Below are 72,089 nucleotides of genomic sequence, written 5' to 3'. Positions count from 1 at the left end.
ATTTGTATTTCTTAAAGTTTTACAAGAATTCATATGTTTACTCATTTTGGCTGTATGCATTAAGGGGCTAGTCAGCATTTCTTTCTGTTTCAGATTTTCTTTATGTATTTTACCGCTTAATTATTTTGCTGCATAAAAACATATATCTGAATGTTATTTTAAAGTATATTCTCTACCTTGCTGAAAAGAACCATTACATTTTGCTAGCAATAACGCATGTTTTTCTTCTTTATGTTTGCACTTGTTTATACATAATATTTGTGTATGTGATATTCATTCCTCTCATAATTAAAAAGATTATATCCTTGAAAATTTAAGCAAGATGCATAAACCAAAACTTAATTTTTTTATTTTGTGCATTAAAAATTATTTTGTTAATTGAAAAGTAAAAGTTGTATATATATTTATGGTCAACAATATGATATTTTGATATATGTATACATTATAGAATGGCTAAATCAAGTTAATTTATGTATGTACTATCTTACATATTTACAAATATTGTTTGATGAAAATACTTAAAATGTAGTCTCTTGGCAATTTTCAGGCATACAATATTTGTTACTAATTAAAGTCACCATGGTGTGCAACAGATGTCTTCAACTTATTTCCTCTGTCTGACTGAAATCTTGTACCTTTTGAGTAACATTTCCCCAATCTCCTCATCCCAAGCCACCGGTGACCACCATTCTACTCTGTCTCTTTGAGTTTGGCTATTTTAGATTCCATAAATAAGTAAAATCATGTGTGTTTGTCTTTCTGCACCTGGACTATGACACTTAACGTAGTGTTCTCCAGATTCATTAATGTTATTGCAAATGACATGTTATTGCAAATGACATTAATGTTATTACAAATGACAGTTTAGCTGTTTCCTTTGATTTTAGGGTTGAATAGTATTCCAGTGTGTGTGTAATACTTTCTTTATTCATTTACCATTCATGGACACTTTAGTTGTTTTTGTGTCTTGAGTATTGTGAATAATGCTGTAATGAGTATGGGAGCGCTGATAACTGTTTGACATGCTGATTTTATTTTCTTGGATATATATGAGGAGGTGGTATTACTGGATCAAATGACAGTTCTTTCTCATGCAGTGATTGATTCACTGGCACATTGCAGTTATACATATATTGGATACAATTTGATATTTCAGTATATACATATGTTTTATAACAATCCAACCAGGGTAGTGAGTGTATCCATCACACCATGCATTTATCATTTTTTTGTGATAAGAACATTGAAAAACCTCAATTCTAGATATTTTGTAATATGCAATATTTCACTGTTAACCATAGTTACCCTATTGTGCGATAGAGTGTCAAAATTTATTTTTCTATCCATTTGTAACATTGTAACCACTAACCAACCTCTCCCCATTTTCCCCTTACCTCTTCCATCCTCATTTTCTGGTAACAACTGAAACTGTTTGTAGGATTTCAATTTTTTAAAGACTCATCATATGAGGAATATCTTCACCCAACTCACAAGTTATTTGAAGGTACAAACCCATAGCTAGGCTCAACTTTAAAAAAGTCTTATCTGAGATTCCTTCTATGAAACAGAGTTCCATCAAAGCCAATTAAAAAGCCGATGTGAAAAATAATTATTCTTGCTACACTTTGTACAAATAATCAGGCCAAGTATAATAAAGCAAATTGGTCTTAGTATGATATGTCTTTAGTAAAAATGGAAGAATGGAGAGAGAAAAAATTATGTTTCAAGAACCATGGTAAACCTGTTATTAGATTCTAGTCTCATTAGTTGTTTTTGAGGATTTTTTTTTCTGAAATTTAGACTGACTCTGCTTATTCCTGTGAACTAATCTGTGATCTCTAAGTGAAGATTAGAAGAAACAAATGAAATGGGCAATGTAAAAATCTGGATCAATATTCTAATTCTGGGCACATATTGAAATCAGCTAGTGACTCCATATTAGCTTGGGATATGGTTTAGTCATGTTCCCACCCAAATTTCATCTTTAATTGTAGTTCCCATAAATCCCATAAGTTGTGATAGGGACCCAATGGGAGGTAATTGAATCATGGCGGTGGTTACCCCCATTGGGCTGTTTTCACGATATTGAAACATGAGAACAGCATGGAGGAAACTGCTGCCATGATCCACTCACCTCCCACTAAATCCCTCCCTCAGCACCATCACTAAAGTGTGTATTTAGAACACCTCAAATTGCTTTGATTTTGATTTGCTTTAAATTTTTTCTAAATCTGCATGATTTTTCAACTCTTTTAATTGTATCAATGACTATCAGGATATAAATATCGATGTTTCTAATATAGCTTTTATTTTTTCTTGTTGTGTTCTTCATTTTTCCTATGCAAAATGAAAGGTAACTTTACTTTCCACGTATTTCCATTTTTTTACATCACTAGTTTGGCCTCTCTTATATGTACTTTGACTCATTGGTGTCCATTGTCTGTTTAATGACTTAAAATATTTTTAAATAAAACATACTTAATATGCTCAGTTTTTTCATGTAACTCTTTGTGAAGTATATTTTTCATATACTGTTGTTTATATACTTTTTTCCTTACCTTGCTTTTTTCCATTTCCTGTCATGATATCTGGTCAATATAAGAATGGAGATGAGTAAAAGGAGTAAACTAGGTCAGTAAGAACTTTGATTTCAGTATCTTTTTCCAAAACGTACTTTTATATCAGCTGTAGATAACCATCTTCTATTAGATTTTGCCATAGCCCTGTTTGAAATATATATGTTTTACCTGTAGGAGATGAGCATAATTAACAGGAAAGTCCCAGATGTCACAAATTCTCTATGCCTTCTACCATGTGTAAGAGTATGAGGAAAACAAATATGACGAGTCCATGGAAATACTTAACTTTTCAGTACTGTTTACCCCACCATCATTCTGTGTGGATCCTAGTTCTTATGAGGATAGATTGCACTTTCCTTGAAGAACATCTACCACCATAGTCATTGCCTTAAAAATTTAAGAATCATTAACTTGTTATTTCAATATTCATACTTACTTTAAATAAAATATCACCAATATGACACATATAGAAGTATATATTGGGTACTAGCTTTTCCATTTGGTCCACATTTTACTCTATCTCTCCTAGTTCCTTCTTATCTCTGGTTTCAGGTTTTAGCTGTTTTATAATTTCATTAAAGAGTTTTATTCTCTCTTTTACTTTCTTCACTAGTTTTGGTGTGTTTTAGTGAGGAAATAGAATAGGTGTATTTTTGTGTGTGTATATATATAGTATTACATGTGTGATATAATTTACATAACATGTACAAATTCAATTAATATATACTTCAATAAGTTTATGTACATTTATGTAGCCATGTAAACACTACCACAATCAAGACAGAAAACTTCCATCAACCACAAATGCCTCCAATGTGTCCCTTCTTAGTCAATTACCTAGGACTTGACTAAGGGACTCCCAGATCCTGTCCCAGGTAAACTGATCTTCTTCCTGCCACTATAGATTAGACATAGCCTTCTGATAACTTCATATAGGTTGAATCACACATTTATAGCTTTTTTATCTGACTTATTTCATTCATCATCCTGTGTTGGAGATTTAGTTAAATTGTTGTCTGTGATCAGTGGTATGTTCCTTTTTATTGTTGAATAGAATTCCCTTTTACGTATTTATCACAATTTGCTTATCACATTTGTTGATGATCATTTATTTCCAGTTCATTTTAGATTATTTTGTGCTGCTATAACAGAATACTATGGACTGGATGATTTATAAACATTATAAGCTTATTTGGCTCACAGTTCTGGAGGCTGGAAAGTCCAAGATTGTGGGGCCTAATTTGGTGAGAGCCTTCTTGCTGCATCATAACATGGCAGAAAGCATCACATAGTGACAGAGTACATGAGAGCTTGAACTTGAAGCCTCAAGCCTTTTTATAATCAGCTATTATTTATTAATAAGCATGGAGCCCTGACAACTTAAAAGACTCATGACCTAAATACTTTCCATTAGGCTCTACCTCCCAACACTGTGGTATTGAGGATTAAGTTTCTAACACATGCTTTTTGGGGGACACATTCAAGCTATAGCATTATGTCCCTGCCTCCACAAATTTATGTTTTTCTCACACATAAAACATATTCATTCCATTGCAATATCCCCCAAAGTCTTAACTTGTTCCAACATCAACTCAAAAGTCCAAAGTCCAGAGTTTCAACTAAATCAGATATGGGTGAAATTTAAGCCATGATTCATTCTAAGGAAAATTCCCACAAGCTGTTAGACTGTGAAATTAAAAGAAGTTATGTGGTGAAACCCCATCTCTACTAAAAAAAAAAAAAAAAAATTAGCTGGGTGTGGTGGTGGGCACCTGTAGTTCCAGTTACTTGGGAGGCTGAGACATGAGAATTGCTTGAACCCAAGAGGTGGAGGTTGCAGTGAGCCAAGATGGTGTCACTGTACTCCAACCTGGGAGACAGAGAGAGACTCCGTCTCAAAACAAAAACAAAAGAAGTTATCTACTTACAAAATACAATGATGGCATAGGCATAGGATAGGCATCCCAATCCCAAAGTGGATAAATAGGCAAGAAAAGAGGAGTAACTCAACTCATCTCAAGTAAGTTTACAATAAAATAGATTAAATAAAATCTCATAGGTGGAGAATAATTTCCTTTTGAAATTATGTCCCACATCCTGGGCACAGTGGGGCAGGAGTTGGACCCCCAAGGCCTCAGACAGCCCTGATCCTATAGCATTGCTGAACTCAGGCCATCTAGCAGCTCTCACAAGTTGGAGTCTCATGCCTGTGGCTTTCTGTTGCTGGAATTGCATGCTGGTGGGGCCCTAGAGTTCAGTGATTTTAGGGGATGCTCCACTCCCATGGCTTCAAGAGGCATTGCCTTAGTGAGGATTTTCTGTGGTGATCTTGCTGCTATGGATCCTCTGGACATTGCCCTAATAGGAGCTCTCTGTGATGACTCTGCCCTGTGATGAGTCTCTGGTCACCCAAGTTGTCTGAAACATTCTTTGAAATCTAGGTGGAGACCACCATGGCCCAGCAGCTTTTGTAATTTATGTGCCGAAGAATTAGTACCTTGTGAATGACACCAAGGTGTATGGCTTGTAACTTCCAGAATGATGGATTGAGCTACACCTGGGCCTACTTCCACCATGCCTTGAGGAGCTGAGAGGTGCTGTATTGTAATTTGAGGAGCAAACACCTGAGGCAGTACAGGGAAGTGAATGCTGAGTTCCAATGGGTGCCTCTCTGGAAACCTTGCCCTCAAGGTCCTAGCTTTATTCAAAAATATTTGAAATGCATTTGGGGTCATAAAATTGGGGTCATTCTATTGTCTTGGTGATTAAAATATGGCTTCCTTCTATCCATATTAATCTTTGTAGCAAATGGTGACTTAGCTATACTACACCCTTAATATTCTTTCCTGAACATAATTTCTTATTTTTTACATGGCCAGGCTGCAAAATTTCCAAATCTTTTCACTTTGCTTCTCTTTTAATTTTAAACTATATATTTAAATATTTTTCCTCTTATTTTGCTGTAAGAAGTTAAAAAAAGCCATGCAGTTCCCACAACATTCTGCTTAGAAATTTCTCCCCTGTATTTCCTAGTTCGATATTCTTCAATTCTGCCTTACATAAAGGCCTAGTATGCAAACACAATTTAGCCAAGTTATTTACCACTTTATAACAAGAGTAATATTTAATTTAGTTTTTAATACCATATCCCTCATTTTTGTATAACACTTCATCAACATTTTATTTACTGTTCATATTTCTATGAACATTGTGATTACAACCACTTAAGTATCCTCTAAGAAGTCTCAGACTCCCTACAACATTTCTCTTCCTCTGATCCCTCACCAAAATTATGCTCAACTCTCCATTAACAGCAATACAGGGTTTTTCCAGCATTCACTTCAAAACTGTTCCAGATTCTACACACTACCAAGTTTCCAAATCACTGCTACATTTTCAAGTATCTGTCATAGCAACACCCAACTTCTCTGGTACCAATTTTCCCAGTCAATTTTGTGCTGCTGTAAGAGAATATTACAGACTTGGACATTTATACACAACATAAATTTACTTGCCTCACAGTTCTAGAGGCTTGAAAGTTCAAGATTTAGAGGATACATCTAGTGAAGTCCTTCTTGGTGCATCACAACATGGCAGAAAACATCCCATTTAAAGTAAGGGTGTGAGAGCTCAAACTGACAGTCTAAAACCTTTTTATAATCAGCGTTAATCCATTCATCGGAGTGGAGCCCTCATGACCAAAGCACCTCACATTAGGCCCCACATTCCAAAACTGTTGCATAGTGGGTTGTTTCTAACCCATGCTTTTGCCACAACACATTCACATTCAAATCACAACATGGTTATTTGAGTATTATAAATAATTCTGCTCTAAGCATTTGTATACAGGTCAGTGTGGACATATACTTTCAGTTCTTTTAGGTAAATATCTTAGAGTAGAATTTTGGGTTATATGGGAAGCATAACTGTAAAGAAACTGCCAAACTGTTTTTTAAAATTCTTGTACCTTTTTACATTTCTACCTGTAATGCATGTTCCATTTGTACCACATCCTTGCCAACACTAAGAGTATTTAGTTTTTTCTTTAATTTTAGCTATTTCAGTGGGAGTGTATTGGTATCATGTTGTGAAATTAATTTTGCATTTTCCAAATTATGAATGATACTGAGCATCTTTTAAGGTGTTTATTTCTCATTCACGTGACTTTTTAGTAAAACAGCTGTTCAAATTGCCCAATTTTACTTTGGTTATTTATCTTATTATTGACTTATAGAAGTATTCCATATATTTCAGATGAGTTCTCAGCCAAGTATATGAATTCCTGGATTAACTCTTTTTTTTCTGAAGAATAGTTTGCATATACCATTATTTATTGCTCCTTTTCTATGTAATCCAATTTATTTCTTGCCCTAATCTTTGATCAAGATTAAAATGAAGAAGAGCAGGAGTGAATAAGGCCAGCCAGATATTTAATTTAAATATGTTATTGATTTTTGTATGTGTCTTATACTTACAAGCATATTCATCCCCTTCAGTAAACTGAGTTTCTTGAGAGTAAGTATAATAAAGTATTGTCTCTAGGCAGTGGGATCCATTTCTTGCCAGTTGGTGGAAGAAGGCAGTAAACTCAACAGGAGACCTTAAGTAATTAAGACTTGGACTTAAAATCTCACAACTTAAGATGACTTCTGCCACAAAAGAAATTCTACTTAATTTTGTTTTTATCTTGAGAGTCTATGATATCTGCAGAAATTTTAGGTAACAGCAATTGCTCATAAAAGTCATATTTTCCAAGTGTCTCTTAGAGGAGCGCTCTTAACATAAATTAACATTTTAAAATTCTTTCAACATTCTACATATTATTAAACAAGATATTTAAATCTAATACCATAAATAATCATGTACACATTTCAATAAATGATGATGATGGTGATAGTGATGATCAATATTACTGATTAAACTGTTTATATTTCTACCATGTGACTAGAGCAAGTGATTTTGGAACTCAATCGAATATATTAAACTTCATGGTAACATAAAATACATGTATAGCATTCTTATCAACTCAATATGTAATCAAGTTACTTCTCTGAAGTGTCAATAATAACATGTGCAACTGGCTACCACATTTATTTAGGTATAAGAAAGGCATTTGCTTTTGAACCAACAACTTTGTAGAGGGTGTTCTAAAAATTATTCTTTGTTGCGATAATAATAATCCACTGAAAATTATAGCCCACTATATCCCTAAACTGCAAAGCTAGAGAATATAATGAAATGGAAAGAGGGTTGAGATTCCTGTTTGTAAAAAATATATACTTTAGCGCTACAGCAGCAATTGGAAGACTTCTTAAAAGCCACTAAATATGAACTGGCTGTTAGTTTCCACACTCAGTCAGCTAGTAAAATAACATGACTTCCAAAAGAAATGAGAAGAAATAATTAAATGAACTCCTTGTGTTTCTATTGAATTACAAAGACTGACATCATCTTGCCTTCCAAGTATTTTTTATCTAAACAGTGCTACAGAGAAACCCAAGCCTTCTTCACATCTAATTCAAGATGTTCTGAAAGGAAAATAGTTAAATTATGTCAGTGAGATTTTGTATACCCCCTGTAATACTTCAACCATGCTCCTCCTGCTTGCATTAAATGTTAAATACAATCAAACACTAAATAAAGAATATTATTTTAATATAAATAAAGCTGGTTAGAAAAGCCAGACTCGATCAATTTGTTCTGGAAATTATAGAATTTCAAGTAATTATATAAAACTATGTGGACTAAAGGCCAAGAAGAATGATTTTTTAGCTTTTTCATTGTGTGTCTTGGCACCATAAAGTCACAGGTTCAATGCAAGGGTTTTCTTTGTTTTCTAATACCAGAATTTGGTATAAGGTATGTAGTCAATACATTATAGCTACTGTTATTAATAAAATAAAGTTAAAGAGGTTTATGGTAGCTATAATTATAAATTTCAAATTCTTATTAATCATGGTATCTAACCCAGATATTAGAATGACTCTAATCATTCATCAGAAACTTTCTTAGTGCTTGTTATGTGTACTGGGGATGCAATAACGTCATATTTTTTCCCTGAAGGAAGTCACAATCTATTATCATCTCTCATTTACTTTTCTAAGTACAATACTAGGGTTAAGCACATAATGCCATGGGAGCAATAGGTAGACTCTTATGAAAAAAGATGAGGTTCTCTAGAGGAGGTAATGGGGATATAATGAGGAGTTATAGGCAGAATACAATTATCATAGTTGCATTTTAGAAATTCACTCCATTGACATTATGTGCTATTAATCTGAGGTGATTTAGACTACAGGGAGAGATATTAGATGGGTATTGTAAAGCTGCATAAGAGATGGTATTGGCCTAAAGAAGTGGCTCTGGGAACATTATACTAAGTGAAATAAACCAGGCATGAAAAAACAAATACCACATGTTCTCGCTTATATGTGAAATCTAAAACAATATAACTCATAGAAGCAGAGAGTAGAATGGTGGTTATCAGAGGCTGAGGGGTGATAGAAATAGGGAGATGATGGCAAAGGGTAGAAAGCCTCATTTAGACAAAAGGAGACAAAAGGAATATATATATGTTTAGATCTAGTTTATGATATGGTAAATATAGTTAATAACGTATTATACAGTTTTCTAACTTCAGAATTAAGATAGTAAATTTAAAATGTTCCACCACATGAAAAATATAAGTATTTAATTAATGAGTATGCTAATCGACTTGATTGAATTATTCCACATTGTGTCCATAAATCACAATGTCATTTGTAGCCCATAAAGATATACAACTCTAATTTGTCAATTAATTTTTTTAAGTGGCTCTGGGAATATATGTAAAGGGATAAAGATAAAAAATATCCAGGAGGCAGAATTGAAAGGACTTAGTAGTTAATTATTTGCAGAGAATTTGGGAGAAGATATTATCAAGGGGAACTTCATAGTGTCTGACAAGTGGAGTTCAGAAATTTTCCTCTAAGTTAGTTCTATTGTCTCATTCAACCCAATATTATTTCTTTGAATAAGGCACATTTGGGAATCAAGGTAAATGTCCACATTATATTGAAAAGGCAATCATATTTTTTAATAACCAATTAAAGAGACTCATAATTAAGTTCAAGGTAAATTGAGATTAGTTCCTTTTTGGATGTTCTACAACATGACCTCCTTCATTTTGGTGTATTATGTCAGGCTCTGCGTATTTGGACTGACTTTTATTGGCTTGAATGTACTTTATGCTAATTTCTAGGAGGATTTCTTTTCAATATTATCAGTTTTGGTGAAGGAGAGACTATCCATTGTGAATAAAGAGCTCATACCAGCTCCTAAGCCCTATTAAGAAGAGGCCTGGTCCTCTAATGCCTTGTTTCCATTTTAATTGTTATTTGAGAGAGAGAATGATGTACTAACCATTCCTGATTATTAAATAAGGTTGGGTCAAGGCTTAGAGAAGGGGCAGGAATATTGGGGATAGAAAAAAATCTGATAATTCCTCAGTGCTATCCATTTCTGTCCTGTTTGGGCTGCTTAGCTAGACAGCAGGAGAATAAAGTACACCAAGAACCGTAATGAAAAATAAAATACATATATAATAATTTACATATATATTTCTGTGTGTGTGTGTGTGTGTGTGTATATATGTCCATTCTTATGTTATAAGGACATACTAAAGACTGGGTAATTTATGTACGAAAGAGATTTAATTGAATCACAGTTCTGCATGGCTGGGGAGGCTTCAGGAAACTTACAATCAAGGCAAAAGGTTAAACAAAACATATCCTTCTTCACAGGGTGGCAGAAGAGAAGAGTGCACAGTAAAGGAGGAAATGCTCCTTATAAAACCAGCAGATCTTGTGAGATCTCACTCACTATCACAAGAACAGCATGGGGGTAACCGTCCCCATGATTTAGTTACCTCCCACTGGGTCCCTCCCTCAACACATGGGGATTACGGTAATTAAAATTCAAGATGAGATTTGGATGGGGACACAGCCAAACCATATTATTCTGCCCCAACCCCTCCCAAATCTCATGTCCTCACATTTCAAAACACAATCATGCCATCCCAACAGTCCCCCAAAGTCTTAGTTCATTCCAGCATTAACTCAAAGTTGAAGTCCAAAGTCTCATCTAAGAGAAGGCAAGTCCCTTCAGCCTATGAGACTGTAAAATCAAAAGCAAGTTAATTACTTCCTAGATACAATGTAGGTACAGGCATTGAGTAAATACACTCATTCCAAATGGGCAAATTGACCAAAACAAAGGGGTTACAGGCCCCATGCAAGTCCAAAATCCAATAGGGCAATTATTAAACCTTAAAGTTCCAAAATGATTTCCTTTGACTCCGTGTCTCACATCCAGGTCATGCTGATGCAAGAGGTGGGCTCACATTGAGAGGAGTTAGCTAGCTTGCCTTAGGTAGACAGTAAGGGAAGGGTCCCTGGAGAGCCCCCAACCCACGGGTCAGTGCCTCATCCCCCCATAACAGAAAAAGCAGCCTGGGGAAAAATCAAGCTGCAGGCACCAATAAGGAAAGTAGATCAGGGGGTTGTGTCTGGAGACATCCCCATGGCTTCAGAGATAGAACCTCCAACCTAGTCAGACAAAAACTTGTACAAATATCCAGCTCACTCAGGAAAGGGAACAAGGCCTAAGATAGAAATGCCATCTCCTTTGTATAATCAGTGGGCTCCCAGAAAAGTTTCTTCTACTTTTGTGACCATGAACACAGTGTGCACTGGTGAATTCTGGTGGGCACTTTCCTTTCCTTTTTGGATTGTGAGCCCGGCCCCTGCAAATTATCACTTCAGCCTCTGATTCGTCCTGGGCCAAAGTCCCAGGCTAAGCTTTCCAAATAATCCCAGGCCAAGGTCCTGGGCCAAGTTGAGTCATGCGTTCTCCAAGACAGCTCTCAGACTAAGCACATTCCTTCCCCTTCCCAGTTTATAAAAACCTTGCACTCCAGCCTCATAGAAGGCAACCCATCTAGGCCCCCATCTCTAATGGTGGAGAGCTTTCTTCTTTCACTTATTAAACTTTCACTCTAATCTCACCCTTGGGGCTACACGTCTTAATCTTCTTGCATAAAGGACAAAGAACTCCAGGTATTAACTCAGACAATGAGAGACTGTTACATCTTGGTGTGCATTGGTGAGACTATAAGACAAGATCCACCCATGTGGCTTTTCAGAGTACAGCTACCCTCTTGGCTGCTTTCATGGGCTGGCACTGTGTCTGTGGCTTTTCCAGGTGCACAGTGCAAGCTGTCAGTGGATCTACCACCCTGGGGTCTGGAGGATGGTGGTCCTCTTTTCACAGCTCCACTAGGCAGTGCCCCGGTGGAGACTCTGTGTGGGGGTTCTAACCCCACATTTACCTTCCCCACTGCCCTAGCAGAGGTTCTCCATGAGGACTTCACCCCTGTAGCAAACTTCTGCCTGGACATTCAGACTTTTCCACCCATCCTCTGAAATCTAGGCAGAGATTCCCAAGCATCAATTCTTGACTTCTGTGCAGACCCAATGCCACATGAAAGTTGCCAAGGCTTGGGACTTGAATCTTCTGAAGCCATGGCCTGACCTGTACCTTGGCCCCTTTTAGCCATGGCTAGAGTGGCTGGGACACAGAACACCAAGTCTTGAGGCTGCACACAGCAGGGGGACCCTTGGCCCAGCCCACGAAACCATGTTTTCCTTCTAGGCCTTCAGGCCTGTGATGAGAGGGGCTCCCATGATGGTCTCTGACATGCCCTAGAGACATTTTTCTGATTTTCTTGGTAATTAACATTCAGCTTCTTGTTACTTATGCAAATTTCTGAAGCTGACTTGAATTTATCCCAAGAAAATGGGTTTTTCCTTTCCATCACGTCATCAGGCTGCACATTTTCCAAACTTTTATGCTCTGCTTACTCTTGAATGCTTTGCTGCTTAGAAATTTCTTCTGCCAGATACCTTAAATTATCTCTCTCAAGTTCAAAGTTCCAGAGATCTCTAAGGCAGGGGCAAAATGCTGCCAGTCTCTTTGCTAAAGCACAGCAAGAATCACCTTTATTCCAGTTCCCAATAAGTTCCTTATTTTCACCTGAAACCACCTTAGCCTGGACTTCATTTTCGATATCACTATCTGCATTTTGTCCAAAGCCATTCATCAAGTCTCTAGGAAGTTTCAGACATTCCCACATCTTCCTCTCTTCTGAGCCCTCCAAGTCTCTAGAAGGTTTCAAACTTTCCCACATTTTTTCTGTTTCTTTTTTGAGTCCTCCAGACTGTTCCAACCTCCACCTGATACCCAATTCCAAAGTCACTTCCACATTTTTGCACATCCTTGCAGCAGCATCTCACTCTCTGCAGTACCTATTTACTGTATAAGTCCATTTTCACTCTGCTATAGGGACATACATGAGATTGAGTAACTTATAAAGGGAAGAGGTTTAATTGACTCACAGTTTCACATGGCTGGGGAGGCCTCAGGAAACTTACAATTATGACAGAAAGTGAAGTAAACACCTCTTCACATGGCAGAAGAGAGAAGTGTTGAGCAAAGGGGGAAATGCTCCTTATAAAACCATCAGATTTTGTGAGAACTGACTCACTATCATGAAAACAGCATAGAGGTAACTGACCCCGTGATTCTACTACCTCCCACCAGGTCCCTTCCACGATACGTGGGGATTATGGGAACTGCAATTCAAGATGAGATTTGAGTAGGGACACAGCTAAACCATATCAATATATAACAAAAACTGAAAACCAAAATAAAATAGGGTTTTTCTGGTAGCATATTTTACCAAAATTGATTGTATGAAGAAGAGTTGTACAAGTTGTTATGAGTATCTAAGACATAACATGTCCCCCTCACCCACAATATTAAGTGACAATTGATTTCTTAAGTGAATTCTGTCAAACTTTCAAAGGGTAGCAAAACATAATTTAATTAAATTTTAAGGGAACAGAGGAAATAAGAAAGGTATCTGGATGATCTTTTTACTGCTACCCATATCTGTATAACATAGATTTTTTAAAGATGAATTTGTAATATAAATATTAATGCAAAAAACATGTACAAAGTAATAGTAAATATTATTTCAATTGTAGCAAAATCAAGGATTTTCTTTGCATCAGAAAAATGTAAAAATTGCTTAATGTTGAAAAATATAATCATCTGTTTTACCACATTAAGCATAAGAAAGTGTATTTTATCAACAAACTTATTTGAATATATTCCAAAAGGCTATTCAATAAGAATTAATATTCATGAGTAGAATAAAAAATAGAGAAAAAAGAGAGAAGTTGAAGGGAAAAAATACGTTTGACTAAATAATAATATACATGTATCTTTATAAGATACACACACATATATATACACACACACACATGCATGCATGCATACATATGCCTATCATATCACTCTTATTGATAAAATACTAGAATTGTTTTGTATTAAAGACCAGAATTAGAACAGAAAGGCCATTATTATAACTTTATGATTATAATCACCATTATTAATATTTAAATGTATCCTGGGTAGTTATGTCAACAAGATGGCAGAAAATGAACTCTCGGCCATTTTCTTCCCCACAGAAACACTGCTAAAACAATGATACATGAGCCACAATACCTTAACAATAGTGCCAGAATTCCATTCATATGTTGCAACTCCCCAGACAAGCACAAAAATGAGAAATACCATTTTGAAATGGACAAGGAGAGCGGTTTTACTTTATGCACGTAAGTCCACCCTGCAAGCTGGCACTGAAAGAGATCCACTCAACGGATTATTGCTCCCTCAGGAAAAAGAATGAATGAAGCATGCATATGACATCTCTAGCCTTTTGGGGTGCTGCCTGAGATACTTCTGTCTCCCATCACTCAGAGCACAAATGAAACTGGCATAGTTAGAATGCTTGGGGGGCAGCTAAGAACAAAGAAAACAGGTGGGGCTCTCAGAAGTCTGAATAACATTGCAGGATTGAGATAAAGTAAACAACCCTACAATTTCTTCTTCAGGAGGAAGAGATAAAAATGGAACTTCCGCTCACTCTCCTAGTCTTTTAATGCACTTCCCTAGGAAAAATTATCAGGTGTCTCTCAGCAGCCTGTTTGGTTTTGTTGTATTGAGAGAAGGTACACAATCCTGAGATTTCTACTACAAGAGGAAGAGAGAGAAGTGGAGCTTGGACCCAACCTCATGATATTTCAGTGCACTTCCTTAGGGAAAAAAGAACAGGCAGTTTTATGACAGCTTACATGGCTCTGAAAGTTTGGGAAAAGCTACACAATCCTGAGACTTTTACCTCTTCAGGAGAAAGGGAGAAGATTAGAGTGTGCAGCCAACATCCAAACCTACCAGTGCATTGCATTAAGGAAAAGAAGAGCAGTTTGTGGTAGGTAGCACACAATCCAGAAACTTGTCTCCCAGGAGAAAAAGAGTGCACTGGACCTTGAATATCTATATAAAATATTTAAGGGGCTCCGAGAATCTCTAGCTAGGATAATTCATGAAGGTGTTCTCTTTCCAAAACCAGTTTATGAAAACTGAAAGAGACTGTTGCTCATCAAAACATGTAGACACCAATACAAAGTTACAAGAAACAGAAGGAATTATAAAAATATGACATTACCAGAGAAACAGAACAAATCTCCAGCAACAGATACTAAAGAAATGGAGACTATAGATTTGTGACAAAGAATTAAATAACAATCATCTTAAAAAAGATAGTGTAATATGACAGAACGCAAATAGATAACTAAATAAATCAGAAAAGTGATACAAATAAACAGAATGAGAATATCCACAAAGATACAGGAACCATAAAAAGAAACAAAAAAAACTTTTGGAGCTGAGGAATAAATAATGTAAAAAATTCAATATAGAACTTCAAGAGCAAACTTGAACAAGAAGAAAGAATCAGCAAACTCAAAGATAGGTCACTTGAAATTGTCTACTCAAAGGAGTGAAAAGAAAAAGAAACATTAAAAAGTGATAAAGTCCTATGATAGTAACGCACATGATCATGTAGACCAAAATACACATTGTTAAAATTCAAGATAGAAAAGATAGAAGATAGAACCAGAAAAGTTAATTAAACAAATTCTAACTTAAAGAGTCCCATATTTGGTGAGGAAAGTAGACATCCAGGTTCATAAAGTACAAAAGATCCCAAATAGGCTGACCCGAAAAAAACTTACACTGAGTCGTGTTATAATCATATTGTCAAAATTCAAGGATAAAAAGAGAATTTTGAAAGCAGCAAGAGAAAAATAGAATTTTGATGTATGACAAAGCTTACATAAGACTGTTACTGAATTTTTTAGTGGAAACATTGCAGGGCAGAAGGGAGTGAAATAATACATTCAAGGTGCTAAAATTTGTTTTAAAACACTGTCAACTAAGAATGACATACCTTGTAAAACTGTCCTTCAAAAATGAAGGAGAGATAAAGACTTTCCCAGGCCTATATATATATATATATCTTCTATCTTCTATATATGGTTCTATTTTCTATCTTCTGTATCTTGAATTTTAACAATGTGTATTTTGGTCTACACGATCATGTGCCTTTGTATATAAATATATAATTATATATATATAAATATATATACTATTTATAGTATATATATACTATTTATGTATATACTATATACATATATAGACAGAGAGAAAGGCAAGATAGAGAAGATAGAAAATATACACTACAGTATATATACACTATATAAAAATAGTATATACATAACATAGTATATATATAAAATATGTATAATATATTATATATAATATACAAAATAATGTATAATATATATTATATATAAAATATATTTAGCAGGTAAGTCACAACTATATATGTATATACAACATGTATATGTATATATTAGCAAGTAAGACACAACTATATAAACTTTAAAAAGTAAAGTAAAATGCTAAAGGGAGTTTTTCAAGTTGAAATTAAAGGGTGCAAACAGCAACAAAAAAGCACATGAAGGTATAAAAATAACTGCTAAATGCAAATATATAAAGAAATAAAGAAGACTACAATACAGTAATGGTGGTGTGCAAATCACCTTTAATTTTAGTATAAAAGTTAAAAGACAAAATAGTTAAAAATAAGAATAGTTACAAAAACTTGTTAATTTATTTGCAATATAAAAAAGATGCAAATTGTGACATAATTCAAATAAAATAAAAGAAGAATGAAAGTGAAGAATTTTTGTATGAGATTATTGTTCAGTTGTTATCAGTTTAAAATAGATTGTTATAACTACTAGATACAGTTGTGTAAGTCCCATGGTAACCATAAAAATACATACAGAATAAACATAAAATGAGAGAAAAGAGTTAAAGAATATCACTACAAAATATCAACACATCACTAAGACAGTATGAGAGAAAAAGAGGAGCAAAATAATTACAAAATAAGCAGAAAATGATCAAAATAGCAATGGTAAGTTCTTCACTTTCTGTAATTACTCTAACGTAAATGAATTAAATTTACCAATCAAAAAACAAACTGTGTAAATAAATAAAAACAAGATCTTTCTTCTACAAAGAAGAAAAATCTCAAATAAAGAACCTAACTTTACACCTAAAGGAACTAAAAAAATAAGAACAAATTAAGCTTAAAGTTAAGAGAAGGAAGGAAATAATAAGGATTAGAGCAGAAAGAAATGGAATAGAACATGGAAAACAATGGACAATGTAACAAAGCCACGTTGTTTTTGAAAAGGTAAACAAAATTGACAAATTTAAGCTAATTAAGAATAAAAGAGAGTGTACTCAAATAAAATGAGAAATGAAAGAGTAGATATTGCCATGAATACCACAGAAATAAAAAGAATCATGAGACTATTATGAAGAATTTCATGACAACAAATTGGACAATATGAAATACATGGCTAACTTCTTAGACACATACAACCTAACAAGGCTGAATCATGAAGTAGGAAATCTGGGCATTGCAATAACAAGCAAGGAGATTGAATCAGTAATCAAAAACCTTGCAACACATAAAATCCCAGGACCAGATGGCTTCACAAATGAATTCCACCAAACTTTTAAAGAAATAACACCAATCCTCAAGCTCTTCTGAAAACTAAAATAAATAAAACCTTTCCAAATTTACTTTCAGAGGTAGCATTAGTCTGATAGCAACCAGGCAAGAACACTACAAAAAAAGAAAATCAAAGGCCAGTGTTCCAGGTAAACATATGTTTTATGCCATTCTTGCATTGCTCTAAAGAAATACATGAGACTGCATAATTTATAAAGAAAAGAGGTTAAATTGGCTCATGACTCTGTAGGCTGTACAAGAGGCATGGGACCAGTATCTGTTCAGCTCCTAGGGAGGCCCCAGGGAGCTTCAACTCTTGGCAGAAGACCAAATGGGAGCTTGCACATCACATAGCAAAAGCAGAAATGAGATAGAGACACTTGGAGTCAGGGGGCAAGTGCCACCCACTTTTAAACAACCATGAGATCTCATGAGAACTCAGTCACTACCATGATTAGAGTACCAAGGACATGGTGCTAAGTCATTCATGTGACATCTACTCCTATGATCCAGCCGCCTCCTATCAGGCCCCACCTCTAACACTGAAGATTACAATTTGGCATGAGATTTAGAGGGGACACATATCCAATCTATATCATTTTTCTTCTGGCCCCTCAAATCTCATTTTCTTCTCACATTGCAAAATACAATCATTCCCTGCCAATAGTCCCCCAATATCTTATTCCAGCATTAACTCCAAAGTCTAAAGTGTCATGTGGAAATGAATTCCTTCCACCTATGAGCCTATAAAACCAAATTCGTTATTTACTTCAGTTATTTACTTCCAAGATAAAATGGTTGTACTGGCATTGAGTAAACATTCCCATTCAAAAGGCATAAATCAGCTAAAATACAGTGGCTACAAGACCCATGCAAATCCAAAACTCAGAAGGGCAGTGATTACATTTTAAAGCTTCAAAATAATATAATTTGATTCCATGTCCCACATCTAGGGCAACTAGGTGCAAAGGGTGGGCTCCCAAGGACTTGGGAAGCTCTGCTTCTGTGGTTTTGCAAGGTTCAGCTTCTGTGGCTGCTCTCTTATACTTTTGAGTGCCTGTGGCTTTTAAGTATACAGTGTACTTTTTAGATGTACTCACTGCCCTTCTGAGTTTTGGATTTGCATGGGTCTTGTAGCCCCTTTACTTTAGCTGATTTCTCCCTTTTTAGCAAGTTGTTGCTCCACAGCCTGCTTGAATTCCTCTCCTGATAATACTTTTTCTTTCTCTGTCACATAGCCAGGCTGTGAATTTTCCAAACTTTTATGTTGTGCTTCCTATTTTAATATAAATTTTAACTTTAAGTCATTTCTTTGCTCCCGCATCTGAGCATAGGTGTAGAAGCAGCCACATAACATCTTGAATGCTTTGCTGCCTGAAATTTCTTCCACCAGATCATAATTCAGAAAAGAAGAAGAGTAAAGCCTTCATAATATTTGGGACAATATGAAGCGACTGAATATTCAAATTATCAGTGTCCCTGGGGAAAATGACAGAATGAAAGAGTTAGAAAACCTATTTAATAAAATATTAGATATAAACGCTGCAAGTTTAGCAAAAGGTCAAGACGTTCAGATACTAGAGGGCCAAAGATTCTAAAATAGATATAATGCAAAAAGGTCTTCTCCACAGCATGTTATAGTCAAACTGTCTAAATTCACAGCAAAAGAGAGGGTACTAAAAATAGCAAGATCAAAGTGTCTACTTACCTATAAAGAAAACCACATCAGACTAACAGCTGTTTCTCATCAGAAATTTTATAGGCCAGGAAAAAATCTGGCAACATATTTAAAGTGCTGGAAAAAACTGCCTCATGAGGATACCATATCCAGAAAAAATATCCTTCGTAAATGAAGAATAAAGTCTTTCTCAGATAAGCCAAAGTGAGAGAATTTATCACCACTAGATTGATCCTACAAGAAGTGTTTAAGGGAATTCTAAACTTGGAAGCGAAAAGACACTTACCATCAGGAAAACATATAACAGTATAAAACTCACTGGTAAACAAACAAATGTGGGAGAGAAATGTCTCAAATGCTACCACTACAGTATACCACCAAACCACAATGACAATGAGAAAAAAAGAAAGGAGCAAAGAATATACAAAACACACAGGGAATGATTAACAATATGATGGTAACACAATTTCACATATCAATAATAATGTTGAATGTAAATAGATTAAATTATTCTATTAAAAGAGATAGGCTGGCTGAATGAATAAAGACACATGCTACAGCTATATGGTGCCTACAAGAATTACACTTTAGCTGCAGAAACACATACAGACTCAAAGTAAAGAGATTGAAAAAGATACTTCACACAAACAGAAACCAAAAATGAACAGGAAGAGCTATACATAGACAAAATAGACTTTAATTCAAAACAGAAAATAAATAAATAAATAAATAAATAAATAAATAAATAAATAAGACAAAGAATGTCACTGTATGGTATGACAACAGCCAAGCAATTTTCAGCCCTGGTTTAATCTCCCTTTCTTACTTTCACAGAGCTTGAAACTCCACCAAAAGTGAAAGCTCTAGATCTCAGTTTTTTGTTAGTTTGTTTTCTTTCTTTTTCTTTCTTTCTTTCTTTTTTTTTTTTTTTCTGATCATGCACCCTGTCCTGGACATGCATATAGTCTTCTAGATTTCCTTGAATGTAAAAGTTCTTATTACTCAAAGTTTCTCCCTACCCAGATTTTTCTCCCCGACTGTTTGGCATATCTATTATTTGCAATAATCTTTGCCCCAGGGAGCAGTGGCTAGTTTGTCTTTCATTGTTTTCTATGAATGCCCTCTTTGTAGCCACTTGTCTGCCATGAGAGAGTTCTATACTAGACAAAATAAAGACAAAACCTTTGTATTAGTTCTTCCGGGAGCCCTCAGATAGGCCAAAACACATAATTATTTGAGAAGAAGATTTGCTCTTCTTCCTCCAGAACAAGGAACCCACATTAGGAGCATGGGCTACCCTCTTCAAGATTCCCACCAAGCTGGGGAAGGGGTTTTGTTGTGGTAAACCTTTGACTATCTTTCAGAGTTCCAATAGAGTTAATCCTGGAACTTTTGGGCTAGATTTTCAAGTGTTTATTTCTGAAAGAAAGAACCCTTGGTGTTTCCCACTTTGCCTCTTTTGCTGATGTTATTCACTGTCATTCTATCATTTTTATCATTGTCTAAATAACAGTTTCATTGAAATATAATTCACATATTACCCAATTTGGCCAATTAAAGTGCCCAATTCAGTGTCTTCTAGTATTTTCAGAGTTGTTTAGTCAACACCACTGTTTAATTTTGGAATATTTTCATCACCACAAAAGGAAACTCCTTACCCATTAACAGTCACTCTCCATTCTCCTCTTCCCACAGTCTCTGGCAAACATTAATCTAATTTCTGTCTCTTTAGATTTGCCTATTCTGAGCATTTCATTTAAATTAAATCTTAAAATATGTGACTTATTTTGTGTTGCTTCTGTCACTTATTTTTTTTAATTTTTCCAGATTATCTTCTTTTTATATTTTCTTCTTTTACTCTGCCATGTGTTCTTATTAATGTTTCAGTACTATCTTCCAATACATTAATTCTTTTCGCCTGTGTCAAGTACAGATTTGATGTCATTTTATTGGGTGTTTATAAAATTTAATTTACTGGCCGGGCACGGTGGCTCAAGCCTGTAATCCCAGCACTTTGGGAGGCTGAGACGGGCGGATCACGAGGTCAGGAGATCGAGACCATCCTGGCTAACACGGTGAAACCCCGTCTCTACTAAAAAATACAAAAAGCTAGCCGGGCGAGGTGGCGGGCGCCTGTAGTCTCAGCTACTGGGGAGGCTGAGGCAGGAGAATGGCGTGAACCCGGGAGGCGGAGCTTGCAGTGAGCTGAGATCCGGCCACTGCACTCCAGCCTGGGCGACAGAGCGAGACTCCATCTCAAAAAAAAAAAAAAAAAAAATTTTAATTTACTATACATTTTCCTTGTTGAGTTTCCAATTATTTATTATTTTACATATATGGGTTTGATTCATAGATATATGCTTTTACTTAATTAGTTTGTTTATGGATTTATTCCCTATTTTATGTCATAGATCAGAGGTCAACAGACTTATTTTAGGTAAAGGGACAGATAACAAAAATACTAGGCTTTGCACACTGTATGGTCTCTGTTGCAACTACTCAACTCCACCTTTGTAATAAGAATAAAATAATATATAATATGAAAAACATCATGACTATGGTTCTATAAAATTTTATTAACAGACACTGATATTTGAATATCATCAAATTTGTTTGTATTACAAAATATTACTTTGATAGTGATTTTTTCATCCATTTAAAAATATATAAATCATTTTTAGCTTCCTGGCTATACAAAAACATGTGGCAGGTTGTAGTTTAAGAAATCTTAGATAACATAAAACATACCATTTGTAGTAATTTTAAATTGTTTTATTATTTATACTTTGTTCTGGGTAAATGTATTTCTTTCTTAACTTTTGAGTTGTTGGATTGTTCTTTTTTTAATTGATACATAAAAATGTGTGTATTTATGTGGTGCAGAGTGATATTTTGACATGTATACAATGTGTAATCATCAAGTCAGGGTAATTAGCATATATATCACCTCAAAAACACTTTTTTGTGTGTGTTGGGAACATTCAGAATTCTCTCTTCCAGCTATTTCAAAATATACAGTGTGTTGACTATAGTCACCTCACAGTGCTATAGAACACTAGAACCAATTACTCATTTCTAACTGTAATTTTGTATTCATTAACCAGCCTCTCTCAATTTTCCTTCCCAATCCGCCCTGCCCCCTACACTTCCAAGCCTCTACTAACTACAGTTTTGCTCTCCACTTCTTTTTATTTTTTATATATATATATTTCAATTTTGGGGGGGCACAAGTGGTTTTTGGTTACATGGATTAATTGTTTAGTGGTGAAGTCTGAGATTTTAGTGCATCTATCACCTGAGTAGTGTACATTGTACACAATAGGTAGTTATTATCCCTCACCTTCCTCCCCACCTTTCCATTTCTGAGTCTCAAATATACATTATGCCACTCTATAGGTCTTTGCAAACCCAAAGCTTAGCTCCCACTTATGCATGAAAACATGTAGTATTTGGTTTCCCATTCTTATTTCACTTAGAGTAATGGCCTCCAGATCCATCCAAGTTGCTGCAAAATACATTATTTCATTTTTTATGTCTGTCTACTCTCTACTTCTAACAGCTTAATTTTTTAGCTCCCACATATAAATGAGAACATATGGTGTTTATCTTTCTGGGCATGACATTTTTCACTTAATATAATGTCATCCAGTCTCATCCGTGTTGTCAAGAATGACAGGATTTAATTATTTTATATGTCTGAGAAGTATCCACTGCACATATGTACCATATTTTAAAATCCATTATTCTGTTGATGGGCATTTAGGTTGGTGCCATACCATAACTCAGCTATTCTTAATCATGCTGTAATTAAGGGGGTACAGGCATTTCTTTGATATATTAATTTTATTTTCTTTGGAAAAGTACCTAATGGCAGGATTGATGGATTATAGGGCAGTTCTACTTTTAGTTTTCTGAGGAAACTCCATACTGTTTTTCATAATAGTTGTACATATACACATTCTCACTAACAGTATATAAGAGTTCCCTTTTCTCCACATTCACACCAGTATATGTTATTTTTTATCTTTGTAATAGCCATTCCACCTGAAGTGAGATATTTCAGTGTGCTTTTGGTTTGCATTTCCATTATCATTAGTGATGTTGAACATTTGTTCATATGCCTATTGGGATTTGTATGTCTTCTTTGGAGAAATATCTATTCAGACCATTTGCCCATTTTTTTAAATTGGGTTTTTTGCTGTTGTTGCGTACTTTCAGTTCTTATACATTGTGGATATTAATCTCTTGTCAGATGAATTGTTGGCAAATACTTTCTCCCATTCCGCAGGTTGTCTCTTCCCTGTATTGATTGTTTTCCTTGATGTGCAGAAACTTTTCAGTTTGATAATAATGTTTAGCTCTAACAATATTTGCATTATATATTTGCACTTACCTTTTTCCTGCAATGAAAAGTCCCTCTTGCCTCTGAGCCCACCTTGGCTTGGTACTTTGCTTTCCTCTTTATGCTGCCATCCAGAGTTTCCATGTCTCAGAGGGCCTTTGTTACTTCCTTGCTTAATTCCAGTGTTCTCTCCCAGATACTCCATTCAATGTGAAGTTATCTATTTGTTATTTCCATCCTTCTTTGTGAAGGACGAGAATACTGGGAACCTTTATTCAGCCATCTTGATGACATCTCCTTGGATTTCTTTGTTAGTGTTATCTATTCTTCTATGTTTTGATATTTAACTGACTCATTTTGAATGGGATTCTTTTTTATTTTTCCTTCAGAGTGACTTCTATCAATGAGTTTGGGATCATTATGTCATGGTAGCATGCAAGATATAACAATTCCAAGATGTGTCAAAGAGCTTTTTATATGCCGTTTCAGATTCTTTTAGCCTCATTTGTCTTTAGGGCCTTTGGCCAGTCATTCTTAACCCAGTTACCATCAGTAACTAACTTCAAAAGTGAACTATCTGAATGTACTTCACATCATTTATGCACTATGTCTTTCATTTCCTTTGCTACGCCTTCTTGACACTGACATTTGGATGAGTACATGTACTATCAAACTGTTAGAATTAATATCTCAGGGGTAACACTTTTACCAATGAGAGATAGAAGATGGCATATAAACATTTCTGTCTCCCCAGGATGAATTTTTCTTTTTTTTTTTTATTATACTTTAAATTCTAGGGTACATGTGCACAATATGCAGGTTTGTTGCATATGTATACATGTGCCATGTTGGTGTGCTGCACCCATTAACTCGTCATTTACATTAGGTATATCTCCTAATGCTATCCCTCCACCTTCCCCCCTCCCCACAATAGGACCCGGTGTGTGATGTTCCCCTTCCTGTGTCCAAGTGATCTCATTGTTCAATTCCCACCTATGAGTGAGAACATGCGGTATTTGGTTTTCTGTTCTTGCGATAGTTTGCTGAGAATGATGGTTTCCAGGTGCATCTATGTCCCTACAAAGGACATGAACTCATCCTTTTTTATGGCTGCATAGTATTCCATGGTGTATATGTGCCACATTTTCTTAATCCAGTCTGTCACTGATGGACATTTGGGTGGATTCCAAGTCTTTGCTATTGTGAATAGTGCCACAATAAACATACATGTGCATGCATCTTTATAGCAGCGTGACTTATAATCCTTTGGGTATATCCCCAGTAATGGGATGGCTGGGTCAAGATGAACTTTTCTATGAAGTAATTATTTTGCTTTCTGCAGAAAGATTCTGTACGAAACTAGTTGTATTCAGTCCCAAGTGGTGGCAAATTTGGCATCTCACCCTGATACTGAATCTTTCTTTTTCTGTGCCTAGGTCTTTTTCTCTTACTCCCATTCTTAAGCTCACACTGTGTAATAAAGAAAAATAACATTTTGCCTTAGGCTCTATTTCCTGGAAGATCCAGGCTAAGACACAGTCACTAAGCTTTCAGTTTGGCTACCACAGATCATTTTTTTGACAACTTTCTCTACTTCTACCCAACATTTCAGTTAATAAATTCTATGAAAACCAATTTTCTAGGACAATGGTAACAGAATATTTTCATGGTGGGGAGAATACCACATTAAGCCCCTGATTTCACTCAGTGAGCTTTTCTTTAGTCTCCCCAGCAGTATTTCTGGAATCTACAGTAATCAGACTTTGGGCCACTTCTACCTGCTTCCAGCCTTTAAGCTCAGTAGAGTATACTGGAAACCCTAGCCTAATGTTTTGCTTTTTTTTCAATTTCTGATCCATAGGAATGGTTATATTTTTTGTAAGCACAATGTTTGTTTAAGAAATTGTCCTTCATTGCTGGATTTACAAATGAAAAAAGAAGCAGAAGAGTGAACTGAGAATGTCTTGTTGAATTAAAGTTTCTAAATGGAGACATGTTGGTAATCAAAATATTGACAAAAGTTACAATTTTCTTGTGATGTATAAGGTAAAGCTTTTCATAAATTTATCATTTTGAGTAATTTTTAAATTACTAAATTTTTTAACACAATTAAAATCACTTTTTGGTTGAATGTCTAAAGATAGCTTCCTGTCTCTTCCTATTTCTGTGCTACTTCATCATGAGAGATTTGTTTATGAGCTTAAAAGGCTTTATTAAAATAAACCTTTCACACCAATCAATTCATCTCCATGAATTGTTGGTCTGAGCAATGAACATGGTGTGGTAGGCTGGATAATGGTTCCCCAAAAGTGTCCACATCCTAATCCCCAGAACCTGTGAATAAGTTATCTCACACAAGTATCTTACACAAAAGATACTTTACACATGTCATTAAATTAAAATTATTATTATTATTTTTTGAGACAGAATCTTGTTTTATCTCCCAGGCTGATGTGCAGTGGCATGATCTCGTTTCACTGCAACTCCGCCTCCTGTGTTCAAGCGATTCTCCTGCTTCAGCCTCCCGAGTAGCTGGGATTACAGGCTTCTGCCACCATACCCGGAAAAGTTTTGTATTTTTAGTAGAGGTGGGTTTTTCGTCATGTTGTCCAGGCTGGTCTTGAACTCCTGAACTCAGATGATCTGCCCGCCTCAGCCTCCCAAAGTGTTGGGATTATAGGCGTGAGCCACCGCCCCCAGCCTGAATTGAAATTTTTGAGATGAGGTGATTATCCTGGTTATCCCGATGGGCTTAATGTAATCACAGTGGTCTTTATTAAAGGGTGGTAAGAGATTCAAAGTGTGAATAGATGTAACCACTGAGACTAGGGGTTGAAGTTATCAGATGTACAAAGCACTAGCCAATAGCACCCTTTGGAAGATGCAAATGGCAAGGAGATGGATTCTCCCTTCAGAGACTCCAAAAGGAACTATCCCGGTCCACACCATGGTTTTGGCCTGTAAAACTCAAATTTCAGACATCTGACCTTCAGAACTGTAAGATAATCAATGTATGCTTTTCAAAATTACTAAGTTTCTACAAATTTGTTATAGTAGCAATAGGAAATTAATACATGTGGCTATACTGATGACTTTTATTTTCTCCATACAAAGACCCATACATCTAGAAATTTATTGTTTGAAACTTTAAGATACAACAAAAGCACCTCATAGACATTGTACCAAGGCTTGCACACTTAAAGGCCATATTTTATCTTATAAATAGCAATCAACACTAAACATTAGAGATGGAGAAAGAATGGGAAATAATGAAGACTGTGAAAGAGTTGAGGGTATGCCTTTCTTAAAGGCAATTACCCAGTCCTAGCCAAACATTGTCATATAGGAATATAGTTCCAATGATATCAAGTGCTACATTTTTTTGTTCAAAAAAGCCAATTACATAAATTATGTGAAATTCCCTAATTTTAAATATATAACTAAATAAAAATTAAAACACTGCATAGATCAACACTGTGTGGATCAAGAAAGCCACATTCATAATCAGCTATTTGGTTTGCTTATGCAGTGACTACACTGCAATGTCTCATTAGGACTTGCAACTCTGTGTCAGGAGAATATCACAATACTCATCCAAAGTCTGCTTGGGGGAATAAACCGACTTTTCCTAATTACTTAGAAGCTACTTTCAAGTCAACTTTTTTCCACTAGGTTAAGGAGTGGGGGATGAATTTAAATGTCCAATTATAAAAACAATCTAGTCTGTCACAGAGTTTTACTATTTTAACAATTGACTTGTAGCATCCTCAGGTAAACTTTTTAAAACCATGTGTTTGATTTCCTTCTCTTATAAGGTTGCACACTATCTCATTGTGTGTGTGTGTGTGTGTATGTGTGTGTGACGTTTTCTTTTTCCATTAATCTATCAGTGGACATTTAGGTTGCTTCCATATTTTGGCTATTGTGGATATGGAGGAAGCTTTAGGACATCATGCTAAGTGAAATAAGCCAGACACCGGAGGAGAAATGCTACATGATTGCACTTATATGTGGAGTTTAAAATGGTCAAACTTGTAGAAGCAGAGAGTAGAATGTTGGTTGTCAGTGGCTGGGTTATAGGAATGAATAAATGAGGAGATACTGGTGAAAGGGTACAAAGTTTCAGTTATTCAAGCTGAATAAGTTCTAGAGATCTAATGTACAGCCTGATTGCTACAGTTAACAATACTGTTGCATACTTGAAATTTGCTGAAAGGGTAGATCTTAAGTGTTCTCACCACTAAAAAATAAAGAAAATGGTAACTATGTAAGGTGATTAATATATTAATTATCATGATTATGGTGACTAATAATATAAAAATATATCAAAATACCAAGTTATAAATGTTAAATATGTACATTTTCTACTTGTCAATTATATATCAATAAACCTGGGGGAAAAACACACATACTTTTGCTTGCATAGAGTGTGTCATAGAGGACATAAAATGTGTACTCTCTTTAAGGAGCCACATTTTAGAAAGGCCACGCAGTATTATAATTCACATAATTCCCCACGGAAACCAATCCTGTGAAGCTTTAAAACACAAGTAACTGAAGAGTATGTCTACTGGAGATGAAGAAGGGAAGAAAGAGAAGAGCTAACTGGTGATGACACCATAGTAGGTGTTCTCCCTGAAGGACAATAATGATACTGCTCATTCATTCAGAGACAGTCACATGTGCTCCTTGGCAAGCTTACACAGATACCTTTTTGTAAGCAAGTCAAGTATCTACATCTGTGACAAACAAATCTATGCTTTAAAAAGTTTCATGAACAGAAATGGGGAAATACCTTCTATGGTTGAATACTAATCATTGCATGGTTGTTCTCTGACAGGGCTACAAAGTGCAAACTTCCAGCCTATGGAATCAGCACATGCTCTGGCCATCTGCTGATAGTGTCTGAAAGTATTAATATGCTCCATATCTCTATGTTTTTTGATGAAATTTTTTTTTGTATCTATGGCTGAAGTATAGAACAAACTGATTTTTTAAAGGGAAAGTACAAATTTTTATTTTTTCCCTCATTTTGGTAGGGCTCCATTGACTTGGGATTTCATGTATATGTATATCACAAATAACTTGAGCACAGGAAAGTGTATCTTTTGAGTTTTCCTGGAAATACCTGCCATAGTATTATAAGATGGAAACAAATCGTGGAAGTAAATGTTAAGTCATGGAGCCCTTCATTTATAATTGGTATTTCTGGGCCAGAGGCTATCGTGATTAAAATATCCTTGACATATTCTAAAAGTTCCCAATCAAATTTACAGAATAAAAACACTTCTAAGGGGATTGATTCAGTCATTAAGCAAACTATATGTATACCTTAAGCAAACTATATGTATACCTTTTTTCTAGGTGATATTGGAGAAATTAAAAATAAAACAGACATTGTTCCCTATGTAGCCTTTTAGAGTCTAGAAGAGACAAAAACACATTTATAACCAACATTTATTATTCATAATGTTGTAGTATGTATTAAGAATATTATACAATCAGATTTAATCATTAAAGGAATCCTACAAGACAGTTATTATTATTTCACTTTTACAAATCTTGAATTTGGTGCTCATAATGAAATCAGTGATTTACCCAGAGTCATACAGATAGTGAATGGCAGAACTTTAATTCAAACCTGGATTTATCTGACTGCATAGTCCAAGATTTTTAACAATCTGCTTTAGTTATTTAAACTAAAAATGTAAAACAGGCATATAAATAGATGTAATACAAGGTAGGAGCTGTGAAAATGATATAGAAATGGTATCCTGGAATTTCAGGATAAGTTGGGATTGTATCAGGATGGATGAATGATTTAGTGGCAATTCAATTGGACCTTAGAGAAGGAAAAAGTTTTAATTTTGCAAAGATGTTGGTAGATGAATATCCTAATTAATAATGGGAGGAAAATATGAAATCAGGATGGTAAAATACAGATAGAGAAAAATATTGATAACATTCACTGGAGTGTAGCATTCTTGAGGAGCAATAGTTAAGAGATAAGATTTGAAAGAAAGGATGATGTCAAATAGTGAAGAGAAGTGCAAAACACTTTTTCTAAAAATAGAATAGTCAATCTTGTTGAAAACATTCAGGTGAGTTTGACAGTTTTTCCTATCTGATCTACTTTCCTGTGACTGTTATAATTTTGACTAGTGACTTAAAGTGTTTGAAAATTATGTAAAATCTCACAGGGTAGATTTTTGTAAAGAAAATTGATAAGTGTAGATACGATATTTAAATGTAAGCTCCAGACTGTTTTTTTTTTAAGTTGTTACTTTAAAACTTAAATGCAAGTGCAGATCAAGATTCAGAGTATACTAGCCTATAAAAAAATAATTTGTGTGTGAAATATTGAGGTCATTGGAAGCTTAAGCAAAGACCTGTATATTTATGAATACCTGGCTGAAGAAGGACCCTCCTCTGTCTGGGCATATTTTTTGTTTAGCGCATAAATGCACTCACTTGTTGCTATTATGAAAAAAAAGTGAATAACAACATAGCTCACTAGGTTAATTAATCAACCCTAAATATGAATGAGATGATAGATGTCACAGATCATCTTTATATTCATTTAGCTCATGAGCTACTGGAGAGATTACAAAATTATATGCGTGTCTAATTCTTAACTAAAATGAAACTTATCTGATAAAGTTATCTTGTTCAGGATATAGATACAACATGTTTGAATTTCTCTGGATAAATATGTAAATATAATACAAATATTTATCTTTGTTCACTCTCTCCTGACTAAAATGACAATAAAGAAACAGGCATTTAGACATTAACTTAAAAACAGAAGAGAGAGAGAGAGAGAGATGGATTAGAGAAGGCAAGGATTTCAGTGGAGTGTGTGAGAGGGGTGGCAACAAGAAATAAAGCCATCGGATATATAGAGCCTTAGAAAGTTTCAGGAGTCTGAGAGACATAATACCTCAAAACTGGTGGTGTGTGTAAAGGCTGATAAACAAGAGGATTGGTTGAAAGTGAATGGATTTTTACAGTTAGTACTACAGATCCTTTTCTTCAACAAACACAGCCCGGGGACTAGAGGTCACATATTGAAGACATTGCTTCAGAGAGGCTCTGAACTCAGGAATATTACATCTGGACTCAGGGATATTAGAAATTAATGGAGGCAAGGGTGCCACTTTGAAAACAGGGGAATTCAGTGCAAGTCTATACTACAGCTGCCAAGCTCATACTGCTTGTGTAGCTGATTGGAGAATTTCTTTGTTGAATAAAATGTCTTGAGTGGAGATAAATCTGTTAGACATAGGAGAAGGATAAAGGCCAGTGGGAAAATCAGATCTGGAATGGAGGGAAAAAAGAAACACTTGGTAATTAGTTAATAAAACATACAGATTTATATATACATTGTCAAATTAATCCACTCTAGTGTTATTGCTTGGAAGTCAACCCATAACAGAGGCCTATTGTTGGGAAAAGGTGAATTATTACTCTGTTGTTGCATTCCACTGCTTGAATTGCTCTTGCAGCCCATGCCATAACCCAGGAGAGTTAGGCTTGCCAAGAATTGAAAAAGGAAACAGGGATTCCACAACTTGAATAGGGGCTACATTGAGAACTGCTGGTGAAAGAAACAGTCTAAATTTGCTTATTTTAGAATCAACTCTAGTATGAGTCAGTAAAGTGTCAAAAAAAGGTGAAAGAAAAGGAATTATGTTAAGTTTGGGGGCAGAACACTATGATTTATATACATACTTTTATATGAAAATATAGAGCATGGTCTGCACAAAAGTAAAAACTGTTATGTCAGACAATAAACTCTAATACTGAAACAAGACAGAACAATGTTTTGTAAAGGTACAGGTAAACAGAAAATATTGGAAAATTTTTATAACCCATTTATTTAAAAAATAATTTGAAGAAGGGAATATTGAGGGAATATAAGTAAAACTAAAAGCAAATGTTGAACCAATCACATCAGAGCTATAAGAGAAGATATTTCCTTCATGAACAACAATGAGCTATACAAATGAAATTGTAATATTATTAAAACTAAAGCACTATTTGAATAAATACATAACCAAAATGAAGATTCAATATAATGATTGGTACACAAATGTGGTGAAATTTCACATAAATTAGAAAAAAAATGACAAAGAAATAAATGCTAAGATATACAGGCCAGGAAAGAGTTAGAGGCAAAATCAAGAAAGTCAAACACCTAACAATATGAGTTTTAGAAGGAGAAAAGTAAAATAGAGGAGAGTAAATTTCCCTGAACTGATGCCCATGCATTTGTGGGGTTAAATAATCCAAAAAGGAAGTGACCATGGCAGTTTCATAGAGAATTTCCTTGGAACGACTGAAACATAAATGGGCTTGATAAGTTGATGATAGCTGTAAGTAGTCTACTGCCATAATATGGCCTCATTCAGGTGTGGATCTAAAAGACAATGATGAATGGAGACCTTTGTCAGTAGATGGAGCTACCAGTGTGACACTTGATTGTTTACTTTGCAAGTTTGACATAATGGCCTGACGTAGGTTATACATGGACTTCTGAGATGTGGCCTGAAAGAAACAATACTGGAAGATCTGAGAGAAGGAAGCTTATAGAAAAGGCATGATATGTTTTTTTCAAAATGGGCAAAAAATGTGGGAATTTTTATTTTTAACATTTAATGTTACTAAGAACATCAAGTGGAAAAGGAGTCACATAACAACCATGTATACAGAATTTCTCTTCATATGTCAGCCAGGTGGTTTCCTCAGTTACCTTAGTGCTTGGTTGATGGGTCCATGAATGGGGTAGATAGGGTGGTAGACATGAAGGCTATCTCTCTTACCAAGGATGATCTAGCTAGTGCTACTGCAATATTCCAACATTAAAATAAAATATTGAACTCTTAAAGTGATTATTATCTTTTAAGAAGACCAAATTGCCAAATGGCAACATGTCCATTACACCCCTTTTCACCTGAGAGAGAGTTATAATTCTTACTTCTTGAATTTTGCATTCATTCTTTGTGTGACTTTACCTTATCTGCCTAAGTACCTTTGCAAGGACTAATGTCCAAAGGCTTATGGAATGCCTTATTTACCAGTGTGATACTCTTCACAATATTATATTAGACTAAGCGATCCTCTTCACAATATTATATTAGACTAAGTGAAAGAGTTATGACAAGTGTTGTCTCACTGCAGAATCTGTGAAAACTACCGTATACCTCATCACATGGAAGCAGTTAGACAAACTGAACAAAAAATGATCTTCTAAAGGTTCATCTCCGGGAAAATGTTTTACAGTGTCATAGCATGATCCGCCAGAATCCAGTATTTCTACTGAACCAATAGGTAATACATGGTTATGCACCCCCAGTAACTAAAATACAGGGAAACAAAGAGCGAAAGGAGGACTGGATTTTTTCACCAATAAACCCAATTATTCAGTCAGGTAATTTGTGTTTTCTCTCCCTCTCATACTTAGGAAGAATTTTTCAAACAGGAAATGCAGTGAGGTTTTAACTAACCACGAAGCCATGGCTTCCAGACACAGGAAGACCATTAGGAAAGGAAAATAATAATAATATATCAGCAGAGTTTGTTGGATCTGATTACAATAAAGACTTAGAGTTCTTGCTATGCAATGTAGGCAAGAAGGAGCGATCATGGAACAAGAAAAAAGGCAGATAGGAGGCAGGACTAAATTGCAGCTCCCACTCAGACAGACAGAGCAGTGTGTGGAGACTCGCATCATAAACTCTTTCTCCAAGAACTACTGCAGGAATATACCAGTAAAGCCAAGGAAATCCATAGACCCTTTGAAGAGAACAGATTGCTCCTCTAGGACCTGGGAGTCAGCCCTAATACTGTGAGTGCCCAAACTGTGAAAATGGGAAAGGAGGATCATCCACCCTCAAACACACACCCTCACTGGGGAACCTGAAGGTCCAGATCACAGAAGAATTTGATGTTACCTGGAGCTGAAACAATTTTGAGAGCCAAGTGAAATACAGGGGAAGAGGAAGCAGCAGGAAAAGCCCTAAGGGCTCTCTCAGTGCCCAGGGAATCCATTTCTGATTCCTCACACAGGGGTTCTTGGGGATGGTTGCCAGAGGAACTGGGAAAAGATCACAGGGAGAAGGAAACCTCCAGCTGAGCTTTGTAACAATTCCTACTGAATGCAAAATTTCCTGGCCAGAAGTCAGGGGAAAGTGTGAATTTGGTGTTCAGACTCAACAGGTTGGGAGGCAAAAAAGCCCTGTTTACTTTCTCAGCTGATAGCATGGGGCTAGTTCTCAGCCCTGCTTGCCCACTGCCTGCAAACAAACTCGATGTTTTTGTTTTATGTTTTTGTTTTTGCTTTTTTTTGGAGGGGCGTGCGGGGAGCCATTGTGGGAGTGAGACTGGCCTTTTGGGTTGCGTGGGAGCTGGGTGAAGCCTGTAACTGCTAGCTTTCCCCCACTTCCCTGACAACCTTCATGAAACAACAGAGGCAGCCATAATGCTCCTGGGAACATAACTCCATTGACCTGTGAACCACACCCCCATCCCCCACAGCAGCTGCAGCAAGTCCCACCCAAGGAAAGTCTGAGCTCACACATGTCTAACCCTGCCCCCACCTGATGGTCCTTCCCTACATACCCTGGTGGCTGAAGACAAGGTAATATTCTTTTGGGAGTTCTAGGGTCCCATCCACTGCCTGATCCTCCCCTGTACTACCACAGCTGAAGCTCTCTTGAAAGAGCCACCTGCTGGCAGAAGGCCAACCAACACAAAACTAGCACATTAAGCAAATACATCTAAGGACTCTCCCATAGTCCATTTCACTCCCCTGCCACCTCCACTGGAGAAGGTGCTGGGACTGATGGCTGAGAGACCCAAAGATGGTTCACATCACAGGAATCTGTGCAGACAACCCTCAGTACGAGCATGGAGCCTGGCAGCCCGCTGAGTGGCTTGATCCAAAAGAGAAATGATGATCACCAGAGTTTGACTCTCAGAAAGCCAGATGCCTAGGAAAAAAGAGGAGAGTACTACCTCAAGGGAGCAACCTGTGGGACAAAAGAATCTGAACAGCAGCCTTGAGCCCCAGATCTTCCCTCTGCCGTAGCCTACCCAAATGAAAAGAAACCAGAAAAAACAATTCGGGTAATATGACAAAACAAGGTTCTTTAACACACTCAAATAAATAAATAAAAATCACACTAACTCACCAGCAATGGATCCAAACCAAGAAGGAATTGCTGAATTATCAGAAAAAGAATTCAGAAGGCTGATTATTAGGCAAATCAAGGAGACACCAGAGAAAGGTGAAGTCCAACTTAAGGAAATAAAAAAAAAAATGATACAAGAAATGAGGGGAGGAATCTTCAATGAAATAGATAGCATAAATAAAAAAAAAAAATCACAACTTCAGGAAATAAAGGACACACTTAGAGAAATGCAAAATGTCCTAGAAAGTCTTAGCAATAGAATTGGACAAGCAGAAGAAATAACTTCAGAGCTTGAAGACAAGGTTTTTGAAACAACCCAAACCAACAGAGACAAAGAAAAAAGAATTTCAAAAAAATGAACAAATCCTCCAAGAAGTTTGGAATTATGTTAAATGGCCTGATTTTACATAAGAATAATTGGCATTCCTGAAGATAAATAAATTCCTACAGAAGATAAATCTAAATGTTTGGAAAACATTTTCAGGAGAATAATCAAAGAAAACTTCCCTGGCCTTGCTAGAGATCTAGACATCCAAATACAAGAAGCTCAAAGAACACCTTGGAAAAATCATTCCAAAAAGATCATCACCTAGTCACGTAGTCATCAGGTTATCCAAAATCAACATTAAGGAAAGAACCTTTAGAGCTGTGGGGCAAAAGCACTAGGAAACCTGTAAAGGAAAACCTATCAGATTAACATCAGATTTCTCAGCAGAAATCCTGCAAGCTAGAAGGGATTTGGACCCTATCTTTAGCCTCCTTAAAGAAAACAATTTTCAGCCAAGAATTTGGTATCCAGCAAAACTAAGCTGCATAAATAAAGAAAAGATGTTTTTTTTTTTTTTCTTTTCTCAGAAAAACAAATGCTGACAGAATTTGCCACTACCAAGCCAGCACTGCAAGCACTGCTAAAAGGAGCTATAAATCTTGAAACAAATCCCAGTAACACATCAAAACAGAATGTCTTTAAAGCATTGATCTCACAGGACCTGTAAAACTAAAATATAATAAATAAATTTTAAAAAACAAGGTATTCCAGCAACACATAGCATGATGAATGGAATAGTACCTCACATCTCAATACTGACATTGAATGTAAGTAGCCTAAATGCTCCACTTAAAAGATACAAACTGCAGAATGGATAAGAATTCACAAATCAAGTATCTGCTGCCATCAAGAGACTCATCTAACACATAAGGACTCAAATAAACTATAGGCAAAGGGTAGAAAAAGACATTTCGTGCAAATGGACACCAAAAGAGAGCAGAGGTAGCTATTTTTATATCAGACAAAGCAAACTTTAAAGCAACAGCAGTTTAAAAAGACAGAGAGGCACATTTTATAATGATAAAATGACTAGTCCTACAGGAAAATATCACAATCCTAAATATATATGCACCTAACACTGGAGCTCCCAAATTTATAAAACAATTACTACTAGATCAAAGAAATGAGATAGACAGCAACAGAGTAATAGTGTGGGACTTCAGTACTCCACTGACAGCACTAGATAGGTCATCAAGACAGAAAGTCAACAAAGAAACAATGGATTTAAACTATACCCTAGAACAAATGGACTTAACAGATATTTGCAGAACTAAACAACTGCATAATATACATTCTATTCAACAACACATGGAACTTTCTCCAAGATAGGTCATATGATAGGCTGCAAAACAAGTATCAGTAAATTTAAGAAAATTGAAATTATATCAAGTACTCTCTCAGGCTACCGTGGAATAAAATTGGAAATCAACTCTAAAAGGGACCTTCAAAACCATGCAAATACATGGAAATTAAATAACCTGCTTCTGAGTGATTATTGGGTAAACAATGAAATCAAGATGGAAATGAAAAAATTCTGAATGATAATAGTGACACAACCTTGTTATATAAAGTCTAACAACATTGTTTAGAATCTTCTTTGTTGTTTCTTTCCCTAGTTCTCCCTATAACACTTCTAGCTATTCTCTTTTTTCACAGGAACCCCAATTATTGTCAAAGGGAGAACTAGGGAAAGAAACAACAAAGAAGATTCCTTTTTTAATAAAATCTGACAATGTTAGACTGAAAATAATTGGGGTACCTGAGGAAAAAAAGAATAGCTAGAAATGTTATAGGCAGAACTAGGGAAAGAAACAACAAAGAAGATTCCTTTGTTCTGAAATCCAGTACTGTGTGCAATTTCAGGTATCTGCTGGGGATCTTGAAATATAACTCCCATGGATAATTGGGGGCTATTGTCCTAGCATCTTGGAACTATCAGACTCTGTTAATCCCTTGTCACCATTGTTTTCAATAACGATTTTAAACATAAATTTCTTTAGGTTTTCTTAGAAATAAGAAAGGGCTTCAAGCTCTCCTTTTATAAAACCTGCCTGTCTTCCCAGATACAACATTTATATTAATACCCTGGAGGTTGTGGGAGAAATACTAATTTGCTTTTCCCAGAGGGATATTCTTGCTCGATGTACAGGGGGATGGGAATAGTAGTCCTGAGTGTTCTTGACTGGCTGCTCCTAGCATGGATCCTCTGCTTTACAAGTGAACTGTGGTGTGGGTGGTCAGGGCTCCAGTATTTACAGCCTGTCACACTTGAAGCAGCACACTTGAATCTTCTTGGTCACACTTTTCCATAATAACACATATGGGGTTGGAAAATTTGATAAGAGATGTTTATAGTCTTCCTGTTCTGGCATGATATGGTAGCTCTAGACTAGGAGTTCTATGGAGAGGAATCCAGTTATTTTGTCCACGCTTGTCAGGTATAGAGTGCTAGAAGTAGACATTTCATTATATGGACCTGGTGAGGGCACAAGAGTTGGGAGTAGGTCAAATGTAAAAAAAAAAGAAAAAAAAAAAAAGAAAAAAAATCTGGTCTTACCAAGATTTAACAGATTTTCTTGAATAAACCTTGTTTTTCATTTCCTGTATGCCCTTAAGTTATTAAGACAATTGTTAGAGACTTTAAATATTTCTTCTTTAAATGGCAGTTCTTTGATGAAAAGGATACACTGATTTCTTGTCACCACATTTTCAGACGTACTGCCTGAATGGCCTTAAATTTAACACATTCTGTGCTAAACATTATTTAGGAAATTGGAAATGCAAAAATAATTTTTTTATCTGATACATGAAAAAATGTGACTTCAACAAAGCGTAGTACCTCTCCTATTAAGTTCTGAACTATTAAATATATAATGAGATGTCTATACATATGGTCTATGGGAACAAATAAGATGTGATTAAGAAAGGAAAGGGAAAGATCTATGGAAAAGTTATGTCACTCAAGTCTAAAGGATGAATATGACATTTTCCATGTTAGGAAAGGGGTTAGAAGGAAATACTGGACAAAGAGTGAAACACAAGTGAAGGCAGATATGTATGAAATAAGATGGGTCAAGAAGTGAACCACAAGCACTTTACTATTATTGGAACATAAAAAATAAAAATGGAGTAGCAACACTTGCACCAGAGAAGTATGGGTGGATGGTTACAAGCCATGATGAGGAGTTGAAATATACTCCAAAAAGTGAAATGAAGTTAAGTGGTTTTAAGCAGGAGATGGGCATAATTGAGATTAGTATTCTAGAAAGATTGCTGTAGCTGTGCTGTAAATCAAGGGTAAGAATACTACTAATCACAGGCCATATATGGTTTTGGGGAATAAAGTTTTGTTGGAAAACAGCCATATATATATATGTGTGTGTGTGTGTGTGTGTGTTGGTTATATCTCCTTTCACATTGCCATGGCATAGTTGAGAAGTTAAAACACAGACTATATGGCTTTCAAAGTCTAGAATATTTACTATTTGGGCTTTAAAGAATAAATACAGACAGTTTGGGGAGGGTCAAGGCTTTAGCTAAGTAGTTATGAAAGAATGCTATTGCGATAGTCCAGGCAAGAAATGATGGAGGGATAGGTTTAGCCGTCATTCTTGATTAAATGTAATAACATGAGTGTGTTTTTTCTCTTTTTTTTTTTGTTCCTCTCTTTTGTCTTTTCTTATCACTTGTGGGTTATTTTATTATTGTTACTTTTAATTTTTATTCTTTTTTATTTTCTCTTTCTTAAATTCTGAGGGACCATATTGTTTGCTCACTATTTTTTTATTTGTTTTTTAAATTTTTTATTTTGATAGGTTTTTGGGCAACAGGTAGTATTTGGTTACATTAGTAAGTATTTTGTTGGTGATTTGTGAGATTTTGAGAACTAAGGACCTGTACATCACTTCAATTAAATTTCTATCAACATGAAATTCTGCAATTTTGACAATGAATTTGTAAAGATGCTCAACAGGGAGACCTTGTGTGACAAGGTCAATATGAAGCTACCTTCAGTGACAATGAGCATTATTAGTATGATGAAGAGCTACAATTCACTAGAAATGCACTGTTTTTTCTTAATGAGAACAAATCTTTTCAGAATGCCTTCTCTTTTTATTAATGAGGGTTACAGGGCTAATAAAATCTTGTTCATCACATTGGCCTTTGAGTCTACCTTTCTGAAAAGATTATACATTTTCCCATCTTTCTTATCAGGTAATCACCCCCTTGCCACACACACACACAAACACAATACTACCAATGTGATTCTACATGCTTTGCAGTATTGCCCTAGGAATAATAAAGATATTATACATAAATATATTTTCTTAGTTTTCTTTGAAATCCTGGTTTGTGTTGGAAAAAGTCTGTGTTGTACAAATAATAGATTTGTGCAATGTACAAAAATGAGGCAGTAGTCATGCAGAGGCTTTGGTAAAACCATCTGGAGGGGAAAAAACCAGGCCTAACGTTCAGCCTCTTTTGTACATATCTTCCTCTTTAAAACCTCAGAGGATCACGGCTGTTTATTGTACTTTCCACCAGTGTGAGATAACAGTTATAGTTACACTCAAACAGACACACAAATAAGGTTTTTCCAGGGTTGATCAATGTATAATAAAATATCAGAGATTATTTTAATTAATCAGTGACTAAAGATTTAGCTGGAGTTATTTAATTGACCCCTTTCATTCTCCTGCACGGGTATTGTCTCTATAAAACATAACCATACCAACTATAACACTAATAATAATGCAGTTTTCAGAATATGATTTTTTGTTTTATGCATTTTAAAAAAACATATAATTGTTCTGGACATAGGCTCAGAGTTAACATTTGACTACCTAATATATACTTAAAAGGAGGAGAATGACCCAGGAATCAGTGAGAATGCATACAATTTGTCTGTGTATATAGGGAACTTTCTCATCTCTATTCCTGTGACATACTGGAAAATAAATGCCCTTTCCACATCTAGTTTCTCTTTAGCTCCAGTTCTGGAATATGTCCATACCAGTGGGCTCAACATGTGGAGAAAGTTACTTGATGTTAGAAACAGAAAATTTGTGAACTTATTGTGAGACCAAGACCTTATCTTAAAAATTCTCTAATGTACTGATTCAAAATCTATTATTGATAAAAAATCCATTCGTGATATTTATATTGATATAATTTATTTATTACTTATTTATAATAGTATTATAAATAAAATTTTAATAATGATTCCGTTTTGCTATATATCAATATATTATCAATATAAATAAATATAAATATAATTATTATATTTAAATAAATATAACTATGCATAATATACAAAGATATCCCAATAAATATCCTTGTATACTCTTATATCCAGATTATACAAGAATATACAAATTAATATAGATAGCAATGGCAATATAAATAAGTATAAATAATATAAATATAAATATATTTATTTACATTGTTATTGTTATTTACATTTGTTTTCTAAATCCATCAAGAGCTTTAAATTTTTTTGTATTTTATTTTTTAATTGACACATAATTATACATATTTATGGGTTATATAATGATGTTTTCATATGTACAATGTATAGTGATAACATTAGACTACTTAGCATATTCATAGCATATTCATCATCTCAAACTTTTATTATTTATTTGTGTTGGGAATACTCAATATTCTCCTTCTGACTATTTGAAAGTATATATTATTGCTAACTATAGTCATCCTATGGTGTTATAGAACACTAGAACTTATTCCTCTTATCTAGCTTTAATGTCATATCTTTTAACAAATCTTTCCCTATGGCCTCTTACTCTTACCCTTTTCAGCTTCTTATATCCTTTTTTCTACCTTTTTACTTTAATGAGATCAACTTTTTTTACCTTCTGCATATTCGTAAGAACATGCGGTATTTAATTTTCTGTTCCTGGCTCATTTCATTTAACATCCTCCAGTTCCATTCATGTTGCTGTTAATGTCAGGATTTCACTCATTTTTATGGTCGAATAGTATTCTATTGGGTATATATTAACACATTTTCCTTATCCATCCATCTGTTGCTGAGAAAGACTAAGTAGATTCTATATCTGGCTATTGTTAATAGTGCTGTAATAAACATGGGAGTGTAGATGTCTCTTCAATGTACTGATTTTCTTTCCTTTGGATAAATGCTTGGTAGTGAGATTGCTGGATTATATGGGAGTTCTATTTGTATTTTTTTGAGAAGCCTTCATCCTGTTCACCATAGTGGCCATACTAGTTTACATGCCCACCAACAGTATATAAGGGTTTTCTTTTCTCTGCGTCTTTACCAGCATGTTATTTTTTGTCTTTTTTATAATAGCCATCTTAACTGTGGTGAGACAATATCGCATTGTGGTTTTGATTTGCATGTCCCTGATGATTAGTGATGTTGAGCATTTTTTCATGTATTTGTTGGCCATTTGTTTGTCTTCTTTTGAGAAATGTCTGTTCAGATCATTTTCCCATTTTTAAATCAAATTGTTTCTTCTGCTCTTCAGCTGTTTGAATTCCTTATATATTTTGGATATTAATCCCCTGTACGATTAATATTTTTTGATTATCTGTTGTGACAAGGCATATGAAGGATATAAGAGTAAGAGGTCAGCATTCTTCACTTTCCCTGAGGACACTTTCTAGACACGAATATAAAACTCCCTCACAGAAATTAGGAAACAAGAAATAGATAATAAATAACTGAATAGGGTGTATTATACAATATAGCAATTTGCCAGCAAGACACTATATTTAACTGCCCACTGTGGGACTGTCTGGCAATTCAATAGGAATTCAGAGAAGGTGCAATAAGTAAGAGCCTAGAGGTTGCAGAGGGAGATTTAATTTAGCAGTTAGCTGTGGCTCTTTAATAAATGGTAAGCTTTTTCCGGACATAGAAGGAATTTTGTGGTGGAAGTTTGGCAGTTAAGCTATAATCACCTTATATAAAACCTATCCATGTCCTGAAGTTACAAAAATCAACAAATATTTGTTGAATAGCTACTTCATTCCAAGTACTACTCAAATCAAGTGAAAATAAAATTACACCAATGCAAACAGAAAACACGGATAAAGGAAAATAACATATATGTATATATTGCTTTTTTGGATATTGATTTAACATGACTTTGGGTTTATTTTTGGATGGCAAGAACCAATGTGCTATGTTTAAAGGAAAACAATTTAATGTCCCACCCCATCTCATTCCTAATTTTCTGTCTACAGAAGCAACCATTTTTAGCTCTGTAAGTTAATTCTTATAACACATTTTTCTAAACAATTTATTAATACTGCTATTTCTTGATTTTCAATTTTAAACATTAGCCGCTGATTTCTATCTTACCCCAGTCCCCCCACTCACTCTGAGAAAAAAAGACTGAAAATAAAGGCTTGCGGTGAAAGCAGTGTCAGTTAACAGGAGCAGGGGACTGGGGAGACTAAAACATGAAAGTACTGAAAACTAATGTAAGGACGTCTTACTATCCTAGTCGCTTAGGACAACTAAGGCTCCATTTCACTGAAACTCTCTAAGAAGATACGTAAAATGCACCTCATAGTTTTCTGCCTAGGGCACAGAATAGGGGAACAAGTATTCATCAGCCTCTATTCCCCATTAGTCAAGAGCTACACCATGGCATGTTAAGTCTTGGCATTTCTTGATTTGTACATGCACATGTGAAAATAAGAGTCCCAGGGCAGAAAGAGATACTTTGTACAGTTGTGCCTGAGGCAAGTCTGTCAAGTGACAGCAGCATTAACTTGATTGCCACAGCACTGCCTAACGTAACAATTGTGTCAAAACTGTGAGGCAGGACAAAAGAAGGATCTGATATAGTTCATCCTTTACACTCCTCAGATCTGCTCATGCCCTCAATTAAATCCAATCCATCATAAAGTTTACAAGAAGGTGAACAGCTGAAATATCTTCAAAAGACTTATAAAAGGGGGTCACTAGACCAATATAAAATTCCCACTGTTCTAAATTCCCAAGGCCATAATTGATGCTTATTATCTTCCTCCTCAAACACCCATTCTATATTTCCATCATCTTATACCAGAACTTCAAGAAGTCTAGATTAACTGTTAAGTGTGTTAATCCAGACCTTCGTCCTTGAGTTCTTAGCGAATAGTTGCTTAACCCTGTTGGACCATGGTTGCTACAATTTCCACTTGGTATTATCACTGGGCATGCAAGCACCAAAGATACCTCCATAAATCTCCTTTGTTCCTAACATATTCTTTCTTGCCTATTTTTTTTGCAATAAAACAACTTTATTAATACAGTATGTTTCATTCATAAATCTGATCAGATTTGCTCTAGCAATCATCCTGTGTGTGTCAAGACACCTGCAGTAGGAGAAGAAGTCATGTTTCTATCCATTCTCAAAAATTATGCCATCTTTTGTGGCATAATTTGAAGTTAATTTGCAATGCAGAGTTAACTCACACCTTATTATCAGAGCCATAACTTTTTTGCATTCAAGTGCTCAACTTCTAGTTCGTTATTTTCTCATTTATAAAATTACCTTTGGATTATTTTTCTGTTTGATAAATTTTAAGCAAATGAATGCTGTGTGTTATTCTTTTATATTATAGAGTCTATTATTGAAGTGTTTTCTTGAATTCTCTCTGAGAAAACTCAATCAGAAACATTATTTGTATTTTTATTTTTTATATTTTATACCATATAAACTCATACATAAATAACCTATAACATGGTATTAATCTTGGTTTAAATAATAATATTTCTAAATGTCACGAAAGGACTCAACATAGGTATAATAGAACATTTTAATAAAATAACAAAAAATAAAACTATGAAAACATCAAGTAAATCTTACAAGTTGGAAATATATTGATTGTCCATTCTCAAATATGAAATATGAAATTCTTTTAGCAAAGCACTACAAAGCATACCAATGTCATGGGGCTATCAATATTCATATGTGGCATATAAGAGTCATTTTAATTTTGCTATTATCTATGTATAGGTCCAGATTGTTAGGTGGAAACTAAGCCAGGGAAAAAAAATATTGCACAAAAATAGTTTTAGTCATTTAAATTTAGTTGATTACAAAGGATGCCAGCAACAATCTTAAGTTTAGCTTGATTAGACATGAATGTGAATAAATTAAACTAAATGTATGACTTGTAGAATTTCACTTTTTATAACAATATGAAATATCCATTCAACCACACGACTGATGCTAAATCAGCCAGCTGATGTATCGTTCTTGTATAACTGTTTCCATCCATCAAAGACAAAAGAAAAATAAAACAACATTCTCAGTACTTTTCAACAGATTTTTCTTCAATGGAAGAAATGTTCAATGAATGTAAATATTCTATATATGTGCTGTTCAATATAGTAGCTTTTAGCCACATGTGGCTACTGAGCATTTGAAAAGTGCCTAGTCTCACCAATGATTGAATTTTTAAATTTAATTTAATTGTAATAAACATAAATTTAAACAGCCACATGTGACTAGTGGCTACTGTATTGGACAGAGTATGGTCTGAATAATTGTCCCTAGACCTATTCCTGTAATTCTTTACACTAACACTTGCATTGAGAAACGAGACAATTATGTCCAAACATTCATAATAATCTGCTTCCGGTTGCAGAATACGACTCTTCCTGAGTCTCTTTAGCTATACTCATAAGGGACTAAAGAGCACAGGGGACAGACTTGCTATTATGAGAGCCAATGTCTGACTCATCCAATCTTTATGCTTTGTTTTATGTATTTTTTTATTTATCCTCATTCGTAGTGTAATGATTTAACCAAAAAATTTTACATTAAAAAAATCTTACTTTGCAATACTGCCTCAAGCTTTTCATTAATAATTTTTTAAATGACTTAAAAATTATTTCCGTAGGTTCCTGGGAAGAGGTGGTATTTGGTTACATGAGTAAGCTCTTTAGTGCCGATTTGTGAAATTTTGGTGCACCCATCACCCTAGCAGTATACATTGAACCCAATTTGTAATTTTTTATCCCTCACTCCCTTCGCATCCTTTCCCCTGAGTTTCCAAAGTACATTGTATCATTCTTATACCTTTGCGTCCTCATAGCTTAGCTCCCACTTATGAGTGAGAACATAGGATGTTTGGTTTTTCCATTCCTGAGTTACTTCACTTAGAATAACAGTCTCCAGGTCCATCCAGGTTCCTGCAAATGCCATTAATTTGTTCCTTTTTATGGCTGAATAGTATTCCCTCATATATATATATATATATATATATATGAGAAGGGTTTTTCTGATGTTATCTTCTAAAACTTTTATAGTTTCAAGCTTAGATTTAAGTCTTTGATCCATCTTGAGTTGGTTTTTGTATAAGGTGAGAGATGAGGATCCAGTTTCATTCTCCTACATGTGAGTTACCAATTATCCCAGCACTATTTGTTGAATAGGGTGTCGTTTCCCCACTTTATGTTTTTGTTTGCTTTGCCAAAGATCACTTGGCTGTAAGTATTTGGGTTTATTTCTGGGTTAACTATTATGTTCCATTGGTCTATGTGCCTATTTTTATACCAGTACCTTGCTGTTTTATTGACTATGGTCTTACACTATAATTTGAAGTCAAGTAATGTGATGCCTCCAGATTTGTTCTTTTTGCTTAGTATTACTTTGGCTATGCAGGCTCTTTTTCGGTTCCATATGAATTTTAGGATGGATTTTTCTAGTTCTGTGAAGAATGATGGTGGTACTTTGATGGGAATTGCATTGAATTTGTAGATTGCTTTTGGCAGTGTGGTCCTTTTCACAATATTGATTCTACCCACCCATGAGCATGAGATGTGTTTACATTTGTTTGTGTCGTCTATGATGTTTTTCAGCAGTGCTTTGTAGGTTTTTTTTTTTTTTTTTTTTGCAGCTATTGTAAATGGGGTTGAGTTTTTTATTTGATTCTCAGCTTGGTTGCTGTTGGTGTATAGCAGAGCTACTGATTTGTGTGCCTTAATTTTGTATCCTGAAACTTTGCTGAATTCATTTATCAGTTCTAGGAGCTTTTTGGATGAGTCTTTATGGTTTTCTAGCTATACAATCATATCATAAGCAAACAGTAACAGTCTGACTTCCTCTTTACTGATTTAGATGCCCTTTATGTCTTTCTCTTGTCTGATTGCTCTGGCTAGGACTTCCAGTATTATGTTGAATAGGAGTGGTGAGAGTGGGCATCCTTGTCTTGTTTTAGCTCTCAGAGAGAATGCTTTCAACTTTTCCCTGTTCAGGATTATGTTGGCTGTCAGTTGGTCATAGGTGGCTTTTATTACATTGAGGTATGCCCCTTGTGTGTCGATTTTGCTGAGAGTTTTAATCATACAGAGATGCTGGATTTTGTCAAATGCTTTTTCTGCATCTATTGAGATGATCATCTGATTTTTGTTCTAAATTCTGTTTATGTGGTGTGTCATATTTATTGACTTGCATAAGTTAAATCATCCCTGCATCGCTGGTATGAAACCCACTTGATCATGGTGGCTTATCTTTTTGATATGCTGTTGCGTTCGATTAGCTAGTATTTTGTTAAAGATTTTGTATCCATGTTTATTAGGGATATTGGTCAGTATTTTTCATTTTTTTGTTATGTCCTTTCCTGGTTTTAGTATTAGGGTGATACTGGCTCCATAGAATAATTTTAAGAAGATTCCCCCTTTCTCTGTCTTCTGGAATAGTGTCAATAGGATTTGAATGTCTGATAGAATTCAGCTGTTAACCCATCTTGTCCTGGACTTTTTTCTGTTGGTTGTTTATTAATTATCATATAAATAAACTATCAATGCTTGCTATTGGTCTGTTCAGAGTTTCTACTTCCTTCTATTTGAGCTAGGAGGGTAGTATATATCCAGAAATGTATCCATCTCCTCTAGGTCTTCTAGTTCATGCACATAAAGGTGTTCATAGTAGCTTTGAATGATCTTTTGTATTTCTGTGGTGTCAGATGTATTATCTCTGATTTTGTTTCTAGTTGAGCTTATCGGGATTTTCTCTCTTTTATTCTTGGTTAATCTTGCTAATGATCTATCAATTTTGTTTATCTTTTTGAAAAAAACAGCTTTTTGTTTCCTTTATCTTTTGTATTTTTTTTGTTTTAATTTAACTGTATTCTCCTCTGATCTTGGTTATTTCTTTTCCTCTGCTGGGTTTGGGTTTGGTTTGTTCTTGTTTCTCTAGTTCATTGTGGTATGACCCTAAATTTTTATTTGTACTGTTCCAGACTTTTTTATGTAGGCACTTAAGACTATGAACTTTCCTCTTAGCACTGCCATTGCTGTATCGCTAAAAATAATTGTTATTCTTGAGAAAAAAGGGAAATCTAAAAGTTTGGAAAGCATATTTGAGAGAATAATCAAGAAAAACTTCTTTGGCCTTGCAAAGATCTAGACATCCAAATACAAGAAATCCAAAGAATACCTGAAAAATTCATGACAAAAAGATTATCACCTAGGGACATAGTCATGAGGCTATCTAAGATCAAGATGAAGAAAAGAATCTGAAGAGCTGTGAGGCAAAAGCTTCAGGTAACCTATAAAGGAAAACCTATCAGATTACCAGCAGATTTATCAGCAGAAATCCTAAAAGCTAGAAGAAATTTGTGTCCTATCATTAGTCTCATTAAAAAAAACCACAATTATCAGTCAATAATTTTGTATACAGCAAAACTAAGCTTCATAAATGAAGAGAAGATATGGTCTTTTTTTTTAGACAAATACATGCTGAAAAAATTTGGCACTACCAAGCCAGAACTACAAGAACTGCTCAAAGGTTCTCTAAATCTTGAAACAAATCCTCAAAATATGCCACAATAGAACCTCCTTAAAGCACACATTTCATAGGACATATAAAACTATAACACAATGAAAAAAACATATTCAGGCAACAACTAGAACAGCAAATAGACTAGAGCCCCACATCTCAATGTTATTGAATGTAAATGGCCTAAACGCTTTACTTAGAAAATACACAATTGCAGAATGAATAAGAATTCACCAACCAAGTATCTGCTGTCTTCAAGGCACTCACCTAACACATAAAGTCTCACATAAACTTAAGGTAAAGGAGTGGAAAAAATTTTTCATGCAAATGGAGATCAAAAGCAAGCACAAGCAGCTATGCTTATATCAGTCAAAACAAATTTTAAAGTAACAAAATTTTAAAAATATGAAGAGGGACATTATATAATGATCAAAGGAATGGCCCCAAAGGAAAATATTTCAATTCTAAGTATATATGCACCTAACACTGAAGATCCCTGATTTATAAAACAATTACTACTAGACCTAAAAAATTAGATGGACAGAAACACAACATGAATGGAGGACTTCAATACTCCATTGACAACACTAAACAGGTCATCAAGACAGAAAGTCAGCAGAGAAACAATGGACTTAAAATATATCCTAGAATAAATGGAGTTAACAGGTATTTACAGAATGTATTATCCAACAACTGCAGAATATGCGTTCTATTCATTAGCACATGCAACATTCTCCAAGATAGACAATTTGATAGGCAAGAACAAAGTCTCAATCAATTTAAGAAAATCAAAATTATATCAAGTATTATGTTAGTTCATTTTCATTCTGCTGATAAAGAGATACCCAAACTGGAAATTTACAAAAGAAAGAGGTTTAATAGAATTACATTTTTATGTAGCTAGAGAAGCCTCACAATCACAGTTGAAGGCAAGGAGGTGCAAGTCACATCTTATATGGATGGCAGCAGGCAAAGTGAGACAGGTTGTTCAAGGGAAGTCCTCTTTAAAAAACCAGATCTCATGACTCATTCACTATTATGAAAAAAGCACAGGAAAGACCTGCCCCCATGATTCAATTACCTCCTACTGAGCCCCTTCCACAACATGTGGGAATTCAAGATGAGATTTTGGTGGGAATACAACCAAACTATATCATTCTGCCACTGGTCCCTCCCAAATCTCATGTTCTCACATTTCAAAACCAATCATGCCTTCCCAATTGTTTCCCAAACTTTTAACTTATTTCAGCATTAACTCAAAAGTACACAGTCCAAAGTCTCATCTGAGACAAGGCAAGTCCCTTCCATCTACGAGCCTGTAAAATCAAAAGTTACATCAAGTAGTTACATCCTAAATACAATGGGAGTACAGGCAGTGGGTAAATACAACAATTCCAAATGGGAGAAATTGGCCAAAACAACGGGACTACAAGGCCCCATGCAAGTCTGAAATTCAGTGGGGCAGTCAAATCTTAATGCTCCAAAATGATCTCCTTGGACTCCATGCCTCACATCCAGGTCACACTGATGCAAGAGGCGGGTTCCTATGGGCTTGGGTGACTCCACCCATGTGGCTTTGCAGAATACAACCTCCCTCCTGGCTGCTTACATGGGCTGATATTGAGTGTCTGAGGCTTTTCCACATGCATGGTGCAAACTGTTGGTGGATCTGCCATTCTGGGATCTAGAGGATGGTGACCCTCTTCTCACAGCTCCACTAGGCAGTACCCAAATAGGGGCTCTGTTTTGGGCCTCTGACCCCATATTTTCTTTCTGTACTATCCTAGCAGAGGTTCTCCATGAAGGTCCCACCTCTGCAGCAAACTTCTGCCTGGATATCCAGGCATTTCCATACATCCCCTGAAATCTAGGTGGAGGTTTCCAAACTTCAATTCTTGACTTCTGTGTACCCACAGGCTCAACACCACATGGAAGCTGCCCCTGAGGCTTGGGGCTTCCACTCTCTGAAGCAATAGCCCAAGTGGTACTATGGACTCTTTTAGCCACTGTTGGAGCAGCTGGGACACAGGGCACCAAGTCCCTAGGCTATACAGAGCAGAGATACCCTGGGCCCAGCCCACAAAACCATTTTTTTCTCCTAAATCCCTGGGCCTGTGATGGGAGGGGATGCTGCAAAGGCATGCTCTGGAGAAATTTCCCCCATTGTCTTGGTGACTAACATTTGGCTCCTTTGCTCCAGTTCCAAACAAGTTCCTCATCTCCATCTGAGACCACCTCAGCCTGAATTTCATTGTCCAAATTATTATTAGCATTTTGTTCAAAGGCATTCAACAAGTCTCTAGGCAGTTCCAAACTGTCCCACATTTTTCTGTCTACTTCTGAGCCCTCCAAAGTGTTTCAACCTCTGCTTGTTACCCAATTTCAAAGTCACTTCCACATTTTGGGGACTTTTTTCAACAGTGCCCCACTTTACTGGTATCAATTTTCTGAATTAGTTTGCCTTCATTCTGGTGATAAAGACATACCTCAGGCTGGGCAATTTATAAAATAAAGGGATTTAATGAACTTACAGTTCCACATGACTGGGGAAGTCTCACAATCATGGCAAAATGCAAGGAGGAACAAGTCATGACTTACATGGATGGCAGCAGGAAAAGAGAGAGAGTGTGTGCAAGGGAAATCCTGTTTATAAAACCATCTGGTCTCGTGACTGTTATTCACTATCATGTGAACAGCATGGGAAAGTCCTGCCTCCATGATTCAATTACCTCCCACTGGGTCCCTCCCACAACACATGGGAATTCAAGATGAGATTTGGGTGGGGACACAGATGAACTATACCAAGTACCCTCTCAGACCACAGTGGAATAAAATTGGAAATCACCTCAAAAAGGAACCCTTAGAACCATGCAAATAAATGGAAATTAAAGAACCTGCTCGCGAATGATCATTGGTTGAACTATGAAATCAAGATCAAAAATAAAAAATTGTTTGAACTGAATGATAATACTGACACAACCTACCAAAACTTCTGGGATACAGCAAAAGCAGTGCTAAGAAGAAAGTTCATAGCATTAAAAGCCTACAACAAAAAAGTCTGAAAGAGCACAAATAGACAACATAATGACACACCTCAATGAACTAGAGAAGCAAAAACAATCCAAACCTCAACCAAGGATAAAAAGAAATATCAAATATCAGAGCACAACTAAATAAAATTGAAACAACAAAATTTGTTTTCTAGTTGTTTTGTTGTCTTCTTTTCCTTATTTTCTTCCTTCCTGTTTTCCTTTCACTGAAGGTAATTTTCTCTGGTAATATGATTAATTTATTGCTTTTTATTTTTTGTGTATTTGTATGTTTTTTTATTTGAGGTTACCAAAAGACTTTCAAACACTATCTTACAGCATGTTATTTTAAACTGATGGCAACTTAATACCAATAGAATAAAGAGACAAACAATCACCCAAAAGAAAACTAATAATTACTCCATAATTTAACTTTATCCCCTTGTTTTCTTTAATTTTGTTTGTTTCTATTTGTATCTGATTATACACTCAGTGTCTTAAAATGTTGTTATTTTTGTTTTTGGTTCATCTTTTTATCTTTCTACTTAAGATTAGTAGTATACAAACCACAATTATAATGTTATAATATTCTGTATATTTCTGTAAACTTACTATTACCACTGAATTTTGTATATTTAGAAGATTTTTTATTGTTCATTAACATTTTTTCTCTTTCAGATTGAAGAAATGTCTTTAGTATTTCCCGTAGGGCAGATCTGGTGTTAATTAAACCCCCGAGCTTCTGTTTGCCTCATGTTCAAAGTATATTTTCACCAGGTATACTATTCTAGTGTAATTTTTTTTTATCAGCACTTTAAATATATTATGCCATTCTCTCCTGGACTGTAAGGTTTCCACTGAAAAGTCTGCTGCCAGAAATATTGAGGTTCCTTTGTATGTTATTTGTTTCTTTTCCTTGATTCTTTTAGGATCCTTTTTGTATCCTTAACCTTTGGGAGTTTGATTATGAAATGCCTTGAGGTAGTCTTATTTGGGTTAAATCTGCTTGGTGTGCTCTAACTTTCTTGTATGTAGATATTGACATATTTCTGTAGGCTTGGGAAATTCTCTGTTATTCATTCAAGTAAAGTTTCTGCTTTTCTCTCTCTCTACCTCCTCTTTAATTCTAATAACTCTTAGATTTTCACTTTTGAAACATTTTATAGACCTTACAGGAGTGCTTCATGTTTTTATTGTTTTTTCTTTGTCTCTTCTGACTGTGTACTTTCACATATCTGGTCTTCAAGATCACTAATTCTTTCTTCTCCTTGCTCAATTTTATTAAGAATTGATCTCTTAATGTATTCTTCAGTATGTCAATTGCAATATTAAACTCTAAATTCCTCCTTGATTCATCTTAATTATTTCAATCTTTTTAAAATTTTTCTGGTAGACTTCTGACTTTCCTCTCCGCATTATCTTGAATTTTATTAAGTTTCCTGAAAACAGCTCTTTAAAAATGTCTGTCTGAAATTTTCATATCTCTGTTTCTTCTGGATTGATCCCTTGTGTTTATTTCATTCCTTTGGTGAGATTATGTTCTCCTGGATGATCTTGAAGCTTGTGGATGTTCATTGGTATATGGACATTCTAGAATTAGGTACTTATTGTAGTCTTTACAGTTCAGGCTTGTTTTTACCCAGCTGTCTTGGGAAAGCTTTTCATATATTGGAAGTAACTTGAGTGTTGTTATCTAAGTTTCTGGTCACTACAGCCATATTTGCACTGGGGGGTGCCCCAAGCCTAGGAATGCTGTGCTTATTGTAGATGCATAGAATTATAAGATCCAGAAGAATTATTTGGATTACCAAGCAGAGACTCTTTTTCTCTTCCCTTACTTTCTCTCAAGCAAATGAAGTCTCTCTTTGTGCTGAGCTAACTGTAGTTGGGGAAGGGTTGACACAAGCACCCCTGTTGTCATCACCATTTGGACTGATATGAGTCAGACCTGAAACCAGCACATCACTGGGTCTTGTCCAAGGTTCCCTGTAACCAATACATGGCTAATGCTTATGTTCACTTAAGGCCCTAAGGCTCTATAAGCAGCAGTAGATGAAGTCAGCCAGGATTATGTTTTTCTCTTCAGGGCAGCAGGAACCCCTGGGCCCTGGACAGGTTCAGAGATGCCATGCAGGAGCCAGGACCTTGAGTCAGAAACCATAGAAATGTTCCCAGTGCTCCATTGTACTGAGACTGACCAGGCACTCAACCCACAAGACAAATTCCTTCCCATTTCTCCTTCCCCTTTCCCCAGGCATTGGTTTCCCTCCCAGTTTCAACTGCCAATACAGGCCCACAGAGAGTACTATCAGGTTACTGCCAATGCTTACTTAAGGCCCAAGGGCTTTTCAGTTGGCTTGTGCCAAATGTTGCCAGGCCTGGGCCTCAACCTTCATGTCAGTGGGTTCTGCTCTGCCCCAGGGCCAGTTCAAAAATGTTATCCAAGAGCCAAGGTCTGGAATCCAGGACCCCATGAGCCCACTTGGTGCTCTACCTTACTGTGGATGAGCTGGTACCCCAAATGCAAGATAAAGTCCTCCTTACTCTTCCTTCCGGTTTTCTTAAGCAGAAAGTATCTCTTCGTAGCCACTGCAGCTGGGAATGTGTTGGGCTACACATGAAGCTAGCACATGTCAGAATCTCTTTCAGGGCCAAGGGTGAGTACTATCTAGTCACTGCTGCTGATTATATTCATGGCCCAAGGGCTCTTTGATAAGAAAATTATGGGTCCTGCCAGAACTAGGTCCTTTCCTTCAAGTCAACATGTTCCCTTCTGGCCCATGTTTTGTCTAAAAATGACATCTGGGAGCTAGGGCCTGGAATGGCAGTCTCACAACTCTGTCCAGTGCCCTATCCTACTGGGGCTGAGCTAGTATCCAAGCTGCAAAACAAACACCTCTTTACTACCTCCCCCCATCTCCTCTTCTCAAGCAGCAAGAAGGATCCTCTTTTGGAGTTGAAAGCTGCACTGCCTAGGGTCGAGGGATGGATGGCACAAGTACTCCTTTAGTTGCCCTGGCTGGTGTCTGAATAGGTAGCATACGCCTCATGTCCAGTGGCTCCAAGCCTAGAATAGCAATAGGACTTGCCTAAGAGTTGCAGTCCTTGTGGCTCAGACTGCCTTTCAAGTTTCTTTAGGACCTCAGAGCACTTTAGCCCACACTGATGAGGTTTGTTAAAACTCAAGTTTCGATCATTGGGATGGGTGTTTGCCCTCTGGCTAGGGCTTGTTAAATGCTCCCTCTATGGGTATCAGTTGAGTTCTGCCTAGTGTTGGCATCACAGTCCCATGCAAACTCCCACAATCGCTGTGCTCTTCCACACCAAACACAGATTCTCTCTCCATCCAACATGGCCAGTGACCAGAAATGGGAGCAGTGGTGTCGGAAATTCAAGACTGTCTTTCACACCCTCTTCAGTGCCTCTTTCAGCAATATGAAATTAAAACCAGGTACTATGATCACTCACCTGATTTTTTGTACTTATGAAAGTACTTTTTTGAGTAGACAGTTATTATATTTGGCATTTCTATGGGGAGGACAATCAGTGGAGCCTTCTATTTGGCCATCTCACTCTGCCTCCCTCACCCTAAGTTGAAATTTAGATTGGTCTAATTCATCAGTTCACCACCAGGATTGGCCAGCTTTCTAGAAAATAATATTCTGCAACTTCCTTTGTTTAATGGTCCACCAGAAATTTTGTATCATATTCTCACTTGGGCCCTCCATTAGGGTTAACACATCCTCACATTCCAACTGTGATGATTTATAAAAGAGAATTTAAAAAGGTAAGAAAATCCTCATCTAAAAAAGCATGGACAATGTAGAATATCTAATAGTTCCCTGGAAATATATGCAAAATGTCATGGAAGAAACCCACCCACAGCCAGATAGATCTATATGCATATGCAAAAGAAACAATCGCCATTGCTTATGCCATCTTGATGTTGAATTACTTAAAAGATTATATGTTGCTTTGGGCTATAATAAAGACTTGAAAATAGATACCACCTCAATCCCCCCACCCCCCATAAATTAGCAATAACCTTGTTTTTATTTGTCTGTTGGACTCTTTATTATTCATTCTTCTAGGACTGATTCAAATGACAGCTTCTCCAAAAAGCCTCTAACTGTTCCCCAAGTTGATTTCAATTTGTTTCCTCACTACTTACACATATCCCTATGTATCCTCTATGAAAATTGTGAGCTCTTCAGAGGCACCACACAGTCTACTGTGTACATAGTTCCTAGAATAGTATCCATTATGTTAGAATATGCCTAAGTAATGTTTGCTGAGTGCATGATTGCTACTTTAGCTACGGGGGCCATTATGCTTCAGAAAAATTCACTCCGAGGAACCTAAGCATTTTCCAAATTAATTTTTGTCTTCTAGTTTCCATGAAGACCAACCTTCTATCTGAGTACATGATACAGTTGCCTACATATTTTGATATGAGAACGTGAAAGGACTCAATTTATATTTTCCCAGAGCCTAATAGCCGAGATTTTTAAAAATGTGCATTAAATAGTAAGATTGGCTGGGCACGGTGGCTCACGCCTGTAATCTCAGCACTTTGGGAGGCCAAGGTGAGGGGATTGCCTGAGGTCAGGAGTTCAAGACCAGCCTGGCCAACATGGTGAAACCCCATCTCTACCCAAAATACAAAATTAGCTGGGAATGGTGGCAGGCGCCTGCAATCCCAGCTGTAATCCCAGCTGAGGCAGGAAAATCGTTTGAACCCAAGAGGCTGAGGTTGCAGTGAGCTGAGATCACTCCATTGCACTCCAGCCTGGGTGATAAGAGTGAAACTCCTTCTCAAATAATAATAATAATAATAATAATAATAATAATAATATTTTAGTAAATGATAGCAGCTGTTCTATTCTATAAATGGTTTAAATCCATTATCTATTTAATCCTCTTAGTGCTCACTTTATGAAGTCGAGTTGGCTTGGGGATTATTTGTTCATGATTCTCACTTCATACACAAGGAAGCTTAGGCTCAGAGATGATTAATACATTAATACATTCCCAAGGTCAGACAGTAAATGAATCATAGTGAAACTTGAATTGTCATCTGCTTGTCTAGGTACATAACCAGCATGTTTAACAGCACTTTAATTTGTTGCTGTTTACCAAAGGAGATATGTTAGTTCATCTCATTACCAAATGAACATCAACACTCACTCTACAGAGAGTTTGGCTCTATACAAAGAACGCCATTATATTTTAATGAGGAAGATAAGTGGAGAAAAGTTAAGGGAGTCAAGTATTGCTGAATAAGGACTTACTAGAGTAAGGTGTTGATTATAATCTGTGAGATTAAGTTCTTAGGAGAGAGAGAATTTTGAAATTATAAACAAGCATCCCACCATTATATTTAAGACTTATTACGAACAATAGTAGTTGTTATAATAAGATATGCTGCTGATGGAAGTGTGTTCTTCATATTAATAGCATGAACATAGAAAATAAAATGGACATGAAAGGAGATGGGGAACACTCAAAGAGGTCTACAGAAAAGGATCTGCAAAATAAACTTTGCAGACTTCCCAGTTCAGTCTAGAGCTGACTCAGGTGCTGGAACATCAGTATTAAGAGGTTTTTAGGGGGTGGTTAAAGGGAATGAGTTAACAGAATAAATTCTGGCTTTAGCTTGACCTTGTGTGGGGTTTTCTTTCAGAGACCTCAAGGGAGTCAGCTCAGAGAGACATGTTAGCCTCTGGAGCTTCCAGGACATTCTTTATAAAGGTGACAATTTACTCTTTACTCATTCACCCATTATCACTTTTATCATTCAGAAGTCTCCTCTTATCTACTTTCAACTTGTAGTATATCTTATCATCTATCTCAGACCTACATAGCCTCTGAGATAATTAATATTCTGGAAGCCAAACACCAGTTAATTTTTTTATTAATTGATTTTTTCCCATGAAATTGTGGGCTAGTATATAGGCTTGTCTCTTGATCCAAATCAGGTATTCTCCACATAGCCATGCCACCAGAGTCTCCTGAAGAATGAAATGCTCCAGACTGATGCTCAGAAGAAAATAAAAGAAAAATTCTTTGCACATATGTCAAAAATCTAATGTACTAGTACTTCATCAGCAGTTACTGGCAGTAAAAATCTAAAGCCTACCACCAGAAGCTTCCCATTATTTTGGCTTATCTCTCTCTTCCCATTATTTCCATCTCATGTTTCTGTCTTTATTCCTCTTCTTTAATGTACTGCTACATGACTCATAAGTCCCACACACATATTTCTTAACCCTGCTAATGATTCCTGTTGCTAAACGGCTTTCAAAGCTTAAGTGTATAAATGTTATGCCCAAAAGAATACTCATTTTACTATGAATACCCATCTTTGAATTGGTCAGTGATTTTTAAAGTTGTGCCTCAGACTTGGACAAAGAAATCAGTGTCTTCAGGTACAACTGTAGGTTGGGGAGGGGTGGCACAAAAGGACCACCTAGGACTGAACCTCAGATTTCTCACATACTCTTCAACTTGAGTAACACTGATTTTACATATTTTATATATTATGCTGTCTTGTGATATGAAATTTTCAGTGGGCCTTTAGATACTTGAGTTAACTGGAAAAGTATAGCTGCAAAAGTGGCGGCAGTGTTTTGTCTTCAGAGGAAAGAACGGCAATTCACCTGTGGGCAGATGTTCTTCGGAAAAAGACATTGAAAAAAACTCCCCTTGGTTTTTAACTGTACTTCCAAAAAATATGTTTTCCTGATACATGAATAGGTTAACATTTTATTTTCAATATTTATCAGATATGAAACTATCTTAAGGATCTACTTTCTATTTTTATTTTAAAGAAATGAAATTTTTCCAAGTGTATTATATGAAAAGAAGTTTGCTCACCTTTTCATATTACAATTGACTCTTCACTCTTCTGTGTGACTCTTATATTTTGGAATTAATTTAAGATAGAAATTAGCAAGGTCACTGTGTATAGCTTTAGAAATGAAAATCAGTATCTAAACTTAGTTCAGGCTAATATCTAATCAACTTTGGTTATAACATTTTTTTAAAAAATGTATTTGAGTTATGATTACATTCAGTAAAATGCACAGATTTTAAATGCACCCTTTGATTAGTTTTGACAAACGTCTAACACCCAACACCCCAATCAAGATGTAGAACATTGCCATCATTGTAGAAAGTTTTCTTGTGTCCCCTGCACCTCATAGAGGCAATCACTTTTCTGATTTATATTTTCATAGATAGAATTTGAAAAAATGGAATCATATGGTGGTGACTAATTTGGGTCTGGCTTCCTTAACTGAGTATAGTGTTTATTAGATTCATTCATGTCATTGCAGTTCTCAGTAGTCTCTTTTTTTGGTTGTTGAAGAGCAGTTAATGTGTAGAGGTTCTACAGTTTTTTATTTATTCTTTTGCTGATGAATAGATGGGTAATTTTCAACATATTTCTGTTATGACTGAGTGGCTATAAACATCTTTGTATAAATTTTTGTATAGGCACATGTTTTCATGTTTCTTTAGTCATGAAGTTGTGCCATTTTGCACTCCCACCAGGAATGTACAAGAAATCTATCAGCTCTCCAACTCTCTAAATTTAATGTTGTTATTCTTTTAAATTTTAGCCATTCCAGTGTATGTGGCACTATATCATTGTGTATTTAACTTGAATTTTTATAATTATCAATGATAATTTTACATCTTTCTTGTTTTTATTGGCCACTTCTATTTCTACTTATTCAGGTGTCGATCCAAGTCTTTTGCTCATTTTTATTTGAATTTGTTTTTATTATTTGTAAGAGTTCTTTATATAATGATGATATAAATCTATTGTCAAATGCACACACATACACATATATAGAGGGAAAAGAGAGAGGGATATTTCTTAATTCTGTCATCTATCTATACTCTATTTGCTAGTGATATACTAACACCTAGGCACACACAGTTTTCAGGATAGCATGTTACCAAACATTTTGAATGCATTCAACCCAGACCTTGGAAGATGTAGGAAAAGTGTAAGAATGTTTGGATAGAAGCGCGGAGTCTCAGAAGTAAAAGGGATAGAGTTTTAGCCACTCTTTTCCGAGATTCAAAGCTACCGATGCCTTGATGTTTGAATTAGAAAACTCCAAAGAAGACAAAAAAGTGGGGGTGATACAGTCAAATTCACCATATTCCACACCAGGGCTGCATCATTTGAGTAGGGCATGACACACTGATTCTGTGCACAGTATGTAATGAATGCTAAACTTGATCTGGTATTAGGAATGCTGAAGACCTGGGAAAGTTTTAAGAAAAATAGATTGTCCCATACAGAAATTTCAGGTAGTATTTATTAAAACCGTAACACCTGGGTGCTAAAACAAGTTTACCTTGTGTAGCAATGGCTAAACATAACACCATGGAGGTAAGGAGGTATAGGCCCCTTCATTCTTTGACAAACCACTGAAGGGAGGAAAGCTAAAAGTAGTAAATGGGCCCTTTTCCAGAACTTCTTAGTTTTTGTATTACTTGAGTGTTTAGGGAAAAAAATTACGTATGTAAAAAGTTGCTTGAGTTTTCTGTTACTTTCTTTGACAGAATACAAATCACAGATTTTTTTAGCTTATAATTTACCTTCTAAATTGAGATACCTTTGATGAGGCCACAGAGTAACATGCTGTGTGTTTTGTTCTTTCGCTGTTCCTCATCTTTTCTAAGGCTTTGCTTAAGCAGAATCACTGCAGGAAACTGCACATTAAAAAGCCACTCAGCTGAGAAAGTACACATTGTTCTTGTATGTGCTTACGCAGTCAGCACAGATGTAGCCAAAATCCCCATCAAGCTTCCAATAAAAGCACAAGGAGAAATGACACTTGTGTTCACATTCTTCTAACATCCTGAAGAATCTCTCTTCTGACCCTGATCTTTAAATGCCAAATTTCATAGCTTTCCAGATCATTTCTCTTTTGGAAACACATGGTAGATAATATTTCTTAGAAATACAATGGCTTTGATTTAATTATATGACTTTGTATAGTTTAAGGAGAGCTAAATCCATTTGGGAACAAAAGACAGGGGTGGGAGAGTCCCCTATAATAAGTGAGCAATCTCCTCAAGGAAACTTGCTATCTGTTCTCAAGAAGAGAAAGTGTATGTATAAACTTAAAAAAAAGAGGCCACATGCACATGTGGGTACCAGTGTGTGTGTGCAAATAAAGATAGAAAGATAAAATATGGTACAGAGAAAAGCCAAAAGAATTGAGTTAAACAAATTTCAAAAAGCTTTACAAAAATGGTGAGTTTATTGACAGGCTTTGTGAGACATAAAATATGTGTATTGCTAACGTGGCCATTCCTGGATTCTTCTCCACTAGAGTGATACGTGAAGTATTCAGGACACTTCTGAGGAAAGAAGAGGAGAATCAAGATAAATCTCTGCTACTAAAGCATGAAGACCATGAACATGAAGGGAGATGACTTCATCTGTAAGAGGCAGGACCAGTCATTAAAACTCAGTATCAGAAATGCAAGGAGGTATGGATCAAACTTTATTTAATTCAGATAACTGTCAACATAAAAAAGGTGTGATATAATATCAATTGTGCTAGATTAATTAATTCAACGAATTTTTATGAGCACTTTCTATATACCTGGTAGTCTTCTATGTTCCAGGAATATATCAGTGAAGTATACAGGCAAAAACCTCTGCCCTACTAGAGTTCATGTACTAGTGTAGGAAAAGAGAAAACAAACATAATTAGTACATTATATTATAGGTCATAAGGTGAAGAAAGCTATGGAGAAAAATAAATAGGAAGTAATCTCAGAAAAAAATGGCATTTTAGCAAAGTTTTGATGGAGATCTGGGTTAGCTGAAACAGTACGATTTCTGTCAGTGGTAGACTTTGGCATGTGGTAAAAACTGGGTTGCTATTTAAGGAAGTTTAATTAAAGGCATTGGTGACTGAAAACGAGCCTCAGTTATCTCTCAGAGAAGCCTAGAAAACTGGGGATTCAATGGGTAACAACTAGCACCTGACCACCTGAAGAAGAAGACAGCCAGTTGTCAATATCCAAGAGCAGAAGTAATGTAAGCAAACAGGATACCTTCATTAAGGTAATAGGTGGAAGAAATGACATTGTAAGTCCCAGCACTCTATTCACCTTCATGCTTTTGTAGAATCGGTATTGAATAGATGAAGACTAAATCTAGATAGATCCTACTTGCTAGTTTGGAGGAAACATCTTAATACACTATGGAATAGTCTTGCATAGTAGACAAGCAGAAGGAAAGGCATATGGTTACCCAGAGTTCTTTTTGGCAGTTTCTTGCTCATTCTTCAGATTCAGGTGAGTGTATGTAAAGGAAAGAGTCAACTGTCTTCTATGTCCTTTTAAGAAGAGAATTGGATAAGAGCATACATGTCTTCAATACCAAGCATCTGAGACCACTTCTTCCTGGATAAGGAAAAACTATTATTTTAAACCTTCTCTTTCTTCACTTATTATATGGAAAATGTTGTGTGAAATGAATGGTAAATATCATGTTAATTTTTCCATTATCTTTTAAAATAATCAATGGCCTAAACTCTTGGAACTTCAGTGTGTATGTGTGCCCCTATTTAATTTAGTCAATAAGATTAACTTAAGTAATAATTCTGCACACATTTCCTTAAAAAATTAAGATATTGAATGATTGCCAAGTTAGTAAAACATTGCTTTAAACCCTTGAACCCAAAGGGTTCAAATTAAACTACTCTATGAGTTTTGTAATGAGGTTGTTATAGAATAGAATTAGGCAAAGCAAAACAAACTGGCACTCTTTTCTTTTTATTTATTTATTTATTTATTTATTTAATAATTATTATTATTATACTTTAAGTTCTAGGGTACATGTGCATAACGTGCAGGTTTGTTACATATGTATACTTGTGCCATGTTGCTGTGCTGCACCCATCAACTCGTCAGCACCCATCCACTCGTCATTTACATCAGGTATAACTCCCAATGCAATCCCTCCCCCCTCCCCCCTCCCCATGATAGGCCCCGGTGTGTGATGTTCCCCTTCCCACGTCCAAGTGATCTCATTGTTCAGTTCCCACCTATGAGTGAGAACATGCGGTGTTTGGTTTTCTGTTCTTGTGATAGTTTGCTGAGAATGATGGTTTCCAGCTGCATCCATGTCCCTACAAAGGACACAAACTCATCCTTTTTTATGGCTGCATAGTATTCCATGGTGTATATGTGCCACATTTTCTTAATCCAATCTGTCACTGATGGACATTTGGGTGGATTCCAAGTCTTTGCTATTGTGAATAGTGCTGCAATAAACATACGTGTGCATGTGTCTTTAGAGCAGCATGATTTATAATCCTTTGGGTATATACACAGTAATGGTATGGCTGGGTCATATGGTACATCTAGTTGTAGATCCTTGAGGAATCGCCATACTGTTTTCCATAATGGTTGAACTAGTTTACAATCCCACCAACAGTGTAAAAGTGTTCCTATTTCTCCACATCCTCTCCAGCACCTGTTGTTTCCTGACTTTTTAATGATCGCCATTCTAACTGGTGTGAGATGGTATCTCATTGTGGTTTTGATTTGCATTTCTCTGATGGCCAGTGATGATGAGCATTTTTTCATGTGTCTGTTGGCTGTCTGAATGTCTTCTTTTGAGAAATGTCTGTTCATATCCTTTGCCCACTTTTTGATGGGGTTGTTTGTTTTTTTCTTGTAAATTTGTTTGAGTTCTTTGTAGGTTCTGGATATTAGCCCTTTGTCAGATGAGTAGATTGCAAAAATTTTCTCCCATTCTGTAGGTTGCCTGTTCACTCTGATGGTAGTTTCTTTTGCTGTGCAGAAGCTCTTTAGTTTAATGAGATCCCATTTGTCAGTTTTGGCTTTTGCTGAAACTGGCACTCTTTTCTAAGTTACCACAGACTCTCAGATAATCTTAGAATATTGATGATAAATTAGGTACTAAAAGTTATTATCAACATTCACAAATTATACAACCTACACATGGGAAGGAAAATATGGTCTAAGGTGGCACAAGTTAGTGGTGGAAATAGGGCTAGAACCTAGGTTGCTTGATATCCAGCTATCTGCTTATGTTGGTCTATCACACAATTTCTCATTGTATGGTAGTCAGAGCTACGGGCTAACTCACAGTTAGGGAACTGCTGTTTTAAGTTGTTGAGCTGGGAGAGGTGAACACTGATATTAGTATACAGTAAAACTTTAAAGAGTGGGGAAATTGATGTTATTAACAGCATTTGCATATTCAAAAAAATTTAGTAGGGTTATGGGTCCAAAATAAGAGCTAAATCTTATACTATTACATCATTTGGGGAATGTATTACTTGATTTTGTGGGTAAGTAGTAGATTTTTAATATGTTTTAGTTTATGCAAACTTCCTACAGTGGAGTGGAGACCTCTGGTTTCTGATTTCTACGCACCCCTAAACCCCCCAAAAAACTAGTCATAAGTAAGACTTTTTAAAAGTGCCCTATGTGTGACCATTGTGAAACAGAGCTATTTAAATAAAATAAGGACAACCATAAAGAAATCAGAAGATCAAGGAAACAACTCCAATATGTCTAACTGTGGAAAAGAGGTTTTAATAACAGGCTTCCCTTGTAGAGTGTGTTAGTATTTGCTTAACTGTATGATGTAGTGAAAATTTTCCTTAGGGTATGTGCCCTTTTTACATCTCTTGTTCACTGTCTTTCCAGAGGCATGGGAACCTAACGTAGCAGGAAATACTGTGGAGGTAGAATGTATCATGTGTTTATATGTGTATGTGCTTATGAGCGGTGCAGGTGGGTAGACAGCTAGGCATCAGACAAACGTCGTTTACCTAGACTGAGAGTAAAAAAAACAAAACAAACAAGCAAACAAAAAAAAACAAAAAAACCCAGAAATTTGACCTGAGTATCTTATATTGTCCCTATTAATCCTTTGCTTACAATCCTTTAAATACAGATTAGTTATTATCCCACATTATTAGTTTCATCATCATCATCATCATCATCATCATCACTATCATCACTATTAATAATAGTACAATTAAAAAGGTGAATAACAACTACTCATCATACTCAAGCTGGATAGCATTGTTCAGTTTAATTTAAAAACATTTTAACATATGGCAAAAAAAGAAATTTCACGAGGAGAATGTATTAATCAAGAAGAGAGTGAAATCTTTGAAAGCATTGCAGAGCAGGATAAATTGCCTTCTATTACTGAAGATGGTTTTTATAGAATAGGAGATGTCAAATATTAGAGGAGAGTAGCAATATTATGAAATATCCACAGTCCAGAGTGAATTTAAATATAATTAGCTTTTTAATGTTACTGCTTCTTCTAGCACAAAGGGTCTCTACATATAACGACCACTTGACTCACTCATTCTATAAATAAATATGTGCTGTATGTTTATCCTGTGAGAATACACTGATGTACATGCTAGAAATACAACAATGAACAATATAGCCACAATTCCTGTTCTTATGAAGCCTACCTTATAACAATGGAGATACAAAAGAAACATATGTGTGCATGTATATATGGATACATGCATATATATACACAGACATATTTATATACACAAACATGTATTTGTGCACATGTACGTGTGTTTTTGTGTGTGTATATATGTTCACATACATATTTTAGAAGAGACTTTAATGAAGGGTGAAGGGTGTTGATAGAAATAGTGGTAAGCATATCTTAAACATTATATGCCATACATTTGTTAAATGCTTAACATCCATTATTTAATTTATTCAGTCCTGATAATAACTCTTCGAAGGGCACGTTAGTCATTCCTATTTTACAGATAAAGAAATTGATGTTCATAAAGACAAAGTGATCTGTTCAAAATTTGACAGCAAGTGGCAGAGTTAGGCTTCTGATCTTAATCTTTGTAACAGTGAAGTTGAATTTTTATACACAAAGCTAAGGTTTGTTTAAATAATTTTCCTGCTTCACTGAAGATGGGGATCAGATAATTTTTTCTCTTCATAGGCAAACTATATATTTTGAGAGTAGGTTCTTATACATGCCTAAAATATATTCTTTAGCAACTCTGTCTACCTGGGCTTTAGGCAAGTTATGGTGGCTTGTAGGCAGATGATAGCAGTTCAGTGTTACAATCAAAGTAAGACTTCCTGGGCTTTAGCACATAGGAAATACAACATTATCACTACTTGAGTGATGTCTGCTGAAAAGCCCTGGAGTAGAATTCAGGAAGTTTGAGTTATAAACCTTAATTTTGTCACTTTTATAGTGTGTGCATTGAGCAAGTCACTTCACCTTGCTCGAAATTCAGCTTCTACACGTTTTAAATCTCTAAAGAGATATTACCCTGAAAAAAACACAAAAATAGACTAGATGGTTTTTTTCTAACATTCTTCTATTTGTCAATCACATAAGCATAAGAGACATTAGAAAGATTATATCTTAGCCTCCTGCTCCCATTGTTATCCTTTTTAAGAAACAGCTTGTTGTTTTTTCACATTTTCCTCTCAGCTGTTTCTGGGTGTGACAAGGGAGGAGGTGGTAGTGAGGTGACACAAAACTCAACTATTTCTGCATGTTGATGAACTGACCAATGGCATACACCTGAGTATTTTTTTTTTCTTCATTTCTTACTGCAGAGAAATCCTTCTTAAGTTACATTACTGAAAATGAGATGTGGGGAATTTCATAGTAAGCAAATATTGAGCCAAGGGCATATACCCCAGTGCAAGGTGATAATTTGGAGTCTGACCCATTACACAGGTTTATGAGTTGACATCCATTTATCTGTTATTGCCTGATTGTTCATTTTAATTAATTGACATTGTTGCTAGCCTCAGTAGAGACCCATTACAAATTAGGTAAATTCTCTGATGAAATAAATGGGGAGGCATTTCAATTGCAAAGGAAGAAACAGTTATTAACAATCCTGTGTCATAGAAAACCAAGCTGACACATGTCAAACAAAATGTAAGGCTGGAGAACAGGAAAGCCTCCACAGCTAGCAGTGAAGTAATGAGGTTGCTTCTTAAAATAAAGGAAAACTATCTCCTGAAACTGGTAGAAAGAGGTGTTAAAATTTCACACCCCCTAGTTCAAAGGATGGAAACCAATATCTGTTTACACACTAAGAGAAAGAGTAGAATCATTTTTTTTCCCAATAATTCTCTTTGCAGAACAGCTACTACAGATGAATATTTTCACAAAGAACTTCCATATAGAAAAGTCAAGGGATCCAGGGACCACAGAACTATAGATAGCATAACTATAGATAGCGTATGTGGCAGAATCCAGCTACTATACAACATATAAAAAACAATTATCCCCAAACAGTTGAAGGGGCTTGTTGAACAGCCTGTAACTTGTAAAGTCAGGCCAAAATGTAAAAAAAATTATTTATAGTTTAGTGTTCTTTCCACTATACCACAATACTTTCATTTCCTTACTGAAAGGTATAGAAAGGGTAAAGAGGAATCATTTCTTCCCTTGCTGATGCTTGTATGTCCGGTTATATTTTTCTTAGAACAAGTCATCCAGTTCAAGTTCAACATGTTGCAAAGATGACAAAGGGGGATCATAAAAGACCCAATTAGTGAATGTAATTTGTTTCGTATGGAACTATACATCTTATTCATAGGACTGCATGTTCCTGAGGGCAGTTACTGTGGTAATTTCTTTCCTCCATTGTCTTTTTTACTAGCATAGCATAAGATATTTGAGTATAGCAAATTTATATAAATGAGAAAATTAATAGTTTGATAAATATTTATTTTACAAATATAAAATATAAGCTATTTACCCAATAAATACTACTATAGTCTTAGTAGTTCTTGCATTTCTAAAGCTTAGGCACATGTTAGAAATACATACAGATTAATATTTTTGGCTAACATTTATTTAATATGATTCCATTTGTATAGACTAGTATATATTCAAATAATTTACTGGCGTTTAACTTTATTCTATTTTCCATTTGAATTCTAATAATTTGCTAAGTCCCTAAATAAAAAGGTGGGTCAATGGTGAAAAATTTGTGCATTAAAGCATAAAAGTAATGGTAAAGATAGTGGTATACATACTACAGCTCAGAATAAAGTGATCAATGCAAAACATGATTTTATTCATATATAGAATGAGACCATGTATGTCCTGGGACATGTGACTTTGTAAGTGTGATTTTTATTTTTTTATTTTTTGAGACAAAGTCTTGCTCTGTCACCCAGGCTGGAATAAGTGACACGATCTCAGCTCACTGCAACCTCTGCCTCCTGGGTTCAAGCAATTCTCCTGCCTCAGCCTCCTGAGTAGCTGGAATTACAGGTGCTTGCCACCATGCCCAGCTAATTTTTGTATTTTTAGTAGAGACGGGGTTTCACCATATTGGCCAGGCTGGTCTCAAACTCCTGACCTCAGCCTCCTGAGTAGCTGAGATTATAGGTGCTTGCCTCCACGCCCAGCTAATTTTTGTATTTTTAGTGGAGATGGGGTTTCACCATATTGACCAGGCTGGTCTCAAACTCCTGACCTTGTGATCCTCCTGCCTCAGTCTCCCAAAGTGCTGGGATTACAGGCGTGAGCTACTGCGCTCAGCCAAGTGTGATGATTTTAAGAAAACAGACTAAAGTGATGAGGAGCAGAGTCATTTCTATTATTTTAAACAATTTGCTCAAATGACATACTTAAGAAGTGACTCATTATCAGGAATTTCTTATATATGACCTATCACTTCAGGGATGAGATATCTTGGTTACTTTTTATAATGAAGATAAGACAGCAGTGTCGCTTAAGAAGACTATTGCGGTACAAATAGCTTGATTTTTCAAGAGTTTTATTCTTTTGGAACTCTTGGTAATATTCTTTACTTATCAGAGAAAGGAATCAATGACATTTCTTTGGATATATTTAAACATCATATGTAAATGTTGCAAAATACTATTAAGCAACATTTTCTGGAACTAAAAGAAACCAGAGAGTAGATTAAAAATCCATTTCTATCAGGTAGTGTAAACATGTAACCATCTAACTTTTGCGTATAATATGTTCATCAACTTAGCCACCAGCAATGTGCCAAAAGCATTCTTTTTAATAATTTCATATATATTTTTTCTATATTAATTAAAATATAATATTAATATGATATACCATATGATTTTATTATACTAGCACACTGTGAGATTTTCAAAAATTTCCAGTAATAAAAATGACATTGATTTTTTTTTATTTCAGCTTTTATTTAAATATGGGGGTAGATGTGCAAGATTGTAACACTATGTTCATCTTGGGGCTATTCACAATAGCAGAGATATGGAAGCAATCTAGGTGTCCATCAATAGTGGATTGGATACAGTAAATGTGGTACCTACACACCATGAAAGCATTCTTAAGTGAAAAATATATTTTTAAATAATTTGGGGCCTAAGTTTCATACAAATATCTACTAATATTTCATATTCATTACACAATTATAAAATTGTGTCAATTTTATAATTATAAATTATAAAATTTTCAAGCTTTATAGAAATTGTCTAATAAGAGACATTGAATCAATACAAAATCTGATTTATTGGCCAAATTAATTATCATTGAACAGGCTAGAGACATATTTGTGAAAGATTGTGAACAATAAAGTTAAAATATTTTGTCTTTTTTGTTATTTTGAAATTATGACTACATTTTAAGCTTACCTAATGTCAGTAGTCCTGTGTGCAGCAAATGCTGCATCACTGCTAACTCTGCCTAAATTTCAACAAACGCAGGGCTAGTCTTTTCTCTCACTATTTCTAGGCCTATCTCAGTGAGTTCGTTTTATTTTATTTTATTCTTGCCTCTTTCTATTTATTTCATGTTAAAATCCTGCTTCTCTTGGATCATTCATTCTTTATTCCTTCCCTTTTACTCTAAGCTAGGAAACCTTGAGTCATCTAATGCCAATTTTCTATTGAAGTCTCAAATTTTCTCCAATTCATACTCATAGATTCTCTGTATATATGGGCATATACTCTTGTTGGGCATAAGATATCTGACAGAAGCATATATACCAAGGTAATCCATGATGAAGATATAGCTTCTATGCATATTTTAAGTTCTCTCTGCCCCTTTATCTTGGCTAATATTGAGTTGAACACAGTATGTACTCATGTAGTATTGTTAATAGTATTAAAATAAATATTTTGAGGATGAGGGGCAGAGCAAGATAGCTGAAAAGAAGGCTCCACAGATCATCTCCCCTGCCAACAAAGACACCAATTTATCAACTATCTGCAAAAAAAAGTACCTTTATAAGAACAAAAAAATCAGGTGAGCACTCACTGTACTTGCTTTTAGCTTCAGATTACTGAAAGAAGCACTGGAGAGAGTAGGAAAGATAGGTTTGAATCATCAATGTCACCCAACCCCTATATCTGGGCAGTGACTTCATGGTGCAGAGAGAGAGTCCATACGATTGGTAGAGGGATAGTTCAGCAATTGTGAGACATTGGATTGAACTGAGTGCTGCCCTGTCACAACAGAAAGCAAAAATAATCAGGTTGACCTCAGCTGACACTTGCACATTGAAGGAGTATTTAAACCAGCCCCAGCCAAAGGAGAATTGCTAATCCCAATGGTCAGAAATTGATTCCTGGCAAGCTTTTCCACCGTGGTCTAAAATGCAAAGACCTTAAATAAACTTGAAAGGCAGTCTAGGCCACAAGGACAGCAACTTCTAGATGAGTCCTAGTGCTGAACTGGGCTCAGAGCCAGTGGACTTGGGGGCCATGTGACCTACTGAGACACCACCCAAGGCAACTAAGAGAGTGCTTGTGCCACTCCTACCCCAACCCCAGGCTGCACAGCTTGTGACTCAAAAGAGATCCCTTTCTTCTACTTCAGGAGAAGAGAGGGAAGGGTAAAGAGGACTTTTTTCTGCATCTTGGATACCAGTTCAGCCACAGCAAGATAGGGCACTGGGCAGAGTTGTGAGGCCTCCATTCCAGGTCCTAGCTCCCAGATGACATTTCTAGGTACACTCGGGCCAGAAGTCAACTTGTTTCCTTGAAAGGAAGGACCCAGTCCTGGCAGAACCAGTCACCTGCTGACTAAAGAACCCTTGCTCCCTGAATAGCCAGCAGAGATAGCCCGGTAGTACGCCATGAGGCTTGGGGAAGATTCTGAAATTTGTTGGCATCAGATGAGACTCAGCACATTCCCAGCTGTGGTGGCTATCAGGAGTGACTCCTTCTGCTTAAGAAAATCAGAGAGAAAATTGTCTTATTAAACAATTTCTATAAAGCTTGAAAATTTTAACTTTCTTGCTGCCCTTACAAAATATAATTGTGTCATGAATATGAAATATTAGTAGATATTTGTATGAAACTTAGACCCCAAATTATTTAAAAATAGTACATTTTTCACTTAAGAATGCTTTCATGTTGTGTAGGTACCACATTGTAACAATATGTTCATCTTGGGGCTATTCAGAATAGCAGATATGGAAGCAATCTAGGTGCCCATCAATAGTGGATTGGATACAGTAAATGTGGGGCGGAGGTCTTTGCCTTTCAGCTTACATACCAGCTTGGCCACAGGAAAGTAGAGCACCAAGTATCCATTGGGGTCTCCGATTCTAGGACTTAGCACTTGGACAGCATTTCTGGATGTAGCATGCACCAGAGTGGAGCCCACTGCCCTTGAGGGTGAGTCTTAGGTCTGGCAGCATTCATTAAAAGTGGAATGAATGGCCCTTGGCCCTTAAGGGAACATCAGCAGTAGCCTGGCAGTACTGCACATAAGCTGATAGTGGTGGTAGCCATGAAGTTAGACTCCTCTGCCTATAGAAAGAGGAATAAAGAGTGGGAAGAACTTTGTCTTATCCTTCGAGTGCAGCACAGCTGCAGTACAATAGAACACCATGTAGACTTCTAAGGTTTTTTTTATTCCAGGTACTGGCTCCTGGACAGCACCTCAGAATCTTCCCAAGGACTGGAGGAACTCATCACCCTGAAGAAAAGGACACAAACCTAGCTGGGATCATCACTTGCTGATTGTAGAGCCCCAGGGCCTTCAGTGAACACAGAAAGTAGCCAGGTAGTAGTTACTGAGGGCCTTGAGTGATACCCAGTGATGTGCTGGCTTCAGGTCTGACTCAGTGCAGCCCTACTTGTGGTGGCCACAGAGGCTCTAGTACCACTCCACCCCCAGATCCAGGTGGCTCAGAAAAGAGATAGAGACTCCAATTGTTTGGAAGGAAGTAAAATAAGTGAACAATAGACCCTGTCTGGTAATCCAGAGAATTCTACCAGACCTTATCCAAGACTACAAAGATAGTACCTCCACAAGTCTAAAAGAAGCACAGTGACACAGGGCTTGTGGTTCCACCTAATGAATATACAGCTTAGATCACAACACTCAAGTCTATTTGAGTACCTGGAAAGCCTTCCCTACAACTACAGATACAAACAAGCCAAGACTGTGAAGACAACAATAAATACCTAACTTTTCAGAACCCAGGCACAGGCAAACATCTACAAGCATCAGGACCATCCAGGAAAACATGATGATGTAATCAAATGAACTAATAGAACTAAATAAGATTTTAAATTCTTTTTCCTTATTTCTCTCTGGCAGAACAGGATGTGTATAGAACATAAAGCAGATTTATCCCAAAGAAGGCTACATCGAGGCATTTAAGAATCAAACTCCCGAAGGTCAAGAATAAAGAAAGGATCCTAAAAGCAAGAGAAAAGAAACAAATAGCATACAATGGTGAACCAATAGTTCTGACAGCAGACTTTTCATTGAAAATCTTACAGTCTAGGAGAGAGTGACATGACATATTTAGAGTGCTGGAGAAAAAACAAACAAACAAATAAACAAAACAACAACAACAACAAGAAACCCTTTTACCTCAGAATAGTATATCCAGCAAAAATATCCTTCAAACATGAAGGAGAAAAAAGTACTTTCCTGGACAAATGATGAGGGGTTTCATCAACACCAGACCTGTTCTACATAAAATGCTAAAGGGAGCACTTCAATCAGAAAGGAAAGGATATTAATGAGCAATAAGATATCAATTGAAGATAAAAACTCAATGGTAATAGTAAGTACACAGAAACACATGGAATTTATAACACTGTAACCATGGTGGGTAAAC

The sequence above is a fragment of the Macaca thibetana genome, chromosome X (genome assembly GCF_024542745.1).
Source record: "Macaca thibetana thibetana isolate TM-01 chromosome X, ASM2454274v1, whole genome shotgun sequence".
NCBI lineage: Eukaryota > Metazoa > Chordata > Mammalia > Primates > Cercopithecidae > Macaca > Macaca thibetana.
The sequence above is the reverse complement of the archived record's forward strand: the minus strand, read 5'-3'. Positions refer to the sequence as shown.